Source organism: Agelaius phoeniceus, chromosome 1, assembly GCF_051311805.1.
Source record: "Agelaius phoeniceus isolate bAgePho1 chromosome 1, bAgePho1.hap1, whole genome shotgun sequence".
NCBI lineage: Eukaryota > Metazoa > Chordata > Aves > Passeriformes > Icteridae > Agelaius > Agelaius phoeniceus.
The window spans coordinates 63920645-63974209 of NC_135265.1; the positions used below are offsets into that span (position 1 = coordinate 63920645).

At 40.1% G+C, this 53565-nt stretch overlaps 3 protein-coding genes across 4 annotated transcripts; 2 read left to right on the forward strand and 1 right to left on the reverse strand.

The window, feature by feature from the left end:
• Window positions 1-922: 922 nt before the first annotated feature.
• KDM1B (lysine demethylase 1B) lies at window positions 923-28513 on the reverse strand. The gene is made up of 22 exons (XM_054644489.2): window positions 28401-28513; window positions 28159-28225; window positions 25636-25738; window positions 24619-24743; window positions 22701-22790; window positions 21807-21918; window positions 20992-21108; window positions 19999-20037; window positions 18664-18868; window positions 17407-17591; window positions 16325-16501; window positions 15358-15432; window positions 14660-14797; window positions 13025-13196; window positions 12085-12212; window positions 10495-10626; window positions 10029-10103; window positions 9041-9157; window positions 8082-8207; window positions 6484-6606; window positions 4375-4527; window positions 923-3818 (listed from the first exon to the last, which is right to left on the reverse strand). The coding sequence occupies exons 3-22, from the start codon at window positions 25723-25725 to the stop codon at window positions 3735-3737; spliced, it is 2463 nt and encodes an 820-aa protein (XP_054500464.2). The 5' UTR covers window positions 25726-25738; window positions 28159-28225; window positions 28401-28513; the 3' UTR covers window positions 923-3734.
• TPMT (thiopurine S-methyltransferase) lies at window positions 28434-39143 on the forward strand. Of its 2 annotated transcripts, none has more exons than XM_054635554.2 (9): window positions 28434-28563; window positions 29002-29162; window positions 29951-30043; window positions 31118-31250; window positions 31749-31801; window positions 35735-35809; window positions 36521-36606; window positions 37644-37688; window positions 39009-39143. In XM_054635554.2, exons 2-9 carry the CDS (start codon window positions 29023-29025, stop codon window positions 39122-39124), a joined length of 741 nt encoding a protein of 246 aa, XP_054491529.1. In that variant the 5' UTR covers window positions 28434-28563; window positions 29002-29022; the 3' UTR covers window positions 39125-39143. The 2 variants fall into 2 exon arrangements, with proteins under 2 accessions (XP_054491529.1, XP_077036425.1); XM_077180310.1 differs by lacking the exon at window positions 28434-28563 and adding an exon at window positions 28593-28730.
• A 3104-nt stretch (window positions 39144-42247) lies between these two features.
• On the forward strand, window positions 42248-46992 carry NHLRC1 (NHL repeat containing E3 ubiquitin protein ligase 1). The gene has a single exon (XM_054637786.2). The coding sequence runs from the start codon at window positions 42344-42346 to the stop codon at window positions 43502-43504; it is 1161 nt and encodes a 386-aa protein (XP_054493761.2). The 5' UTR covers window positions 42248-42343; the 3' UTR covers window positions 43505-46992.
• Window positions 46993-53565: the final 6573 nt, after the last annotated feature.

Below are 53565 nucleotides of genomic sequence, written 5' to 3' on the forward strand. Positions count from 1 at the left end.
CAAGATGGTGAGGGGGCTGGAGCACAGGGTGGAGGAGGGAAGGCACAGAGAGCTGGGCCCATTCAGCCTGCAGAAGAGATGGATGAAGGGAGAGCAGCCTGCACCTGCCAAATGGGAGAGTATGGGGAAGGCAGGGCCAGGCTCTGCTTGGAGGTGCACAGGGAGAGGATGGGAGGCAACAGGCCCAAGTTGCCACCAGAGACCCTGTAGTTATTTGTTAGGGGAGAAACTTCACCATGTGGTTGGTCACAGAAATGGGGCCTGGAGGAGCAGTGGACTCCTCATTGGTGGAGATGTTTGGACATCAGCCTGACAGGTGCCCAAGTAACCAGCTCCATGCTGGTCCTGTTCCAAGTAGTAGCTTTGGTACCAGAGGATCTCCAGAGTTTCTGAGTGTAAGAGGATGTTGGTGTGATGTAACTTGCCCTGCCCTTTCACCTGACCTCATTCACTGCACTGCACTATTTCACTTACTTCTGACCTAAGTGTTAGACAACTAGGCCAAAAGGAAAAACATACCCGCTGTTTATTTTTTTTAAGTATTGTAATTTTTATAGCGAGTATGATGTAATCTGCTGATTTGTACATTATGTTAAAAAACAGCATTTCATTTCTATTTAGCTTGTTTTTCTTAGAATGAAGCATCGTTTTTCAAAAGCAGCATCAGGTGTAATGAGTTGGCATTTGGAGAACAATCCTCAGGGTACCTACTTTGAATTGCTAACCCTGTATGACAGGGTTAGGGGAAAGCAGAGAATCTTGTCCAAAGAATAGCAGTTAGGACTTAGAGACGGCTGTAAAGCAGCACTTCTGAGGAATTGTCTAGCTGTAAGAATATACCAAAATGAAATCTTAATAAAAAAGCAGGCTTTGCTACTAGTTAAATTTAAAGGGAAAAAACCCAACAACCACAACAGGGGCATCCCATGGATACTTTACAGTTTTATTCTGCTGCCATAACATAGTCACACAGAAGAACTGAAGTGTAACAGGTCATGCTCTGCATTCAAATCTTTTTAATAACATTTAAACAAACCTACTCAAAGAAAACATTCCCCGGTTCTTTATTTGAGGGAATAAATTAAACACAAAAGGAAAAATACATACATGCTTGAAATAAATTTTAACATAGATATTAAAAAAATTTTGGGCAATATTAAAGAATGAAGTCTCAGAACCAGCCTGATGTTCTTACATATTTCAAATGAACGTAAATTAAAATGGAACATACTTATTTACTCCTCAAACTTCAGTGCAGCACAAAACAGTTTTAAGTGCCCTGGCACCAAAACAATATACAAATAATTAGTAGACTAGGCCACTGGTAAATTTACCATTTGTTATCAGTTTTTTTAATGCTGTAAGCGTGCATGATCTAAGCCATATGTGATAGTATTTCTTCATGTCCATCCCTCTTCTCTCGAACACAGCATTTATCTAGCTGCAAAGATGTAGTCAAATTGAAAACCCCAAGTACAAATTAACAGAATGACATCAAGCATGTTCATACAAACTTTGGACTGGAGAAATGGATGCTGAGCTAAACTTTCCGACCATTCCTACCTGAAATGTGACGTGTTTGTTACTAAGCTGACTGAAGTTTTTAAGCATGGTTAGCTAAAGCAGCCATTGAATATAAGGTTTTGGGCTTGTAGTAATTAGCTTGTATTCCCACCACCAGAAGCTCCTCTTCTAATAATTTGTTATACATGATAAGTGGGAAAGAAACCTGGAATTCAAACAAACATACATAGCTCTCAATCTTTGCTAGTTATGCCGTAAGTTGGCCTGTAATATATGAAATTAACAAAGTGCAAATGACTGCCAAAAGCAAAATTTGATATCCTGATTGTTATTTATCATCAGAAGGCTTTGTCTTGCTTCTTGCAGCCTTCAAATTGCAATTTAATAATTGGAAAAACTTTAAAACTGTACATACCAGTATTTATGTAGAGGAAAATTATGAACAGTTACACTCTTCCTATTAGTCCATATAAGTCAGCTTTAAGAAGCAGAACAGAATATATATCTGAAAAACATCTAGTTATATAAACATCTTCACCTTGTAAATTAGAGATTAAATAAAGGGTTTTAACAATATCATACCTACTCTAAAACCAAAATACTACATATCTGAAAAGCAGAATTGCATTTATTCAGTAGGACCCTGCTGGTGTTCAAAGCCAGGCTGAACAAGGCCTTGAGCAACCTGGTCTAGTGTGAGGTGTCCCTGCCCATGGCAGGGGGCACTGGGACTAGATGATTGCTAAGGTCCATTCCAACCCCTTAACATCCTATGATTTTTCTTAAGGTTGCCTGTTGTTTATTTCCAAGGATGCAACTTTAAGGAAATAAGCACTGTATCATTCTTAGATGAAGGGATTGATAAAAGAGAAAATGCATGAGAATGGGGCAGGATAGAGTAAGTGCTTATGTTCATTTCAGAAATCATGACATCTATGCAGCCAAGTTACAGAGAAGGTGTGGGGGAAGAGATCTAAAAGTGGATTTTAATTTTTTTTCATTAATACCAATATAATGGAACAGTATTACAATAGGTATGCCAGTTACATCTCTCTTATTTCTGTGGAAAATATTTTCCTCTCTGTCCCATGAAAAAGCTACTAGATAGATGTCTAGCTGTTCCTGAATTACTCTCTCAAGTTGTTTTTAATAATACTTTCATAATAAAAGAAATAAAAATAAACTTCAAGTCAAAGTGCAAGCCACCTTGTTTCAGCCCTTCATAAGAATGTTAATATTTTTCCTCATTCATCTTCACTTATTTTATAATATAAAACTTCATTGAGCTATTAGGAACTTAGAGTCCTGCACCCCTCACTGTACAGTCAAATCAGCAGATACTTCCTCTATTCAGCCCAAGTGGAAGTTTCTTTTCAAAATAATCATAGCAATATGGTATTTTTAAGCTGTCCTGGTTCTACAGAAGCAATGAGCAAATCTAAACTCTTAGCCTATTATTGTAACAAGAATTTCTCTGAAATATCTCTGCTACTTATTGAAAGTTTTTTAAGTAAGCTAGAAGGTAATTTTTCAAGTTTTGATCAGCTACAATAACCTTTCTATGATTGCACTGTAAACTGTTCCAGCTCTCTTATTTAAAGGAACAAACTTCATATCCCAAAGCCTGCTTAGAGGATGCTAAGAATATGAAAAAATATTATAGAAAAGGTTACTGATTGCAAGTGGGAAAAGTGATAGTTGAGTTCCTTCCTACATTAATCCTAGATTTTTTCTAGGCTATCCAGGCTTTTGGATGCCAGTTTGAACTCCTATGAGCATAATCAACCTGAGAAGCACAGTTAGTGGGAAATTCCCATATCATTACTAACTGCCAGCATTTTTAATGCTGTATGTTAACTTAGTCTTGTTTTAATCTGACCTTCTGAAATGAAGGTTCACAATAGCATGACTTGAGCCATACAGAAGAGGACTCTTGACAAAAGTTTTCTTAGTTAAGCTGTGGCTGATGATTCCAATGTTACTCCTGCTAGTAATACCTTAGCTGGAAAAAAGCCCCCAACAATATGTATCATCAGGGCCTAAAAATGGGGTGGGGGAGAAAGAGGAAAAGGAAGATGAAGACTTTTATCTTCAGGTACCATATACTATTCAAGTACCTTGTAGGAAAAAGGCAGCAATAGGAAACTTGAAGACAGTTTTACCCACAGAAATCAATTAAAAATATATCTATAGACACAAAATTTCAGTACTTAAAATGCTGCTATTTTGCTGGCTTCTCGAACCCCACTCAAGTAAGCTCCTGTAACGGTCTGAGGAAAGTGCCTATTTGTGGCCTGTAACAAAAAAAAACCAAAAAAAAAAACAGAGAAAGAAAAAAAGTCAATTGTTTCTAAAACTGATAGTACAAAATGTTAGTTTATAAGATCTGTTTTGTTTTCTTTAAGCATATACCTACATTTTTAAAAGCCAGGGAAACTCCTTAGAACATTAAAGGAAACACTCAAGATTTTAGCAACTTCAAAACTTGCAAGCAAGTCAGCTACAAAAGCAGCAGTCTCTTCTGCTATCTGCACTTTAGTGGGGTAGGTTAAGTTCTGCCCCAGTACAGAATGCACCCTACACCACCATGGTGCATTTGTTATTTTACCCACAAGTGGAGTAACAGACAATTTGACTAAAAATTCATTTTACTCCTGACCTGAAATATTTGAGACTTCCCATGCCCAGTAATAATATGAATAGAGAGGGTTCTGTGTCAAGAATCATTAGCATATTTAAATAACAATATTTGTATACTACCTCTACATGAATGATGTTGGGTAACAAGAGATGATCTTCCATAAGAAACTGCTCCCAGTAGCCCTAATCAATGGTAACAAGGATACTTACCTCACCAGCAAAAAACACTTTTCCTTGTATGTCTTCAGCTATCATGTCGTAAGCTTCGCCGCTGCCCCCGGTTTTCACAAAGCTGTACGCCATCTGCAGCCAAGGGTCATTGCTCCATCGAGTAACAAAAAACTTCACTGGCTCAGGAACCTCCTGCATAACCAAAACAGAAGTTAAGCAAAGAAAAGCTCAGAATTGCACAGTTTTTCTTTCAACAGTTTTTCTCAGTTTCTAGTAATCTTTGGAGTATTTAGTATTATTAAGATACAGATTAGATCACATTCCAGAATTAAATTCCTTTTTTTTATTACAGTACTAACCACAAAGATAATTTTGTTTGCTAGACTCGCCTGATGCCTGAAACATCACAGCTGCACTATTCTGAATGCAACAGATCTGCATATTGTAATACACCTAGAAGTACACAAGAAAAAAAACCTTAAAATACATATACACATACTCTTGTAAACAATTACAATACTGATGTTGTTCAACATGTACATATGTATAATGCAAGCAATTTTTGTGTTGGTTAGGCATAATGCTTGTTACATCTAGCTTGTTAAATGTCAAAATTCAATTTTCATTTTGGAGATAATTTTATTCCAATGGATCAATAAGATTATTTATCTAAGATCAGAAAATTAGCCGTCTTGAAAACTAGGTTCAGAGAGAAAACAAAAACCAGGAAGTCAGGATCTGGCTGAGCCACAACAAGTAATACTGTGTATTCTTTGTCACGTTGCAGCATGCAAATTCCACAGATTTCTACCAAAAAGAGCCTGGGTAGCACTTGTATGAAGGCTTAGTCAACTATAACTGTGTCTTACTCTGGAGGAGATCATGACAAGTAAACAGAAGCAGCTCTGCTTGCCTCTTGCACAAGATCTGCTATCCACAGATAAATTCCATTCAGGCAGCATATGAGAAACTCAAGCTCAAGCGATCAAAACAAGGAGCATCCAAATATGACAAGTTGTATGGATGTCTCAGAAGTAGCTCTGGTGCACCCCTGAAGCTATTTTGTCTTTGAAAAATCCCACTGCATCGTCCTCAGGTGACTGAAATTCACAACTGCTGTAAACCATGGAGACAGCCATGAAAATCACTCTGTGGACCAGAGTGGCACTGAAACCAAAGACCCATTTGCTGCATTTGAGATCAATGATACAGGTGAGATCATACATGAGATCAAGATACAGGTATGTGAACTTCCACTGCATGTGGTTCTTGTAACAATAAAGCATTACTAGTGAATGTTTCTAGGAATAGTTGAGTTTTCAGATACTGAAGTTCTTCCAAGATAATTAGTCCTGACATTTGAACCATCAGTAAAACTTGAGAGATCACCCCTGAACACAATCATTCCTGGGGATCTATCTGTTTGAAGTAAATTAATTGAGGCATTATTGTCTCTAGAGTGGAATGCAAATAACATGGCTAAGTGATAGTGTTTTGTTTGCCCTAGATTTCCCTGATTTTCCGATTTGTTTTTATCCTAATGATAATCTGGGGGAAGAAAAAAAGGTAGAAGCTTTTATCTAGGGTTTTTTACATTCAGGATGTACGGCCCTTGCTAGATCATTTTGCCCATACCTCCATCCCAAGACAGCTGAGAAAGGGTTGTTAGTTAGTAGAAGAGAAATGGATTGGATTGGATTGGTTTGGGGGTGTTGTAATTTCAGGTGCGTTGGCATGGCAGAAGGCAGAAATCAAATTCATCTAGCTTAAAGATCTTACCATATATTAGAAGTGGTGATGACCAGAAAAAAAGTAAGTATGTTTTGTGTTACCTGCCTGAAGTACTGCTTTTAATTAATTTTGCTTTTTAAAAGCATTTTAAAGGATGGTAGTTCATTTCTATTTTTCAGTTATATACTACTGTCCTTCAGAGAGATCTAAGGTATTTCAAGATACATTTTTCACACAAAAGACCAAAAATTGTGATTTTTAGTATGTCTCAAAGAAAACCTATGCCCTGAAACTGACAAGAAAAGAAAAATAGTTTTGTCAAAGGTCTGCCTATACATCATGAAGTACTACACTTGAAAGCTTTATTCTGGTGACAAGTTAATTCATGTCTTAATAAAAGAAGCTTGCTTCTCTTACCTGCTCCTTAAACAGCTCTTGGAGTACAGTCATACACTGTTGCAGTACTTGTTGGTCATCTAAATTCTTAATGGTTGTCACAGCATCTCCGGTGACCACTGACATTAAAATGCTTTCTTTGCCCTAAAACAAGACCTTATTAAGTATTTCATAAACAGTCTCTTTTAATTGGTATTGCAAAGCTTTTTCCAGCTGCAAAGCAACTGTTGTTCTAGAGAAAAGTGGGTTTAATTCCTTGGAACAAAGGGTGCATATTCTACAGTAATTATGCTCAATTTACAACATCTGATGTCTTGTTCACAAATCTGTTACAAAAATCAGCCCCTTTTACTACTTGCTGAATTCACTGAAAACTTCCTATCTACCTACTTAAAGGCTGTACCCCAAAAAAATTACATTAATAGTGTTATTCTTTGTGCACCCTCTTAAGCTTCAGTTTTCTGCCAAACTTTCACCTCAGCTGTACTCCATTTCCAAAAATGTGGTGACAGAGAGTCTATTTAAATACTCGTTAGATATGTTTTTGATTAGACCAATACTAGGTTCTTACCAGCAGATTTTGGACCAAGAAATGAAAGGTCACATCTACTGTTACTTCCTTCCATTTCATGACATCTGCTACCATGCAGAAGTTTTAGAGGTGAAGAGGTGAGTAGGGAGAGCCCACAGGTTCTGAGTGCCTTTAAAGTACTCTGCCTCTCTTGTTTATGTGAGGGAATAATTATTCTGTTACTGACTTTGATAACTAGTAGAGAATAGCTATGAAGAAAATTAAGCATTATATTTAGGGTCTCTGGACAGCACCAGCACAGTGAACCTGTGGTAGCATGAGCTTAAGAGTACTGGAGAGAACTCATTTAAGCAAAGTTGTATACAGGCACAAATCAGGCAGTAACAGAGCACAAACGTCACAGGATGGTCTCCTTTTGGAGTGAGACATCAGGTTACAAAATGGCCTTTTAATTGCTGCCAAGTACTAAGCAGCAGCTGTTGTAAAAGTATGAAGAGGTACAACATAAATGTGTAATGTATCTGCTTGGGACTGGCAGGGAAGAGAAACGTGATGTCAATCCACTGGTTTCAATTTGCTTTGAAATTCATGAGTGTGAAACCTACCCTACAGATCTCAGTTTCATACACAGCTTGGTATTTGTCTTTTCTTCTGCTATTCCAAATAGTTATTCGGAATACTGCAAGCCAGTAAGCATCAGTAAGTCAGCATAATCTTTTTAACTGGATTTTTAGCTGATTTAATAAGGGAACAGAGTCCTAAACTGGAAGTGACTAGTAGCCTTTTTCCCACATTAGCAGATTTATAGTAAAGAATTACAGACTTGTCTTCAGTAGAGATTGAGAATGTACTTGCTTGTATATTAGTCTGTATCTGAACAATGGCAAACATTCCCATTTATTACAACAAAATATTGATGAGCTTTATCTAGATAAATAACAGTGCTTATTCCACTACTCAGAATAGCTGCAGATGGGGGGGGGGGCATGGGAAGAAGAAAAATTTTGTTGTTTAGTAATTATTGCACCTAGATTTCAAACTGAGTTTATGAAGGGCCAAGAGAAAACACAGTTGGCATATATCATACCTCTGGATCCATGTCATAGAAGACACTAAAGAGCCCACGTTGGCTGGAATTGGGTGGAACATGACCAAAAAAATCAGCTCCTTGAATTTTACTGTCCCAAAATCTATATGGAAACTGCAAGGCAATCTAGAAAGATATAGAAAAATGGAATTTAAGCATTTTGTACCACAAAACTCCTAACAGGATATAGTATATGTTCTTCTAATGTGTTTTCCTGTTTCCACTCATTTAGACACAGCTCTTCCTATGAGTGGGTCTCAACAGAGAATATATGAACCTGTCCTCCAAGGGGGACAGGCAAAGAAAAAAAAATGCTGATGTCATAAATTGCAAATGCACAGAATATCAAATCCACAATGGAAGTAATTGTGTAAAATGCTCAAGAAATTCAGCAGATTTTTTTTAAAACCTAATGTGTAACTTAAATGAGCGGCATCCTGTATTTGGAGTTTCTTAATCTTGTCTTTAAATTTCAACATTGTCATAATCCTGTTTCTGGCAATACTTTGTTACTGTTTTGTTCTAAGCTCACATTTTACTGGGGAGCTTTTCAGGAGAGGTTGTGTTTTTGTATTGGGAAAGGATAGGAGATTTTACACTGGTCCAACACACAACTTTCAGTATTCTTCACAAATACTTTATGAATTTACTAGGTTAAAATGACCTGAAATAAACACATTATTGAAAGATCCAAGACCATCATGAATCTACATTAATAACAAAATATTTAAGGCATGAAATTCTTCTGTGAACAGTTTAAAAACGCCATTAAGTTGTGAAATCTAAGAAACAGAAATACATGTGATCCCTGATAACATTTTACTCTCCTGGGCTCCTACAAGTAAAATATAAATGTATGTTTATGCAGCATAAACCCTGAAAAATACACTGCAAAAGCAACAGGGGAAAAACAGCCAATGTTTCTATTAGAAGATTAAAGATAATGTGAAATCACTTACTTTCTCAATGACTCCCGCTCCCAAACTATTAATGGCTTTAATTTTTTTTTCTGACAGTGGAGGATTAAACTGAATGGCATTTTTCTGAAGAAGGGCCAGTGGTACAGTCACTAATACCTGAAAGAAATAGCTACAATCACAACAGTACCAAAACCTGAATACAGTACTTAAGCCTCACAACATCCTCCTAGCTATCTTGGATTATGCTAGTAGGATGCAGCATAATAATGAGCCAGACATTTCTAGATTAGTGTCTGGTTTTAGTTCCCATTAATGGGAAACGCATGCCTTACATTCAAGTGAGAACAGAACCCACAGTTCACTGATTTTAAGTCATAGTCTGATGAACTGCTTGTATCACAGTGGCTAACTATGCTACCAATACTTCAGTAAATGACAGTCAATGGCTCTCAGATTAACTAAACGGTCTGTTTGAAATGAGAGATAGAAAGTCAGTGATTTGGTTTGGTTTGAATTCCTTCAGAGATTCCTTCTCTTTAAAATACACTCAGTAACACTGTTGATGCCAATCCAATCTTTATCAAGTTTATGTATCGTTTTAAAAATTACTGAAAGCTAAATTACTCAGCATGAAGAAGGTGGGGACACAAGGAATAAGAGAGACTGAGAAATAGGGGTTGTCAAATCCTGGAAATTTTAACATGATACACATGCTAAGGGGGGTAAAGCTGAGCAGGGAATGGAACTAGATAACATAAATGTCACTTCAAAGAAAAAATCTACTTCTTCACATTTTTAGTACTACCCTTTATAGTCCTTCGTTTTTCAAGTCAACTCATACTGAAATCTCAAGCATGCTCACCAAAAATGAGGCTCTAGGACACCCAAACAAAGGCCACTAAAAGACATGAGCATTCATCTTTGAATGGGGAAAAAATGGACTAAATAGTATTCTGAGAGAAAGAAAAAAAAAAGGACATGTACTGTGTGTTCTCTAAAATTCTTAGTCTTGGAGTATACTTGGTACCTTTTGTGTTGTCCACACTGTTCCATCTGCAGTAGTGATCTGCACTTCTTCACCAGAAAAGTCAATGCTCTGAACCTATTAAAAGACACATTGAGAGAGTATACTACAAAATGTATATATGCAATGCAAATTCCAGCAATAACAGCTAAAATAGCACTTGTCAGCAATCTAGGAAGTGAATAGCACAAATTTCCAGAGAAATTCAGAAAGACAAAAAATAGCCTTCATGAAGCTGAAAAAGAAAAATCATCATGATTCTAACATGTAAGATCATATAATAATACTTAGGTACTGACAGTCCTCAGAGAGAATTTCAGAAATGTTGAAATTGTCCTCTTGGTTCTTTTTAAAGACAAGTTGAACAGTCACAGGCACAGATTTGCCTGGTCCCAAAGAATACAAATACATGACTGGGTGTTTCAAAGCAATCCAAGACAGGCACTGCATTAATGTTTTCCAGACTCACTGGGAAATTCAGCCGGATGTCCAGCCCTTCTGCCAACTTATCAATCACAGTTGAATATCCCACAGTTAAAAGAGTGTGATCTCCAGCAAACTGGGCAAAAAATTCATTGTGGTCCCATGAGCGTGCAGATACCTGTGGACAGAACATAACTGGCTGTTTCTACTGGTGAGGGGACATGGGTACTATGAAAAGTTCCACACTTTAGAAGAAGCCACCCTAGCCCCTTTGCAACTGGGGAAAAAAAAAGTGTATCACCAGAATTTATGGCAATGCTGACAAAATCAAAATGCTTATTTGCCTAATGCTAGTATATAACACGAATTGCTGGATTAAGGAAAGTCATAATAGGGGTTGGTCACTAGCAGGGAATTAATGGTACTGCTTAGTAGAGAAAACAAGGAAAATATTACAAAAATCCAGGTGAATTGCAGTGCATTTATTTCAGTTGACTGTATCTAGCAAAGCAATAAGATTTTACAGCCTTAGGACTTCATATAAAAATGGAAATAGCTTATTTCCCAACAGGAAGAGGAAAATAAGACACAAAAAAAACCCAACTAAATTGAATTTTTCTGTCACTTTGGAGGTTGTTCCATGATACCTTTCATTGACTTTGTCCTCCAGCCCCTGCAACCTTATAGTTAATAAAACAGTAGTATTTGCACTAAGCAATTGCCACTTAGCAGCGAAAAATCTGAAACAATTCTCAAACTACTATTCAGATGCCAATTCTTATCATTGCAGATGCATAAAATCAATCATATTTTGATTTCAAAATTGAAGGTAAGGTAGATTTTTGCATCTTTCTTAATTCCCCTGGGCACTCATGGAATATGAAAATTTGACATCTCAAAATATTTTCTAGTGATTGCTCTGGTATAGCATTGTCTTGCAGAATTTTGTTATGTTCTTGTGTGCTTCTCAGTTCAGATTTGTGCATCTGCACATATCAGTCAGCTGTCCCACTGCTGTAGTACAATTGACACTAAATGTCTTTAAATGTAGCAACAGGACCGAGTAAACAATGCACTGCTAACAACATGATACTTTTGTATTTCCTGGAGCTGCTTGGCTAAAACTGAAGTCAAGAGGGCAGCCAAGTGTCAGGTAGCCAAGAGAGTTCCTAGGAGTGGTGAACTGGGGCTCACCACCAGGAGGTTGGAACACTTCAGGAGTCAAATGCCTTTATTCTCAAGATACATAGCAGGGTAGAGAAATACCTCAGTTTCTAAACAGAGCTGAGAAGCAGAAGTCACACCCAGCATCTGAGGAGGAGTAACTCTCCTGTGAATCCTATCACCCAGCATCTCAGCAAAATGCCCAGCTCCCTTCTAACCATCTACTCTCAACTTCTACTTAAAGAGCATCTCACTGGAAGCACATCAGGAGCTTCCATCAGATTAAATAAGGCAGTGTTGGAGTCAGTGTCTCAGTGCTTTCAAACAACAGGTTGTGGGTGTAGTAGAAATAGTCAGGATAGCTGATTCTTCCTCTAGGGCCATAGAATGGATCAGGTGATTTCTCAGTGTTACTTCTGACTCTGTCTTCAGTGAAGCTCAGTCACTTCAGAACACAGCTGTCAAAACCCACCTGAGAGAGATTGCTGCCGCAGGCATATTCCAAATTACTGAGATGGAACTGCAGTACTTTTTCTTCCAGCTCACTGAACTGGATACCAGACTCCTGAATAAAAGCTTTATAGATCTCTTGTATTTTTTCTGTGAAAGAACACATTTAAAATAAGAATATATGACAATTTGTCAGAAGTGCTACTGCATTTCAACGTGCTGTTCCGTGGATCACAAGATTTTCATGTTTATTGCTAATTTGTACCAAGATGTTTTTCTTATCATTTTAAAAATAGAAAATCAAAACCACAAGATCTTTTCACTGATAAAGTATAACTTTGTCCTTTACTCACAGGTTTCTGAGTGAAACAGGAGAGAAATTATTTGTTTAGCTATCATCAATGTAGAGTTGAAGATTTCAGGTAAAATACACTTTAAGATAATGAAGTATCCTTGCAAATAAATCCTGATTAATTTTTACAAAATCAAAGAACTGAGAAATTTGATCTAGGGCTCACTGAAGAACATAGGAGTTACTAATTCTGTCTTACAGAATCCATGCTGAAGAGATTTGGGAGGCAGACATTTCTGAGCAAGTTTATTTTTTGCTGTTGAGTTTGCAAGCTGTGAGTGTGGTAGGAGGCGTTACCAATGGAGATGGGACTATTCTTGCAAGCAGAAGGCTTTGATCAGGCTCTTTTTTAGGCAGATTAGTCAAAAAGTATAAGAGCTAAGTCTAGCATGGCCTGCTTCAGCCAGAAGCAAGTCTTTTGAACTGCTAGTGACACTACTTAAAAAAAGCTACCTCATGAAAACAAGATACAATATCAGAAATATCTATTGGATTTCAGGTCAGATGGACAGCCACAGACTTCTCAACACATCTGATGTAAGAGCCAATTTAATATAGAACTTTATGAACACAGCCAACATCTTCACTTTGCAATACATGTCTCACTTACCACCAAGAGGAACATCTTGATGTTGGGTTTTATCTTTTCTCCACTCAGAGACGACATCTAGGATGGCATTGAAATGAAAGTCCATACGTTTATCAATAGTGGGATCTGTTATCCTTCCACCTTCCTGGATCAAGTCACATTTCTCCCCTAGTTTGTGCATTTTAATGCCAAGCTTAAGAAAAAGACATTTTATTGCTTTTTTAAGTATGGAAAACTACAGCACCCAGCCCGCTCAAAGTTACTTAACCTAAGGTGAGTGCCTCACATTTAAGTGATAACATTTAAAAAACATCAACAACATTAGTCAGAGTAAATCTTGCTCTCTTCAAACTGGAATATCAACAATCCTTCTATCTGTTAATTGTCCACAAATTGGTTTTTTCCCACTTTTCCATCCTTTCCTTTATTGGGGATTCACAGAAACTTTCTCTGGAACTTTCCTGTCAGGCAAGGGAAAGTTGCAGTACAGAAATTTAGTCTGGTAAACAAACATGATGAACCAGTCTCCTTTTTTTCTACCTCAATTTATTTTCTAAGTCACAATTAAAATCAGTTACTTTCTACAACTTTCTGGTGTCTGAGGCCCAAACAGTTCACTGAATTCAGAAATTGACAGGATATTGATTGCCAGTTAACCACCAATGTTATTAACAACCAAGCAAAGAAAGAAATTATTTGGAATTAAACCTTGCTTTGCTTGTCCAACCTGCATTGAAAACACAACAGAGCTAAATTCAAATAAAGATGGTTTTGCATTCTACAGAGTCAATCCAGAAAAAATAGCACAAATACAGTGCTAATTTCTTCCTAGGGACTTTTTACTTAGGACATGCTCCAGTGTTTTTCACGTATCCTCACATCTCTCTAGGCTGTTGGTCACCACTGCAAATCTTAAAATACAGCTGTACTTTCAATGAAAAATTACATTAAATGACCACAAAGGGATGAGTATCTGAAGTCTATCCAGAAGTCATTGTTCCTCATTTCATAAATAAAACATTTTTTATAAAAACCAGAATTTCTTCATGGCATTATAGGGCACTAAACAATTGAAATGGCGTGGGCTGGATTTGCACATGTCTCGGAGGAAAACCCATACTCAGATTCCACATGGAGAAATTCAGATTCCTACCTCCAAAAAACCAAAACCAAACCAGAAAGTAATAAGAATTTTTAAAGAAATTTAACTGCAGCATGTTTTCATCAGTAGCAATTTAGTGTTAGACATGTTAATCTTAACTAGAGCAAAATTTTACTAGAATTTGAGAGGCAGCAAAGGCAAATCCATCACAAAAGCAGTATCCTCCCCCAATAAAGCCTTTCCCAGCCCTAAGGAAAGCTGCTGGGGGACCTTCCATGTTGCTACCTGTAGAAAAGAGGAAAAAAATGGTTTCTTCTGGTTCTGAAGCTGGAGCCACCTTGCGTTTTTTACATAATGTCCCTGAAACCATTCTAGAGCCTTTCTCTGTTCCCAACTGCTATCAAAGATATATTAGCAACATGGGGTTTACTTACAATGCAGAACAGGATTTTAATCATGTCACAAAAAAAGGACTCCCACCCTTACCCAGCCATCTGAGCCTGGCTTTAACAAGTTTTTCACTAGTGATAATCATGACCACTGCAGGAACCCACTTGCTCACACATTAGTGCCATTGGGTTGTTGACACATCCATTGACGATTTGTGCGCCTCTTCCAACAGTGACTCCTGTGAACGTCTTGTCGTCCCACACTCGGCCACCAATTCTGTCCTTAGCTTCTAAAACAATGACCTGTGGCAAAATGCAGCTTAGTAAATTGCAAGATTTAATTCTATTAAACATATTTGTTCAACTCCAGAGCAAAGGAGAAAACAAAACACAAAAGAAACCCCTGAGCAATCCAGCAATGTTAGCAATCTTAACACTTTTTTTCATTTCTGTATTATTTGTAGTTCATTTACGCATTTAAATCATCTTAGAAAGGTTACACTTTGGGATATACACATATAAATATAACTGTTACTTTAGAAACAAGCCAGACAAAAATAAGCCTTTTTAAAAGAGCTGGAGATTTATTCTGGAAATCCCAAAAATGGAGTTTAAGGCATGCTACAGGCTATTGAACACAATGATCTGTGTGCAGAGTTCTGTACAAAATATATGCTGCATGCTGTTTAATTTTAGATACAAATAAATGCTGGTTTTAAACAGCAGGTTTACTCAGTAAAACTGCAGATTAATTAGGGTGCATACATGTTTGTAACAAGAATGTAGGCTTTTTCTTTTTGATGAACACTTTTCAAAGAGAGCAAGTCTGATTTCTTAGTGTAATGTACTCTAAAGTTTCTTACCTTAATTCCAAAGTTGTGCAGTTGTCGGGCTGCTGCTAATCCTGCTGCACCAGCCCCAACAATAATGACAGATTTCTAAAAAATATTAAAGTATTTAAATAAAAATAGTTAGAAATAAAATAGAAATTGTAATTTCACTCTCATTTGGTAAAGGTAAAAATGTTTGTAGAAGTCTAGGCTCTTTTGTCATCTAAAGTAATCTGTGATAACTTTTAAAGATGACAGTGCATTTAATATAGAAAAAAGAGCAGTGGTAGCTTTGAAAATAGTTAAAGTTTTTAAGGACTTCAAAAGAAGATGCCTCAGTTTTTTTTAATGAAAGAGCTGAAGTAACAAAAAGTAACAAAAGTAGGACTCTAATTGAATTTATCAGACAAGAAACATACTTCCCTTGTAAAGATTTCAATCATAGATTGGGTTGACCAGTAAAAACTATTTTATAAATGAAAAACATCTACAAATACACTTTCCAAACATTACAATTTCTAGGAGATATCCTGTTACAGAATATAGTAATTTAATAAGCTTTGGGTGCTATCTAACAACTTTCTAGTCATAAACATGTTCCCTCTTAATCATAGTTTTTGCAAACCAACCTGGAATAGCAATTTCCTGACCTATGGAAACAGAGGTGTATTATAGGAGCCACAGAACCTGTATATTTTTCACACAGTTCCTATCCATTTGAACAGCACATGGGAAGCACAAACCCATGGGAATAAATTCCACAGATTTTAGTGGGAAAAAATCTTTTCTGGAAGGAGTCTCATTGATGTAGTTTCCATACCCATTGAAGGCATAAGAGAACAATGTTAAAAACTTTCCATATATTAGGTTTTAGATGTAATTTTACTATCATTCCATCCATTTATGTAAATGAGCCAAAAATGCAGAACCAAAAAAATTATTGTATGCACCATTTAGTTTTATAGCACTAATAATGTAGGGATTTATCACAGCAACTTACATTGTGGTATTCCTTAGGAAGAAGGTACTGGTCAGAACTGACTGACAAAATCCCTGTATTAATTAACCCTTTCCTTGTCATAAAATACAGGATCCTCTCCATTTCCTGTACACAGCGGATCCGCACAAGCCCCCGAACAATTATATGATGGATACATTTTTGAGGGGTGAGAGCCTCCTGCAAAGGAGAAAGGAAGAATAGAAATTGTTGATTTTTGAATATTCCATTAATTCATACACTTACATCATATATAAACTGTAAACCAAATGGTAAAAAATCACACCTCAGGCTTCTGAGAGCATTTTAAAAGATTTTTTGTGGAAATTTCTTGTTAGCGAGGTTTACACAGTAAGGTAACAATTTATTAAGTAAGATTAGCATAGAATAAAACCATGTGAGTCTACAAGAGACTTTTGATAACTCCATGGTATGTTCCATTAGTACAGGAATGGTATTGAAATGGATTCTGATTTACAAAATGAATCTAGATGGTGGCAATGTTCACAATGGCATTCCAGTAAAATCCATTCCAAAATGACATTCTGAAGGAAAAGGAGAATAATATCCAAAACCTTTCACATAAATGCAGACATCCGTATCAGAAAGCATTGGTATGTGAAACTTCAGGTGTTCTATTGAAGGCAGTGCCATAGGCTTAGCCTAAACAAAAAGACAATCACTTCCCTGTCCAACAATGAGGTTAAAAAAAATATCAAATCATAAAGCACCACAAAACACTGTTTAGACATGTTCAAGCATCCCTTTAAAAAGTTAATAGCTGGAAAAGCACTGTAGAGTGATAATAATTTTAAAACTTCTGATTTTTACTGCAAAAGAAGCTCCTATGCAGGGAAAGGATAGGGAAAGGGGGAAAGAGGGAAAGGGGGAAAGAAAAACTCAACCCCAACAAGTCCCCAGAACCCAGCCAATCTTAGAATGGACTTTCAAAAACATGAGAGCAATTTTTTTCCCATGAAAATTTACCCCAAATATGGGTACATAAGGAGACATCCAAGGAGTCCCCATACCAGAAAAGCTGCTATTATTTTGAAACAAACAAATTAATTATCAGCATCTCTTACCTTGCAGTTTGTGTACCACAAAGCCAAAATCAAGTTTCTCAATGCCAGGTACATGGTAGGATCTCGTGAATATTCTGGGAACTCATAGAGCTCATCCAGTTCCATGACATCTGGCCTCACACAAAGTGCTTTCCCACATTCATTGGGCTGGTAAAAAGGCTGGAAATACTTGTTCATGCCTGCAACTGCATAAAGAACACACCAGGAATTAGTCATACTCCATCATATCTTCATCATGTCCTTCTCTCTCTAAAACAATCCACTGACCTCACACAGATAACAAGGAAGCTTTCCAGCCTCTAGGAGCCTCCATAATGACTTCATTTACATGGCTCTCCTCCCTCCTGCCCTCTAGGCTGTGCATTAATTATTGTCCTGCTGCCTCATGGGTATGCCTTGGACCTATCAGAGCTGAAGTTTTGCCAAAGAAACAGTCACTTTTCATGGCACTCCAATGCCCTGAGGAGTCCAACAAGGAGGAGGATCTAAATTCAAGGACTAGCCTCACTACAGGCTCAGGCAGTACTCTGAACTCCTTTCTTCTTCAACACCCAATACTGCCCAGAGGGGATAATAATTACTCATCTTCCACATTCAGTATTGGTAGCTCTATGTAATGAAGTTTTCTGTTAAGCAGATATAACATCTGTTGAACATATGAACAGATTTATTTTCAGCACCTAAGGAGAACAAAGCCTTCTAAGACAACACATAAGCTGAAATTTCCTCAAAGCACTCTGAGATGAGTGTGACAATCCTGAAATACCTTTCTCTATACCTGACCTATTCTGCTGATTTGCACTCCCAGGCCGTCACTAGCAAAAAAAAGAAACCTAAACAGAATCTGAATGCCTTAAGAAATCAATTTATTTTCTTCAAAGCCCCAAAGATCCATGATATAAAAACCAGCAGAATCCTAGGGGGTTTTGGTAAATCTTCATTTCCTTAAGAATGCAAACAGTCTTTAAGTACCCGCATGGTAATTTCTTGTTTCTGTACACAAATGGCAGTGGCACACAGAAAGCCTCTGCAGTCTGTGCTTGCTCCCTAAAGAAAAGCTGTAAGAAATGTATTACCTTTAACTTACAAACAAGCAAATAGCATCAAATGACAGAGGCAGTCACACAGAGACTGTTTTAGTGCTGAGAACAGAACCAGTGTTCTGAATCAGGGGAATTGATGTGCCTTATAAACTCAGCTATAGGACAAAATGTATCACACCTATTTAGGCAACAGAGCCCAGCAGATGGCCCTTACCAGTCACATTAGGCACACTCTTTAGGTGCTCTAACTTCACAAGGTTGGATTCACCAGGTGACCGATTAGTGCTGGTACAGGATGGACTCATGCCCACGCAGTCTGGATAATATGCAGCTAGAAAGGGAGCTGCCACACTGTCTTTCAGCAAAGGAGGGAGTATGAGCATGGAGTACCACCAATGGTCTGAAACTTCAGCCACTCTCTGGCCAAGCGGAGAAGTGAAGGAAAGAGGGGAGAAGAGAACATGTCAGTACTTCAAAAACGTTGGAAAATGAACCAATTTCCCCCCTCCCTCCAAAAATGAGACCAAAAAGCACTAGAAGTACCAATGTCAGAATTGCAAGTCATAAAGACATTTTCTCTCCCTCTTTCCCCTTCCTCAGCCTGATACAGAAAACCTGTAGTATTGATCTCTTCTCAGACATGGAGCTGAAACTTCACAAACTCTACAGCACATGGAAAGCAAACAAATGAGACGTGCCATAACAACACGTCTATGCCTTATCAGGCCCTTTATAAAACATTTACAGTCACTTATGCATCCAGAAATCTGAACTTAGAACTAAGTCCACACTAACTGATTAATTTAATTTAGATTCTGCTATCCCCATCAAAGACCTCCTAGAACCCTAAGAAGCACTAATGATTCACCCTTAATTTAGAAGTCAGACATGCATTAGGGAAACAAAGCCACAAAGCTTCTACAAGAGTCAACAATAAGCTTGAATGTGTTCCCTGTAGAAGTACCCTGTAGAACACAGAGAAGTACCTCAGGTACACTTGTGAACATGGCTTATTGAACAAAAGTTTATAGGAAATCAGAAATGCAGGGTGACATGATCACAAACCCCTTGAAACACCAATATACATCTTGTATGTACATTTTGTATTACAAGGGAGAGGAGAGAAAACATGCTTAGGAGCTCTCTTGCAGTCTTCAAAAAAGTGAGGCTAGCTTGACTAAAGAGAGAAACCACATGAAGGATGAGGAAATTTTAGGATGGAGAATTTTACTTGAAAGCTGGCAACAGAATACTATTTTGCCTGATCAAAAATGAGAATTAGGAGTAAACTTTGAGTCACAGGCCATGACTAAACGACACCACAAACCACTTGAAAGCTACTTAGTATGGTAAGGGAAAAGAGGAAAAATATGAGAAAACAAAAGGGTCTAGGCTCTGTTGTAAATAGTGTTTCTCAATTTCCTGAGCAAAATGCATAAATACTGACATAATTGGTCAAAGAAGCAAAATAAAAAAGGAAATAAATATGCCATGCTTTAAGATTGTTTTCATATTGTAGGACAAATGAGGAGGGACAGCCACTACTCACCAAGTCCTCAGGCATGGAACATTGGTCTGAGCCCTCAGTCTGAAAGAAAAGGGAATGGTATGAGAGCTATTCTTAAGCTGTATGGAAAAAATTAAGTATAAAGCAAAATAATTTTCTATGGCATAATTCTCTAATTAAAAAAAAAAAAATTTAAAAGTGCTTAGTGTTAACCTTCTGTAGTATACATGAATGTCAAAAAAAAGAGGTAGAGAAATGTGTCGGTTAAAAACACAGCACGCCATAAAGCAAAAGCACTCTAAAAAACGTTTCTCATTTGTTAAGTAAGTTTCTACCGATCAGACATTAAAATTTACATTCTATTCCATAAAATGGGATAGAACACTGAAACAAATTCAGAAAAAAACAACAGAATTTTATAGAAAAATTCTGGAAATAGCCCACATTTTTCCAGAGCAACTCTTCCAGTCTACACTATAAAAGAGAGTTTCATATTTATTTTAAGAGTATCTTTATCACGGAGTTTCAAAATTAAATGCTGACCCTTCAGGTTTTCATATGGTCACTATTTTCATGTTATGTTTTTTCATGTTATAAGTGCCATACAGATTCTATGGCACTTTAAGGACTCTTTCAAATTTCAGGAGTTATCTTCATGCCAAAGCTGACACTTTTTATGTAAAGCTCCATGACAGACTTGATAGCAATTAGGAAAAGCTCATTGAGCTTTTCAAATGCTTTCCTCAATAATGAAAAAAGGCCACACAAAACTGAAATGATAATTTTGGTGTATTTCTATTTTGTACATGCTGATAATAATCCCCTAGCTGACAAAGATATTTCAGATACTTGTTTCTTGACAGAAAACAAAAATTCCAAGCAGCATGTAAGCCTGTTACTGTGCAGCTCTCCAGGCCATCAGACTTTCATTTTGACATTAGAGATACTGAGCAGCAAGGAAGAAGAAATCAATTTCTGCAAACAAGAAATCCCAAGTTGTTAAGTTTAAATATGAGCAAAACTGTTCTGTGTTACCTTGGTGGAATTGTTCAGTTTCATACCACATCTGTAGGTTTTTGCTATTTGTGGTGTCAGCTGGATTTCCTTTGTCAGCTGACGCCATTTACCACATTCTGGTTTTGTGCACTGCACCTACAAGTCAAAAAACAAACATGTTTTTACTTGTTGCTTGTGATTAGAGATAAGATCAATCCAACTTAAGTAACCAACTAGAAAGAAGCCAGACATGGGAAAGTCGTAAAATATAATTGTTAGATATGTTCTTGTGTAATCATCAGGTCATAAGTAGTGTTTGATCTACAGAAATCTTGTACCCATTTCTGCAAAACTGAATTTCTGCACAGAACCTAAGGCCAAAATTAATTCAATTCCCCATTACTATGGTCTTCAGTAGACTTTGCAAGCATTACTTCAAAAATATATTCTTCATCACTTAAAGAAAAAACAAAAAAAATCTCAAACAAAATACCACTACCACCAAACTTCCTTCAATTCCCATCTTTCTTCCACTCTTTTTACCAGGGAAATACAAAATCTGATTTCAATGTCTTTCACATTCACACTTTTCCTGCCAAATCTTATTCTACCTGAAAATCACAGCTGCTGCTTCACTGAAAAGTAACAGAAGATTGGTCTTTGTGGGGTGTGGAGAAAGTCTCCAACAGTGGAGAAGCTGATGAGATTTTTTTTTATCTTGAGCTTTTTCGTAATCCTCTAATACTAGGGAAAAAAACCCACAAAAACTCAGCTGACCTGCTGCTTGAACAGCAGAATATCAGAATCACATCAGACCATCACATTCCTATTAAATAAATCACCTTTCACCTTACCCAGTAAGGAAGTTGTTGATCAGCCATAAAGGCTTTTGGACTGGGCTCACTTTTACCATTGCTTGTCCAAATCCTTTTCCAGGCAGTGTATTTCTCATAACCATCTTTATGGCTAAGAAGAAAGAGAAAACAGCAAGCAGTCAGCAAATTGAATATCTAGTTCGCTTCAGCAATAGCAGTTACTCTAAAATTAAACATTTTATATAAGGACAGAGAAATAAGTCTGTAGAGAGCACTCTATTTCTGCTGTTGAAAGGGGAGAATCATGGTTCTTACGACAGCAGTAAATTGCATCCTGACCATTATTTCCAGTTGCTTATGAGTGCAATTCATAGTATCTAAGGCCTGAACTGAGTGATGGGTACTGCTGAGCACATAAGCACACAAAAACCTGGGCAGAGCTGGATGTAACTCCCACTCAAATGGGAAGGAGCTTGGAGCTGAAAGCACTCTGTCAGCCTGACAAGAGTCTTCATGGTCACTGAACTGCAATAGTTAAACTGATTTCTAATTGCTTTTTATTGTACTGCTTTAGAGAGACGAGGTCTGCCGAATGCACAGTGTAAAGTGAACTTAGAAAGGAAAACACATTTAGTCATAATTGTTCTCATAATTTAAAATTCTCTGACATTGTTTTTAAAAAAGACAAAAGCTTCAGAATAATTGCAAATACACAAACCAGCCTGCCTAAACTAGCCAGTTTTGTTCACGCTGCCCTGTTTAAGTTGATTAGTCCATACAACACCTGCAGTTTTATCATCAATGTCTAAGCCTCACTCTGACCAAAGCAAGCACAGAGGAACAATCTTTGTATTATGTTTATGTACAGGATGTTTCACAGCTGCCAAACTTTAATAAGCTCTGAAAGGACACAGCCTTAATTGGTAACTCTACCTTCGGTAATAGTGGTCAAAACATTCATTGCAGAAGTGTTCCCCACAGGACAGATGGTACCATCTAGACGTGTACCCATTTTTTGCACATCTGTAATGCAGGAGACATAGAAATAGTTTTATAGTACATTTAGGAAAAAAAAATCTTTCTATTGACAGTAGCACATTCTAGAAGAGGAACACAATATTCAGAACAAGCCAGGGCTTTATGTTACATTCATGAAGGCTGAGTTACACATGGCACTACAGCCACACAAATAACAATAAGGTCATTCCAATTGTCTCAAACATTTCCAGTTTCCAAACTAAGCAACACCATATGCAAGGGAGGCAAAGAGTACACAATGTGCAGTTTTATAGTTGGTCTGGCTTTCAGCAGCCTCCCTCTAACAATGGTCAACTGAGCCTGTCTTTAGTACCCTATAAGCAGGCATTTCCTGAACGTGAAACAGTGAATATGTGCTGTGACACACTAAGCGTTTTGGAAATGTGTAAGATGACAAAGCTCCTCTCCACAAGAACTTAGAGTTCCTTTACTTTGTTGTATTTTCTTCCAATATTAGTGCAGAGTTGGGAGGGATCATTTAAATTAGCATTTTTCTTGTACATGTGATCTATTGATTCATAAGTTATTACAATGTTCTGTCTCCAGAACAACTGACAAAACTATAAAGGCAAATCTGAACACAAAACAGATGTTCCATATTTTTCTGTCATGTACAACTTGTGATTTTAACCCAGTGAGACAAAACCCTAAGGAAGCAGTTATGCATTCTCAGCACTTGGTCTTTATCAGTTTCAAAAAGAAATATCCATTACAAAGATTGCATTCATCAGATAAAGCAATTGTTCTTCACTTGGAATACTCTCATTAAACTCACTGAAATTATTCAAGATAAATGCACAAAGTAAAAAGCAGTGACCTAAGCTACTAACTCAAGTAGCCATGAAATGAGCTCATCTCAAACAGATAAAGTTGAAAGTATGTACTTGGGGGGAGGGGTGGGAAAGATGAAAATCAAAATATTAAAATAACAATTCAAGAAGATGAGTAAGCAGTATATATTGTTTCCTAAATAAAAACTGTAATATCACCAATGCTGATCTCACAGGTGCTCACTTCCCAGACAAGTCTGTCAGGCAACTGCCAAAACTTGGCTTCTCTATGACAACAGCCAGAATACATTGACTTCCCGCCACCAAAGAACAATCCTTGGATATAACTAAATGAAACACATAGTTAGTTTTATTTATTTTTCAGTGCTATAAAGAACAAAAGTTTGTCTCAATTATCAGGGGGGGAGGAGTGCTACATATCTACAGTGTGCCTGCTTCATAATGAGGTCTAACATGTTGCCTATTATAGGTATACCTTGCCAGTATTATGCATTCAAAACCACCAAGTCAGAATGCAAAAGCACTTGTGAAAGTGCAGAGGAAGTGTACAAGAACAAAGAGTTCATGTAAGTATGACTCTCTCTCCTATGACCTAAAATTTCAAGGCTAGAATCTCACCTCAGATTGCAAAGCATTCCAGTGAAGGAGTGGTAAAGACTTTCTACAGTAAATGATGATTTCATTTTCCATCTTGAAAGCAAGTTCAACTTTCTCAGATTACACTAATATGCTCTCACTTTCACAGAAGCAAGGCATGTTCCAGAGGACACCATTAATAACATAAATAAGCATATCCCAAAGATAGTCTGTATCTGAATTAGCAACTTGCACAGGAGAAAGTTATGGACAACAGGAATAACTTGTGACATTTTCCTGGCACCTTAAGACTCCTATTAGCACTATCTTTCGATTCTCCCTCTACATTTAGGTATGAAGGGATTTTTCAGAACATAGTTAGAATCCTAAACTTCAGCTGCAGGTTTAGAAAGTCTATGAAAAAATGCAAATAAAAAGTAACAAACCTTTCTGCTGCACTGGCAAAGCAAACGGGACATGTTGCAGTGCATCCAGCTTTTTCACACTTTCTATATTTCTTCTCTGATGCTTCATCATCATCATCTGCTGCTTCAGCTGCTTTCTTCTTCACCTAATAAAGAATAGCTGGAATCTGACCATAAATGACACAAATGCATCTTCTACAAAGCAGCATTCAGACAGTTTTGCAGCTTGTGAGTGGCATCCCATAGTTAAAACAACCCTAACGAAAATCTTTGCAGCCATTGTGAACTAGCTGCAGCATGAAACAGCTGTCAAATTAGGTCAGATTTTTCCACTAAAAAAAACCAAACAAAAACCCGCCAAAAAAAACCTCCAAGCCCACAGTAAGACTGGAAATATCATTAATATCTAAAAATTTCTTGCCTTAGTCTAACTGATGGCACTGAAGAAATTATAAGCAAAGCTTCCAGTTTAAATAGTATTTTAAGCTCCATCAAGGAGTCAAGCCTCATGCATTCATTTTATTTCATCAAGGAGTCAAGCCTCATGCATTCATTTTATTTCTCCTTCAGAAAATCTCCTCTTTTAAAATACTTATTGGTACTAATTACAAGTGGCAATCCTATCTGTGCCTCAAATAAAATATTAGGGTAGGCTTTTTTGGATACAGGCATTTTTTTGGATACAAAACTGTATACCAAATGTCTCTTCTGGGCCTCAAAGGTACTGTGTATTATGTTGTTTTAGGTCTCTGTCTGGATGGGCAGACAGCTTTGTCTGACTGTACAGAAATCTGTGATTGTATTTTTAACACATTAAGTACTTACAGATTATATAGAGTGTTTATCTTTTCTGAATATTGTTTGCAAAATGAGACACTTGACCTGCCTATTCACGGAACTAACTCATTCTCCTTCTCTGTGGATAAGTAGTCTAAGACCTGACTTACCCACAATGAAGCCCACTTTCTTTACAAATGACAACAGAAAATAAAAAATAGCAAAGTACAAACTCACATGTTTTTAAATTATTATAAATACCTGTCTTCCAGAACTCCTCACAGGAAGGTTGTCTGGAGACTGATCTGAAGAACATGCCTTTTTCTTTGTTCGTACTCTTCCCATTGACATTGTATTGTTAGAGCTGAAAAAAGGTAGGCAATAGTTAATTAATTTAAATTGCTTGACTTTGCAGAGCTAATCACAGCCACTCACAACACTACTTTTCACAGAGTTACCTAGGTAAGAATCTGTTCAGCGTGACTGTTAATTTGAGAGGAAAATGGGAATGAGGCATTGGGGGAAAGGAACAATACTACTATTTTAAACTAAATTCGGCATTAAGATTAGATCCCTGAGTACCTCTTGACAGGCTGTTCCAGATCAGCATATCCTGGATTTCAATAATCTGATTTGCATTACGTGAAGACCTGGACTGGAATTTGGCTTGGCAAAGTGAACAGACAACAGCTCAATGCTGATGCAAGCATTCAAATACCACTCGGAGTAACACTCATGCTGCTAACTACTGATTTATTGGCAGCAAGAGATTTGCACTGTAAAGCACTTTTCCAAACAGTGTACTGAAGAGACTTTTAATACCAGATGAGCAACCAGTTCCAAGAATTGCACAGCCTCCTATGGAAAGAGATAAGAATTTGAAATCTGGACTGCCATTATATTGCATTTGTGATTGGAATATTACAAAGTTTGTTAAGTATTCCACTGGACAAAATAAAATATTTACAGCATGAGCGCTCTGTAGCTGTCTTTGACTGCATTGGTAGGAGCACAGAATGGACCACAGTTAACCATGCAAACTGGAAACCACAGAGTGTGAGAAAGTATGATGCAGAAATATGAAAGCATATTTAAAATCAAAGGCATTCTTTTCACAGGGAGTAAAGCACAAAGACAGCCTAGAGGAAGAAGTAAATCTAAGGAGTGCTTTACAACATAGAGAAATTAAGTGGAAATTAACCCCTTGTACCACAGCACTGCAACATGAATGTTATTTTGTTGTAATAGTGATCAATTTGTAATTATGTTTTTAGGAGGGTTTTTTTAATATATATATGAGACTTCTCAATTCTCCCTGTTTCAGGATGCAACTTCCTTATTCAACCTGTCAGTGATGGACAAGGCAGCAGTATCTTTGTTCAGAAATTCCATTAAAAATCAAGGTAACAAGAGGAGAGTGGGAATTTTTACAAAATTTTATATTAAGCTGATTCAAGTCAAGTAAACTAGTGCTTCATTCTCCTCTCAAGATAGGAGAAATTATTTGTGAGAGGAAGACAAATCACATGAGGGTATCCACACATTAGAAAAATTAGTTCAAACATCAAACAACCCAATATAAAATCAAACTTTGTTTCTTGTATGTATCACCTCCAATTACAACTAGCCAGAGGTAGGAAAAAAGTTATTAAGTCAATCTCTATTGATCTCTGACCAAAAAAAAAAAAATCACTTCACTGCTTCACTGTAACTTACCAATTTATATGAGATTTCCCTAAACTGCTGAAAATGGTGGCTTTTCCCCTCTAGAGCTTTTTTTATGTATCAGTGGCACAACAGTATCTCTCTGTGTCCCCTAGCCTTCTGATGGTAAATAATTGTTCTGACATGCCATAGTCCTTACAGTTGGAAGCTTCCAACTGAGGAAGAAGTAGTGAGCAAGGCACCAGGTGACTCATTTTGGTGACCATCAGGTGATCACAGTCTGCTGCTGCTGTGGGGCCCTTTTATCCAAGAAGGTAAAAGAACATGTGAATTTTGCATTATGTAGGTGAGTAGAAAAAGTGTCAATCACTAGGAAGTTTGGTAAAAATATTTCAGATTCAGAGAGGCTGCCCATTTTGAAAGGCAGAGATCAGTTGTACAGTATTGCAGACATATTTTTGCTCTTACCCCTTCAATAGGGGTAAGAGGGAGGTGGGGAGAAAGGGAGAAAAAGATCAGGTATATGATACTTTGTGCCCACTTCCCCTGACAAACCAAGAAACACCCTCCCAAAAAACCACAAGTTTTTACAGAACAAACAAACATGGCTTACTCTACGAAGCTTTACATGACTTTGCATCCTGTCCTGTAGACATCTTACTGGCTGAGAAAATAAGCCCTTTAAAAGGAGAGGGATGCATAATGCGTGAATGTCACATTCAATAACGTTTCATCCGTCTGTAATGCGTGGCCTATATCGGAAAGCTTTGTGGGGTTTACCTGCACAGTTGGCAGCAAGTTTGTCATTGGGGAAGAGAAAAAAAATGAAGAAAAGAAACCACACAGACACACACTGTCAGAGACGGGGAGGAAGCGAGAGCAGCCTGATTAACACGGCGAGTGCACACACCTCTAAAACTCAGCCCGAGTCGAGCGGCGGCGCCCAGCCCCGCCGGCCGCGGCTGACAGCGCCCGCCCGGGCCGCGGCTGTGACAGCTGGCAGCGGGAGGGCGGGCGGGGGTCCCGAGGGGCACCCCGGGCAGGGGAGCCCCCGCGGCTGGGCTGCCCCGGAGCCGGGCGGGGGCGGTGCCGCCGGCGGGGCAGGCGCCTGGCACTCACCTCGGGGCCGGGTCACTCGGGGGCCGGAGACCACATTCACGCGTGTCCGCGCCGCCTCCTGCTAGAGCTGCAACGGGAAAAAAGGGTGGAGAAGGGGGAAGGAAGGGAGGGAGTGAGAAAGAGACGGGGGAAGTGAAGCGGAGAGGTGAGGACGGGGGCAGCGCTGGCACCTGCCCCGCCAGCCCGGGGAGGAACAAGCGGCCCCGCGGTGGGCGTTGCAGCTGAGGGAGGGAGTCACTCACCGTCGCCGCCATCCCCACCGCCATCCTCCTCCTCCCCGGTGCCGTGCACCCTCAGCCCGCCTCCTCCTGCCGCTGCTTCCGCTCTCCGCGGTGCGTAGCGAGGGGGAGGGCGGGGAGGCACCGCCCCAGCCCCGCCGCCCTCACGGGATCCGCGGCCGTGCAGGTACCGTGGCTGCTGCGGCCCGGGCGGGGGGGCCGAGCGGGGCGGCGGCGCTGAGCCACCACGGGTCACCCCGCGGGTCCCCCGGCCCCAGCAGCCGCCCGCCCCCGCCTTCTGCCCGCGGGTTTCACGGGAGAGAAGTGTCGGCATTTCCCTCCTTCGTTACCGGGGTAGGGGGGCTGCTCGAAGGGTGCGAAAAGGGAGGCCACCGGCGGACCCGCAGTGCTGGGCAGGCCCGTTCAGCCGCCCCGGGAAACGGGGTCTGGCCGAGTCTATCGGGAGCCAAGAGTGTGCTGATGGCTGTGTCGCTTTCGGTATATTGCGACTGTCATCAAACGGTGATCTCTTGAGATCTACTAAATTTTTGTCCGTTTCGAGGAAGTAAGAGCCAGTTCCAAACTATGCATTGGGTGGGGGTAATTCATCTCTCTTTTTTCACAGCTACGAGCGCTCCCTGGAGACATGGACCACTCAGCGGATGCATCCGGGCTCCTGGAAGCCTCTGATGTTGGGTCTCAGAAAGACAGAGTGGTGACAGAGGAGGAATGGCTAGAAAAATGGGAAATGGGTAACATCGGGTTTCACAAGGAAGAAGGGCATCCGTACGTGACTTCACTTTTCTGCCTAAGCTGTTTTAAGTAATGCCATGAGATGACTGGCTTGGCTCATTCGAGAAACTCTTAATTGAAAATGGAACATTTGCAAAAAGCAAATCATCTTACATAGGTACATTAATTTTTGTTTTTGAAACAAAAATTAATATCGATATTTTTGTGACCTGCATTTGTCAAAGGACAGAGAAAAGAAAGTATTGAAATTTATTTAGAGCTTTTACTCTTGAATCAGGTTTTAAACCTTAGAGCTTGGACAGTTTGGCTAGAAAATCTTAAATTTTCTGATGGAGATGCTTTGCACTATTGTTCATGTGAAACTGGGCCTTGAAACTATGTGCAGAGGACATCAGAGCAACTACCATACAGTAAAAGATAAGGACCTAAAACATCAAACCTGATTATATTGTCTTTCAAGAGCTGTAGAAGTGATTTGCTTGATGCAGAAGTTTCATGATCTTTCTGTTTAAAATCTTTGTTATGACTGTCTTAGAGGTGGGTTAGTTGGACTGTTTATTTGCAAAGGCAAACAGAAAATAGAACAAACAGAAATCTGTTGATTTCTGAATTACGTGAAATTGACTTTCTTGCTGTGTAAGTGGAAGGTGAATGCTTTTATTTTAGGTTTTTATTTCTAATGGCATGAAACAGGTTGAGCTAATAACATATGTGCCATTGTGGAGTTTTCATGCTACCTTGCATAGTGTGTAGCACTTGGCTTTTCATGTGCCAGCACAAATACTCACAGAGTTAAGTAAAATGTGTCTGTTCTTCTGCAGGCTCCTCCAAAAGTATCTGGCTGTTCTTTTAAATGGCAGGAATGGACTGAGGATATTTTTCCCACTTTGTGGTAAAGCAGTAGAGATGAAATGGTAAAACACAGATAATAAGAGCAAAAATCTTACTTGATGTGGGGAGGGATAGAGGGAGAGGGGGAATTCCCAACCTTATACTGGCCAGTGGAAATGTGCCACATTTCCACTGCTAGGAAAGCAGTGTCACTGGAAGCTGAAGGGAGGAGGAAACTGGTGTTTTGTATAGTAGCATAAATTGAATAGATAAGGTCTGATCTGAAAGTCCTACTGATTGTCCCAAGTTCAGCTTGGGAAATGTTGAATTTAGATGAACAGAGTGACTGAATCTATGCCCTTACCAGTGCTGCTTTCCATAGCAATGCCAGCTTAAATTACCCACAATGAGGTCAGTTGTGTCAGACAACATTTTCAAGAGACCATGTGGCATGCCATTCTGGAAATTTAAGGGATTTGGGCTAAATGTAACTTCCTCCTTTTTTTATACTTCATGTTTTACTTTTACTTTTTTTTTTTGAGGGGGGGATGGTATGGGGAGGGAGTGTTGTATTTAAAATTAGGGCCTATACAAGTCAGTACTTTTTCTTGGAGGGAGGAAGCACAAACCAAAACCTGCACTGCATCTTCAAGTAATCCAGCTATCAGGTTTTATCACAGTACCTACTCCCTAGGCTGACTGTTGGCTCTGACACACGTTGGTGTTTTGCTGAGCTGCAGAAGCGCAGATGTTACTGCACCCCCTTTGCTGCCCGTTTCCTGCCAAGCTACAGAGGCAGCTGGGTGGACACTGCCTTCGTCACCTCAGTTCAGAGCACAGCACCTTTCTGAAATCGACAGTTTCTCACTGTGATCACCTGTTTTCATTGAGTTAGTAGGAATAAATTAATAATTCATTAAATCTAAATAAAGCATGTAAGACCTCGTCAACTGTATGCTGAGTGGTGCTAATTTAAGCTCAGATCATGGAAGGCAGGTGTTCAATATAATGTGAACACTTCAGAAAGTCAGAATTAAACATATCAGGGCATCCTAAAACTAGGCTTTCCCTAATGAATAAATGATGTATGGGAGATACAAATTTTGCCCAGCCTGTGGGCCCAATGTAAACCTGGGCCTTCTCTCTCTTGTGTGCAGGCTGGCGGACATGGGGCACAGCGTTGTTGGTGTGGAAATCAGTGAGCAAGCAGTGAAGGAATTTTTTTCAGAACACGGTCTGCCTTATTGTGAGGAGCCAGTCCCTGAGATTTCAGGAGCAAAAATGTTCCAGGTATGTCAAATGATCTGGTGTGGTTAATCGTGCAATGCTGGCATAACTGAGTAAACAAGTCATTCTGCTTTTATGCATCTGTTTTACTGGTAATCATTCACCTCTCCTGGAGAGGTCTAAAAGGAAGCTCTGTGTTGTATTTTTGGACTGAGAAGTTATTCTTCTAAACTTACTACTTTGGCCTTCTTGTAACAGTGAAGCACCTGAATGTAGAAGGAATGTATTTTAACACTGGAGGCATGCCTTGACAGATTGATAAAAGTTGCATGCTGTGGTAGATTAGAACTCCTCTGGAGGGGATCAGAAGAGTTACCTCAGTAAAATAAAACTAAAAATATTTCTCAGTGTTTTCCCCCACTGTATATAAATGTGTTTTAAAATTCTCTTTTTTAATAGTGTATGGGTATATTTTAAGATGTGAAATATAAATATATACTTACGAGTGTGTATTTAAAGATAGTTAGCTGATAAGGATTGTTTCCTTTGCTTTTATTGTAGAGTACCTCTGGCAACATTTCCCTCTACTGCTGCAGTATTTATGATTTGTCCAGGTAGGAATACTCAAAGTGTTTTACAATTCTCCATAATCTAATATGTATTAATACTGTCCTGTACTATTATTTTATTTGAATCAGGCAAAGATTTGTCAGGTCCTTGTAACCAAACTCATATTAATTTGTATGAGAAACTTGAATGGCCAATCTCCAGCAAAAGTCTAATTCCATTGTTAATAATTAAGGATGACAACTAATTATCTTTAAATGGGCTTCTTATTCCAAGCCATTCTGTGAAAGTTATCAAAAAACATTTTTGCTTTTACAGTAAAACCAAATTATCTTTAACATTACTGATGAATTCTATGAAGCAAAACTTTAGCACAATCCCTTACTCAGAGTAACTTAGTAAAGAGAATGTATCCAGAAGTGTACAATAGTTCCCTCTTCTTGCAGTTCTTACTCAGATGTGATTTTTCCCTAGAGTATAAGGTTTTGGCAAAGTTTTTTGTGTTTGTTTGCTCTTCTTACAAACAACTGTCAGGCACACGAATTTGTCTCATGTCTCTTCAGTAGGAAGGAGGTAAAGTCCTAACATTTACTTCAATGGGCATTCCAGAACTAGTACATACAGTCACAATAGGTAGTTCAGGACACCAGAACACAGTTTACTATATGATCTCTTTTTTTTCAGTCTGCCAAAACACTGGGAAAAAGACTATTCATTACTAGAATCCAGAGTCTTTCAGACAGTAGACCATGATTGTGACTTCTGCTGCTGCAGCTGACTTGACTGATATATATATGTAACCAGTCTTTCAAAGTGTCAAACGGACAGGGTGTGTATGAACATGACTTTGTAGATACTGCCTAGTTTCTTGCCCGCCTTGTCCCTCCAGTGTAGTTACTTGCTACACTGTAGATCCCTTTAAATCTTTCTTGCTGTGAGTTGACAAGTTGCCCAAGGATTGCTTACGCTTCTCAGAAATTTTTGAAAAATTCAGTCATAAGTTTTGTAGCAAGTAGTGTGGTGAAACTTGTAACTTCTATCACAACATGGTGTAATAATACTTTGAAATAAACAAAAGTAGGTAATTACTGACAATTTCAGTGCATATCACTGGATTCAGTATGTAGTTTGTCATCACAAAATAAATTGGCAGATAGACGTTCTGGATGCAGAATGAACTGTATTCCCAACTTCAGTCAGCAGATACCTGTGACTAGAAAAATGCACATGCACTTCTAGTTTCTGTGTGCAGACAATTTGGTTAATTACCCAGTAATTATGGAAATTGAAATTAATTCTCTCTTGCTGAGGCTGGCCTACTAACAGGTCCCTTTCATCTCCATTAGCCTAGCATTCATTAGAAGAAAACTCAGATGTGCTCCTGACCTTTGTCGGAATGGGACGTTTCAAAGACTCTTGCTAGTTAAAGAGTAACAGGAATTACTGCTCTTTCTGGGAATTCTGGGACATATGTAAAACAGTTATATTACACAATTACTGTACCTCCTAATACAATTATGGCTGCAAGACTTCAAAAGAAAATCAAAAATTGCATTTACTGAAACTACTAAACATATGCAGAGATAGAAATTCACAAGTTTCCTCTTAAATCCACTGGGTTTTCTGCTGATATGTGAATTTCTGATTTCCATGTTAAATTTTGTTAGATGTAGTAGTCCCTAACCCATGCTGAACACTGTATAAACACATAGCAGTGTGTTACATACCTTATACTTTCCTTATCCTTTCCGTATAAACACATAGCAGTGTGTTACATACCTTACTTTCCTCATACCTTAGCTTCGTCCTGAATCTGCATCACTATGAAAGACAGCTGTGTGCCTTTTTTTTACCTTTTCCTCATGGCTTCATTGTGTTGTGAATGAAATTGGATATGCAGAGGGACAAGGAGCACCCAGACACTCAGCAGGTCCTGAGATCTGGGCAGCCAGGAGACCAGGACTGGGACAAGGCCACAGCATGAGCCTGCCTGCAGCCTGAGATGTCTGTAGGCCTTGATGAAATAGCTTGGGAGTAAAGTACATGAAATGCATGTTTGGAGCCACTGCTGCCATTCCAGTTAGACCAGAATAAAGTTGGAAAGAAAAACCAAGTGCAGAAAACCTCAGTGGCTTGCATGAGGTCACCCAGCAGACTCAGCTACTCAGAGAGGAGAACTGCCTCCAAGCTTCAGAAGATCAAGTTTGTCATTTGCCCCACTAAACTCTCCTTTGTGCCCTGAACATCCATTGCTTGTTTAACTATCTCTTTAAAAATCTCCTTTCAGTTACAAGGCTGGTTATTTAAATTAGATGCTTAGACTTGGCGAACCTTAAAAGAAGTCAGCACTTGAAAGTGTTATCATGTCTCATCGCAGTAGAGTGGGAAATACAGGATCAGCTTGTAGGTTAGATGCCAGAGACTTAGCAATGCCATTGCAATGAAAATAGCAGTGGTGAGAGAGAAGTTCTCATGGTTTAACTCTGGCTAAGGTGGTGGAACTAAGCACCACACAGCTGCTTGCTCTCTCCCCCATCATGAGATGATGGGGAACAATCAAAAGGGTAAAAGTAAGAAAGAAATGTGTGTGGAGATGAAAACAGTTTAATAATTAAAAATAAATTTCAAAAAGTTGTAAGGAAAAAAAAAATACACAACAAAGAACAACCAAAGAGAGAAGAAAATAAAACCCAAGAAAAACAAGTGGTGCAAATGAAAGCAGTTGCCCACCACCAACCAAGCAACTGATGCCTAGCCAGCAGCCAAGCAGTGCCCCCATCCACCAACCTCCCACCCAGTTTTATTGCTGAGAGTGGAACCAGATGGTCTGGAATATTCCTTTGCTCAGCTGGGGTCAGCTGTGTTTGCTGTGTCCCCACCCAGTGTCTTGTCCATTCTTGTACTCTCCAGCCTACTCACTGATGTCAGGGTGTGAGGAGCAGAAAATAAGTTGGTGCTGTGTAAGTGCTGCTCTACAGTAACTAACTCATCAGTGTGTTATCAACGTGATTTCAAGCCCAAATCCACCAACACAGCCCCATGCAAGCCACTATGGAGAAAGGTAACTCTACCCTAGCCAAAACCTGTACAGAAATGAAGACAGAGGTGATGCAATTGGACTCTGACACCTGCCCAGTAGGCTGAAGGGTATTGCACAATTCCATGCCACATTTTGCTAAGTAAACTTATTCAAACTTTCTTTAAAATTGCGCAGTTTACTTAATTACTACCTTACTGTCTTACTCCTATTTTAATAATTACCAAAAACAAGGCTCTTTCTTATCCCCAGATATTCTTTTGTGTTGCTCTGGCTGCTCTTACCATCTATTAATAAAGGCATTTCTTGATAGTCTTACTCACTGGCAGGCTTTGGGTGGCCACTGAAGCCATCTGCCAGCATATCCAGGAACAAAACTAGTGTCTGCAGCAGAGTTGCACTAAGGCAAGCGGCAGTGTAACTTAGCTTTTCTAGCATTAAACAAATTGCAAGCTGAAGCTGTCCTGGGTGTGTAGCTGGGAATTCAGGTGTCTAAAGTTACTGAATGTGCTGAGTCAATGATAGTAAAGCAACAAGGCAGCTTCCTTAGCCTGCATATGAAATCATGCATGGGTTTTAGAAGGTAGTCAAGAACTGTTGATGTGCTGAGTGCATGTCAGACAGAAGGACGTGGTTACTGGACACCCAGACTCATAGCCCAAATGTGTTAAAAGTACATTCCTTCCTCCCTGCCATGTCTCATCAGTCCCTAAGGATGGGGAAGCACTGACCAATTCCCACACCTCTTTGCTATTGCAGCAGGACAAAGAGCCAGGAGGATTTATTGAGTTCCAGATCCTGTTGGTTTGGATTATAAAAATGCTGCACCATAACAGAAAGGGGAATCACTAGCTGCAGAATCCTTGTGACCTCACAAAAGTGTCTGAAAGAAGAGGAAGGCCCCTTTTTACTGTTTTTAAGCCTTTTCCTTATCTCCTTACAGCTCGATAGTTGGCAAGTTTGATGGGGTTTGGGACAGAGGAGCTCTTGTAGCCGTGAATCCATGTGACAGACAACGGTGAGTAAATTGCATTGTTACTACCTTTTCTCCGATGTATCAGTGACAAGTTTTTGATCCTGTGACTTGTTAATGAGTCATTTTTCATTTAAAGGATAAACCTACACAAGCTCTTCTCTACCACAAGCATCTGCTGCAGCTGCAGAGTGCTGTATTCTTCCTTCAGGAAGCCACCCTGCCTCTTGGTGGGAAAATATGTGGTTTGTTGCAACCCAGCAGAAGCAGGGCTGCAAGGTTCATCTGAATTCTATTATTTCCTTTTCACCACATCTACTTTTTCTCTCTTTGTTCTTTTCCTTCTCACTCTCCTTGATTACAAATTTTTGTTCTTGCCTATAGCCAGCCCAAATTTAGATTGAACCTTCTCTCAGGATTTTTTAATTAGATACAGAATCTTCAATTCACAATAATTTTAGGACTGTACTGTGTACTGTATTCTAGACTGTGGCAGATGAATAGTTTGTCTATTAATCTTGAGTTGAATGTGCAAAAAAAGATAAATGCTTGTTTATGGGGAATAAATACAACTTTTATTTTATGTTTTTCATGTGTAGCATGAATTTTATGCTGCTGAAATTTGAACAAGTTTTGGTTAGTCTCTGTGCAGTTCAGTTCAAATTCTGTCTGCATAGAAATGCATTTCATTGAATATTTTGAATGCTATGCTTGAATGCTTTACAAAAATAATAAAGTATAATTTTTTCCTTTTAGCTATGCCAGTTTGATGATCAGCCTAGTGGAGAAAAATTCTTCTTATCTCCTTGTTACAGTTTCATATGATCCAAACAAACACAAAGGTGAGAACTTTGTACCGCTCATGTTGTGATTTTGCTCTAATACAAATTGTATAAAGATGTATTAGATGTAGATGTATTAAATTGTAGATGCATTAATATCTTCCCCAAGATTTTTATCTGCATAGCTTTGTTAGCTGGTTAGATTTTTATCTGCATAGCTTTGTTAGCTGGTGACCCCAGTATGACTGTGTATAACTGTGTTTAAAAGTTTAGATATTGACCAAGCTTGGGACTAAATTTGTGTTTTCTCTAGCATTCAGACATGCTAAAGGTAAGTTGAGGACTGTCATGGTATATTAACAATGAAATGAAACTGTAAGTGTGGCTGCTACAATGAAGCTGGAAGTCAGAGCATTTATTAACATCCTATCTGGCCTCGGGAGCTTGAAACACTCCCAAGAACATCAGCTTCATGCTGTTTATCCAGTATTTGCAACCCAATGTGTTGCCCATCTTGTGCCTCTCTCTCAGCCTCTACCACACTCTGAATGTACTTGGAAGAGGTGAAATTCTGTAAAATCATAAGGTACTTTTTCTTTTATAGTTTTTGTATTATGTACTGAAGTGGGAGATTTTTTAGTTGATATTAACTCACAAAAGGAGATCTTTTTCTGTTTTGGGCCCTTCAGCATAATTTTCCCCCACAAAAAACAGGTCTTGCTATCACAAGCAAGAACAGTTTGATTCATTGCTTTCCCTCTGACAATGTTCAGCTCTTAGCCTTTGTCATGCCACTGTAGTATAAAGAGATTGTAGGCTGGATTCACACAGCACACTGAGAGTGGTCATATCCACATCACATTCATGATTCCCTGCTGCAGCTGCAGATGAAGCAACAGCAACACCTGAAGCTGTCTGGCCTCCCAAGCTGCCACAAGTTCCTGGACATGTTTTCTGTTTCCTGCTGATGGTACTACATCCTGGGGCCCCATTACAGGCCAGGTGCTGTGAGTGAAGGGCTTGGCTCTCCTACTGCAGCGTAAATTTTGTCTTCTTCCCATGTCTCCTCTCTGATTAGCTTCACCCTTTTCTTTCAGGCCCACCATTTTATGTTCCTGAATCCGAAATTAAAAGTTTGTTTGGTGAGTAAAATTTCACCTAACCCTTAGGAATTTTTTCAAAAACACATAAAGATGTTTAAATGCCTTTTTAAAATGCCTTTACCTTGCCCTGTGATGAGTGACATAGTCATTTGCTTCTTATCTAAAGGCTAGAGTCATGGAAAAATACTGGGAAAAATAAATACCACTTAGCCACAGGGATTTTTGCTGGCATGGAAAATCCTCAGTTCTTCAAAAGATACGAAGAAAACCCAAGAGGCAAACAGTTTCTCCCTTCGGTACCTTTTTTGTTCTCCCAGGATTTATACTGCACTCAGTAATCCTGTAGCTGCAGTCTTAGAGTCCTGTTTGACCATTTTGTCTTTGCCTGCACCTCTTCAACTAGTTGCCCTGGTTTTAATACAGCCCTACACGTGCTACAGTTTCTACTGTACTTTTGTGACAAAGAAGGAAAGTAACGTGGCACTCAAAGAAAATGCTAAAAATGTGCAACTCAAATCCATCAAAATAATGAAATTTGGAGCTATGCCAGGAATTTAATTTTAGGAGTTCCTCCTGGCGTGCTGTAATATCTCACTTTTAAATTTACAACTTTCTGAGACTCTGGCAGTGTCTGTGTGCAGTGAGTCATTGGCATTGACAATTGCATCCCAGTGCAAAAGAGAGCATTAAAATTCCCCCCAAGTGCGCTGTGTTAGGCACTGTAGGGTGACGCTGGCAAGGGGGTTTATTTACAGATGCGAACAGGACAGGGCTGCTGGGAAAGTGCCTCAAGCTATTTATTTTTTCAGCATCAGTCTCATTACATGATTATGATAATGGGAAGATGCTAACAGCTCACAATCTAGGCAGCAGGCCAGAAAACTTAATGTTACAACTTACTTTATAATCTTCTTGACCAATCACACAAAGCAAAAGCATATTGACAGTAGTTCCATCCAATCACTATAAGCACACGTACCTTTGGTTAGAACAATGCTTGCTTATTTCGAATACAATACCTGTTTGTAAGAGACAACGCACAGAGCTCCATTATTAAGCTTTAACCTTCCTAGTATCTTGCTAGATAAACTTTCTGCAACTTAGAAAGCTATTCAGACCTATTCAGACAAGCTTTAATACATAGGTTTATTGTTCTATTTGCCCTTGCCTTTTCTACAGTTTAAATAATTTTTCTGCTGACCTATCTCATGACTGTTGCTTTAGCACTGTTCACAATTCTGCTGTATCTGAGGCCTGCCTTTTGCAGCTTTCCTAAAACCCTCCAATTTTATTGCTGAAAAATTTGCATTTTTCATTGACTAATCATTCACTAATTTGTTATCCTTATCTTCTTTTCAGGCAACTGCTGTGAAATTAGGTGTCTTGAAAAAGTTGATGACTTCTCGGAGAGGCACAAACAATGGGGACTAGATTATTTTCTGGAGGTGCTATATCTACTAAAGTTTGTAGCTTGATTAAAATTTGTTAAAATAACCTGCTTCGCACCTTGCTTATTCTTATATCTCTCATTTTAAAATGAGGCATTCTTAAAGCAGGGGTTTTTTCCATTTTGCTTACTGAGTCAGCTCTCCTACACAGCTGCCTTTACTACCTTGAGTTGTGAACAGCTTTTCTTAAACTCCATGCACAAAAAGCCATTGCCAAAGCATACCTTTTTCTTCCATATCAGTTCAAATCATGAGAGCGAAGAAAAAGAAATGTTCCTGTTCCTTTTCCGCCATTGCAGGTTGATGCTGTCTGCCTGGTGTTCTGCATTTTGCATTCTGATGAGGCAACTCAGCCTTGTCAGCCAGCAGCCCTGGCAGTGTGGCAGCTGCAGTTCAAACACTGTTTTATGGGGCACTGGCCGTGCACCAGGCTGGGCAGAGAGGTGAGAAGCTGCTGCAAGTTGGTTCTCTCCATCCCTGTGAATATATGTCAAGTGAAGAGCTGGCAGTGAGCAGGCAAGGCAAGGAAGCAGCTGCCAAGAGGAAATTACCATCCAGCAAGCAAGGCTGGAGGAAAGTAGACTGGATGACAGGGAGGAATGGGTGGAAAATGTCCTGAGAGCACCTGATGTTATTGCTAAACCATTCTCCATCATATCTGAAAGGTCATGGAGTATGGGAGGGGTGACTGAGGACCTCTCCTTTTCCTTTTTTGGAGGAAAACCAATGTCGCTCCAGTCTTGAAAAAGCGCAAGAAGGAGGACCTAGGAAACTATAGGCCAGTCAATCTCACCTTCATGCTTGGAACAACCCAACTTGGATGTCATCTCTAAGCAAGTGGAGGGAAAGAAGGTTATCAGGAGTATTTTACCACAGGAAATGGGCTGGGTTAGTGGACAGTGAGGTAGGTTGAGAACTGTCTGCGTGGTGGAGCTCAGTGTTGTGATGAGGCTAGTTGGAGGGCTTTAGCAAGCAGTGTTCTCATGGGTCAGTACTGGATCCAGTCTTGTTCACCTTATTAATCAGTGACCTGAATGAAGGGACAGGGTGCACCTGCAGTAAGTTTGATCATGATACAAAACTAGGGGGAGTGGCTGACACATCACAGTGCTCTGCAGCCACGCTGCAACACCTGGACAGGCACAGGAGCCGGGGAGAGAGTGATGTTCAGAGAAGGCAAGTGCAGGGTCCTGCACCTGGGGAAGAAAATCCCAGGGTCCCAGCACAGGCTGGGGGTTGACCTGCTGGAAAGCAACTCTGCAGAGAGGGACCTGGGAGTCCAGCAAGTTAACCAGCAGTGTGCCCTTGTGTCCAAAAAGGCCAGGGGTGTCCTGGGGTGAATTAGGAAGAGTGTGGTCAACAGGTTGAGGGAGGTGATCCTGCCCTTCTACTCAACCCTGGTGAGGCCACATCTGGAGTGCTGTGTCCAGTTCTGGGTTCCTCAGTGTAAGAGAGACCTCAACATGAAGCAGGTCCAGCAGAGGACCTTAGAGATGGATGGGAGACTGGAGCATCTTGCTTATGAGGAAAGCCTGAGAGAGCCATTGTGTATCCTGGATAGGAGGCAACTGAGAAGGGACCATCAATGCTTGCAAATATCTTTAAGGGCAGTTGACAAGAGGATGGGACAGGACTTTACAGTGGTGCCCGGGGATGGGAAAAGGGGCAAAAGGCACCAACTGAAACACAGGAAGTTCCATCTGAATATGAGAAAAATCTTCTCTACTTTGAGGTTGACAGAGCACAGCAACTTCTACCCTTTGCAGCTTGTTTTGAAAGGAAAGGTATGATTGCAGTGTAGTGTATCCTAATTCGTCAAGAATAGAAGGCGAGTAAAAGCCATGGGGCTTTTTAGAATGCCATAGTCCTAGAGCTGCAATGAGTCTGCTGGTTTTAGCACAGCAGTCCCCATGCCCACAGCTCATTGGAACACTCAGTATTGCTCATAGATACTCGTGTTTCAAGGCTGGGTAGACAGAGAGAAGAAGGGATGCAGCCAGTGGGCCAGTGCAAGCTGAGAGCTGCTGGTTTTGTTTTCACTCCTGGCCAGTACTGCAGCTACCAGGTTTAAGCATCTCCTTCCTTTCAAATTTTTTCCGGATGCAACATGAGAGCTCCCAAAGTTTATCTCAGACATTGAGATATGTGATAGCTGCAAAAGGCCAGGCGCTTGGCACGAGGCTGCCACATGCCCTGTGGTGTCCTGCACAGGACTCCCAAGCATGCGACAGCCTGGCAAGAGCAATGCCACGTGCCAAAACAGCCATTTTAGGATGTGTAAGATCTGTGTGTACCCTGTAACTCCTCTGAGAATTCCCTGTAAATACACCTAGCAGAAGGAGCACATATTGTCCATGCACCTTACAGAAATGCGTGTATGTGCCTGTCTGAGAAATGTGTCTACTAGTGCTGAATGTAAATATTTTCTAAATTTTGCCAGAACAGCAGAAAATGCAATTAAACCAAGGTGTTCACAGGGATAGAGAACATCTCCTATGAAGACAGGTTGAGAGAGTTGGGATTGTTCAGCCTGGCTGCTCTGAGGAGACTTTAGAGCAGTATCTGAAGGGCCTGCGGGAGAACTGGAGAAAGACTTTTTACAAGGGCATGTAGTGACAGGACAAGGGGAAATCTGACAGAGAGTATGTTCAGGTGATATATTAAGAAGAAATTCCTTAGTGCAAGGGTGATGAGACTGGAACACATTGCCCAAAGAAGCTGTGGATGCCCCATCTCTGGAAGTGTTCAAAGGTTGGATGGGGCTTTGAGCAAACTGATCTATCCTGGTCATCCCTGCCCATGGGAGGGGGATTGGAACTAGATAATCATCAAGGTCCCTTCTAATCGAAACCATCTAGTGATTCCACGATTTTTTGTGTGTAAAATTGTGGCTTAATTCCTTACTCTGGTAGGGGCATAAAGAGAGTTAGTAGTGGTATGGTAATTCGATAACTGGATGTCTGTAAGAATCTGGTGAAATCTATGTGAATATTCTGGCGGGTAGTTGAATATTCTGGTGGATATTTGGATGTCCTGGTGGCTATATGAGCACGGGTGTGTGTGCGGGTGCAGCGCGGGGTACAGGGACACTCCGCGGTCCCGGCGGAATGGGCGGCCCGGGCCCTGCTCCGCCCCCGCTGGCCCGCAGGGGGCGCGCGCCCGCCTCGGCCGCGCTCAGCGCCCGCCCCGCTGGGCCCGGGGATCCGGGGCCGCCGCGGGGGCTCCGATCGCTCTCCTCAGGCGGGGATGGCGGCGGAGGACGAGGCGGAGCTGAGCCTGCTGGAGTGCCGGGTGTGCTTCGAGCCGTACGGCCCCGACGGGCAGCGGCGGCCGCTCAACCTGCCCTGCGGGCACGTCCTCTGCCGGGGCTGCGTGGGGGCCCTGGCCGGCGCCGAGCGCCAGAGGTTGGAGTGTCCCTTCTGCCGGCGGCTCTGCGGGCCCGCCGAGACCAGCGAGTGCCGCCCGCTGCTGCAGCTGCTGGAGCTCCTGGGCCCCGCCGGCGGCGGCCTCGCCTCGGCCCTGGGCAGGAGCGGCGGCGGGACGGCGGCGGCGGCCCCCGCGGGGCTCGGGCTGCGGCTGTGCCTGGGGGGCTGGGGGTCGCTGGTGAACCCCACAGGGGTGGCGGCCTGCCCCGGCTCGGGCCGCCTGGCAGTGGCACACGACGGCAAGAAGAGGATCCACGTCTTCGGGCCGAGCGGGTTCTGCCTGCGGCGGTTCGGGGAGCGAGGGGACGCGAACAACGACATCAAGTATGCGCTCGATGTGACGGTCACGTCGGACGGACACGTGGTGGTCACCGACGGCGGGGACTGCTCCGTGAAGGCCTTCGATTCTGAGGGAAGGGGGGTCCTGGCCGTCCGGGAAGGCTTCTGTTTGCCATGGGGCTTGGATGCCACCGCCAAGAGCGAAGTAATCCTGACCGACTCGGAGGCTGGCGCGCTGTACCGCTTGGCGGCCGACTTCCAAAGGGGGGAATTAAAGAAGTGTCAGATGATCCGGTCTCGGCTTGTCAGCCCCAGAGCTGTTGCTGTCTGCCAGAGCTCGGGTGCTGTCGTGGTGGTAGAGCACCTGAAAGCTCGAGGAGCGAGCAAGGGCAGCAGCCGAGTGACGATATTCAGTGCGGAGATGGATCTCATCGGCCAGATGGACAGCTTCGGTCTGAACCTCGTTTTCCCCTCCAGAATATATGCTACGGCTGTGGCCTTTGACAGAGAAGGTCGTGTTATAGTAACGGATGTTTGTAGCCAGGCTGTCATATGCTTAGGGAAACCTGAGGAATTTCCCAGCTTTAACCCTCTAATTAGCCACGGGCTTTCTTATCCTGTCGGACTGACTTACACGGCTAACAATTCCCTCGTCGTTTTAGACAGTGGTGATCATTCAGTGAAAGTATATAGCTCTACCTGAGTGGGCTTAAATGCTTCCTGCTGCAGGCTCAAGCTGCTTCTGGCCATAAAGCGTGCGGAGTTCTGGAGTTTGTAGGAGTGGAGGGAGGAGGCGGTTTTCGAGCTTTGAGTGTGAAATCACCCTCTGACCAACTCGCAGTGCTTCCTGCAAAACTTGTGTCACGTCCCTTGCCTACCTGTGGGAGAGGACCTGGCTATTGCTGCCTGTAGCCAACAACTAATCAACCAAACAAATCACTTAGCATTTTAAAACTATTCCATGCCTTGACAACCAAGTGGTTTTGGTTCTTTTTGACACGTAATCAAAGACCAGCACGTGTGCAAGTAATGCATCATTTATTTACATTTCCCAGCACATAGTTACCACTATGCTTAATTAAGTATAGATACACTCCTGACAGAACTGTTTCCAGGGACTGTGCACAAGGAAGGAGATTGCCTTGACAGCATGATAGGAGAAATTGAAGCCTCCATGCAAGGTTGCATAAATCCAGCTAAAATCATTGTGATGGAGGAGCCACCACTGATGAGTGAGTTATGAGAAGTGAAATCATGTTCAAAGTCTATTTTTTCCAGGAAAATGCATTTCTGGGGGCACTCTTTTCTCTGCTAGTTTATTCCCACCTTTAGTAAGGTTGTACTGGAGCACTTTGTCTTCCTCTAAAGTGCCCAAGTCTGTGTCTTAACCTGGAGATAATCTGGTGTGTGGTTACACAGCGTGGGCTGCTTTGCCTAAAAGCCTCTTGAAGTATTCACGTTTAGACCACAAGTACTCCTGCATTATGCAAGTTTGAGTTGGCTCTGCTGCTAACACGGCTACATGTAGGAGGTTTTCAGCACTACCTGCCCCTGTTTTGCCATTAATATGGTATTTTTGCACTCCCAAACCCCAGGATTCAACTGCAAATTGAAATGTTAGTGAGAGGTAAACCTCTTTTTTTGTAGCTTCCAAATGAGATTTTGTTGATTGTGAACACACAGGAGATTTAGATCAGTTTATATTCTCTTGTTTTACTCACAGTGATATTATATTCTCATTTATATTCTCACAGTTTTACTGTGGACACAGGTCCTTTTGCCTTATTTCATAGTGGAAATTAAGGTATATAGGACTTATTTTGAGAAGGATTTAATACCCCCACTAGAAGTCACTGCTGCATTTTTAGGCATTTATGTGCTGCTAAAATGATTACTTAGTTCAGCATTAAAATGAAGTTAGATATAAATGTGAATGCTATCTGAAGTAGAGATGAGTAGGTTAAAATGGCATAAAACTTTTGGGGTAATTTCTTTTTTTAAGTAAGTGAAGTCATTAATATTAACTAATGTAATTTGAAATTCACAGGCATTCTATCAGTAAATTTTTTATCTGGCTTTTGGTCTGACTTCAGGGCATTTAATAACTGCATGTGTTACAGCACCCGTGATTTGCCAAATACTTGCATTAAATTGGAGCAGTTTAGCCCTCTAATTCAGCCAATGTGTTAATCTGTCTCATGTCAGCATTTATATAAACAAACCAAATCTATTAATTGCAGCTATTTGTAAAGGGTAATTGAACAGTGACCTGACAATAAAGTGTGATTTGCTTACTTCTATATTTTAATAACTTAGTGATAATTCCTCATGTTTTTTCATCACATTTCCTTGTTACAACACCATTTCTGTATTGCTGTTGCCCTGTAGATGTTTTTTTCTTCTATTTGGTGATATCCTGCAGAAATTGCTGTAGAGTCATTTTTTGCTATTGAAAATTATATGGATGTGCAAAGTTGGTATTTTTCAGCCTCCTCTACTGCCTAGCCAGAGAGCAAGTGCCTTTGGAAGAACCAGAAATCCTCCTTGGCTGTTCTGCAGTGTGAGCTGTATGGCCCTGAGCAGGAGCCCAGCAGGGAGGTCAGGAAGGAAATTTGCTCAGAGAAGGAGACCCCTGGATGATACATTCCTTTCTAGATGCCAAGGAGACTCCTGCCTTTGATAGAACCAATTAGATAGCACTTCCTTTGGGGGACTGCTCTGTGTCAGAATGCATGCAATGCCATCAATGCTGTATTCATACATAATTAATACTTTGTCACGGTAACACTTCCTCTTAACCATGGGCTGTGAGCTTTCATCTCCTCAAACCTTTGTATGCACCAGGAGCTTGGTTTTGCTACTAAATTAATGGATGGGAAAATTTCCTAGGACCTACTGCCATGTAGGCAACTTTCCAGCAGCCAAAATGCTGATTTTTAAACATTTGACTCATACTGTTTTAAAATCCACAAAAACTCCCATTTGCCCATTCTGTTCCTGATTCCTTTGGTAACTAGAAATCACTTGATTTTTGGGTTTGGAAGCAAAATAAACTTTGGGACTTTATTCCACCTAATAGATTTTTTTTTTCTTTGTGCCATCTCCTGTAGTCTCTGCTTTACCTACCTACTGAAAGCAAATTTCTGTGAACAATGCAACTGTTTTTTTACTCTATAGCTTGGTGCTTAGTGTACAACCATTACATTCTGCATTAATTTGATGCAGGTGCCTAAATTGAGAAGCCATAATTAACTGTATAAAACCAAGTATTAAAAATTTTGAGTTCTTTGGTGCTTAAGGGAAAATGCAGCAGTAAAGCTTTAAATCTGCATAAATCTTTCTTTTGACACAATATCTTGTGTTCTGAGACAGGAATGGCAAATATTGAAGGGCCCATGGTTGAACTGATTCCTTACGTTTGGGGTCTGACTGGCTGTGCTTGGAATGGAGATAGCTAGATATGTGCTTACCTTTGGAAAAGAGTGGTGGGGTGGCCATTCCGTTTAGAAAGGAACATAGGACTGTGTCTAGATGCTTCAGTGACAATTAGTGTTGAGTTTATTTTATAAAAATCCATCACCTTTGCATAATTTTCTGCACCTCATGTTCTAGCCATTGGATTAAAACTGAATATATGGACAGTCTTCCTTTAGTGTCATGTTTTCATGACACTAGTAGTAGTAGAGATTGCTCTGTTGTACACACACACACACACACTGCAATTCCTATTTGGTTTATTTTTAAGCACTGATCTCACGTTGCATATAAACATATCAGGTTATGTTGACAGTGTTAAGGAATTAAAGGAATCAGACGAGTTTCAGCAATGCATATTGAGATGATGTTCTGTGACATATATATTTTTTGTTTTGCTTGTGAAGAAAATAATTTTAGATAAAGAATGTATTTGTTTCAGATTGATGAATAAGGGAGAAAGGGTGAAAAAAATAAAGTTTATTTCATTTTGGCCATTGTCCATTTGAGCACCTGTCCATTCCCTCCAGTCACATTGCTGTGCACATCAGTTTGATCTTTATATTTTTCTAAAACATGCATGTAACATCACTGTAGCATTTTTTAATATGGACTAATTTCAGGGGAAGAGGGGATCTCCTGTAATATCCAGCCCCCAAACCACTAAGAATGTTATAGAGCAGGTCCATCAAGATGATAACCTATAATATAGGAGACCTCTTCTCTTCTCTTCTCTTCTCTTCTCTTCTCTTCTCTTCTCTTCTCTTCTCTTCTCTTCTCTTCTCTTCTCTTCTCTTCTCTTCTCTTCTCTTCTCTTCTCTTCTCTTCTCTTCTCTTCTCTTCTCTTCTCTTCTCTTCTCTTCTCTTCTCTTCTCTTCTCTTCTCTTCTCTTCTCTTCTCTTCTCTTCTCTTCTCTTCTCTTCTCTTCTCTTCTCTTCTCTTCTCTTCTCTCTCCCCTCCCCTCCCCTCGGGTTTTTTTCCCTGACTCTTCTCAGAGGCTCATCTTGCACTTTGCATATCACCTGTGAGTCACAGCTTCCCTTCACAGGAGCAAAGCAAAAATACAGATATTTTTCAAGTGAGTTCTAAACCTTGCTTTTCATTCAGACATCTCAGGAGAACTGATAGATCATTCAGAAAGCAGCAATCACTTCTTTGATAGTGTTACATAAACATCCAGGCTTTCTCTAAAGTGCCTCATTTGTGTAACATGTCTGACTTTCCTGGGCAGCCTCTAAGCTCTCTAATACTGGAGAGGTTCTCAGGGAGCAGATGATGCATTGCACTTACACCTTTTTCTCACTACTGCTTTCCAAGAGATTTAGAGATATTTCTGAACTTGGCACTCCAACCTCTCTGTGAGGCAAATACAGTACAAATGTCTTGGCTCTGCAGCTGCAGACAAGAGCTGAGAATCGAAGGAAGCCTTTGGCAGACTTGAGGCTCAATCTTAGAGTTCCCATCAAAAGGTTACCTTAATAAAGCAGGGAGAGTCTGTGTTTAATCACCCTCTTGTCTGGGAGGTGCCTTCCTGATTTTGGAAGATGTTTTGACACTATACCGATGATTTTGTTACTAATTCCTTTGGTGTTTCCTACAAATCATGGAAATTAGTACTTTTCCAAACCACAATGTATTCCTAGATAACTGCTTCCAGTGTGCTCCACAAAAGTGTGTGGTTTTGAAATGCTCAAATTTTACATTAAGGATAGAAAGGAGGAGATCAACTCTGAAAAGGAAAAAAAATTAATGGAAGGTATCTGTGGCTTAAGCAGAGGGTGAACTCCACCAAGTCAGAGCACAGAGCACACCCATCATTCCAGTAAAAGGAATGCATTCTTAAGAAATGAAGCATTTCAGCCTGGAAAATTGACAAGATGATAAGGGCTGTTGCCTTTTGATTAGTATGTACCTCTGGCAGTGGAATAACCTGCATTTGAACAGATCTTCCAGCTACAATTAGACACTTTTTAGATGGCAATCCTTAGGAGAGCTATCAGTTACTTGTAGCTTTTATCTGTTAGTTTGTAGCAAAAATCTGTGGGGAGGAAATAAAGATTTGGAGCAAAATAGGCATTTTAGGGAAGTATGCTCCCTGTAATTGAATTAATACATATGTAGCATTTTCCTAAAGATCCCTCTTAATGTAGGCAATTTTTATTCTTTGCTCACAGGTGAGCACTATGTGGGCAGAGAGTTGAAGTAAGAGAACAAATCCTGCTTTCATGGAATATATTTTTTAAATCAGGAAACTATTGCTTGTCACAAGACTCCATAAAACATTTAAAATACTTTAAATATCATCATATGCCCTGTAATGAATAAAAGGTAGGTATTTTTAAGCAAGACATAGGATTAGAGATCTAAAATTATAACTGAGAAAAAGAATTTATATTGAGAAAACTCTGAAGATACTAAGAAAACCAACCAACCAAAAAAAGATAAAATGTTTTTTATCAAGGCTTGCTTTAAAACTTCTAGTACAAAAAAAAAATGCTATTGAAAGAACTATGCCCCTACATAATCACAGGAGGTAACTCTTACTGGGAATTTTTCCAAATATAAATAGATGAAAGATAAAATCCATTTTATACTCACTTAGCATGATTTCCTGAATAATATGGACTATGGAATTTAACCAGTATTAACCAGTATTTAGTAACTACTGATCTGTACTACCAGTAAGAAACAAAGAACAATTGTGTCTTTTACTATCACAGACTAAGGCACTGCCATGAGAAGAAATATAATGTCATTAAAATATGCTTTATAAGAAATCTAGCAAAAAGAGTCAGACAGATTAAGTATTAAAAATATATAATCACTTTAATATGAAAAGGATGTGCCTGGCTCCCTTATCTGTCATTGTCCTTAATTAGGTAGGAAATAGGGCTCTTCAGTGAGTTCTCTGCCAACTTCCCCTCAACTTACAGCATGACATTATGGAGCCAGAAGTATTTAAAGTACATGTATTAGTCTTTTTCTATTCCTAATATTACTTGAACTGACTTGTTTGAGTTAAGGCTTGCTCTGTCATGAGCAGTTTATCTGTGCAGTCATGAGTACTGCAAATGGAATTGTCCACATAAATAAAGGCTGCAGGACTGGGCTTGAAGTCAGGGAGATTCAGGCTAGTGCAGAGGTTTGCCCTGGAGAAGTCTTTGCAGCAGACTTTACGATGACAATTTCTGGGAGTGCTGCTTTGAGTTTTCATGCGCTGAAAGTCCTGTGCATGTTTAGAATACATTATAAGCAATTATAACTTTCAGCATCAGAAATCCTTTGTGAAAGACATTTATTGTAATAGTTTAGCTTTTCTTATTTATTCTTTCATAATATACTGAACCCTTTCTTGGTTCCTAACAGTCCTTTAGACTGAGTGGAGCAATACCACACTTCCCTTTTGTCATGAGCAGTTGCTCAGTAACCAACAAGCTGGGGCAAGACCGACTTTGGACCAGCTTCAGTGGAGACCTTATACCTGAACATGTCTTGCAGATCCTACAGAGGAGGTTTTTAGTCTTAGCCAACAGTTTAGAAAAGGTGTGGTTTTTACACTGTAGTAGAGATTACACTGTGGGTTCTAGTCCCAAGAAGACTGTGTGAAAAGATTTCTAAGGCTGCACAGTAGTTAGCCACTTTTAGTTTTATTTTGCAAGAAGGATTGCTGCCTTTTAAAGACCAAGCAAAAAATGCATCATTTCTTCCCTAGTATGGCAAAGTGAAATTGAAATTACCCCAGGCCCAGGATTAGAGCTTTTTGTAATTCATTTTGTGATGTTCATAAAACTGTTCAGTACTTGGATTATATTATCATTAAAATGCAGCTGATACTATATTTTACATATTTCCACTGTGTCAGTGTTACTGAGATAAAAAAAGAAAAAACCAAAGCCAAACCACTTAGAAAAGTGTACCTTGAAGGCAGAAGTAAATCTTGTCTTTCTTGTATCTCTCTCACTGTATAAATAAAAGCCATGCAACTGAATTATTATCAGACATCTATATCAAGCCATGGACTTTCAGCCTTTTGTTTGACTTGACTTAAACCTTAAGTCAGTGTTCTTAATGATAAGGCTAAAGTTTTGATTTCTGAATTTCAATCACATTGTTCCTATTTGTGACTTCTGCACAACCCTTAGCCATTATTCCCAGCTGGTTTAGTCTGTTCCTGAACTGTATTTCTCATTAGCTGTTGTTCAGTCAAACTGTGGTGTGTATGTGTGTCCTCACCACTTTGATTTCAGAAGAAAGGTTGATTCCCCAAGAGGTTCTGTCCATGTTTTGGTTGTGCTGTGTTACTTTTCTAAGACAGCCTTTCATCTTTGCTGTCAGATTAAAGGGAGGAAACCTCAGATCACAATATGAATTGTGGGAAAGGACCTAAGTCATTCAGGGAATGCCTTTGGGAGACAGGCAATGCAAGCTTTATTACAGGAGAGAAGAGGGACTGTACAATTAAAACTGTGTGTGGACTAACAGTTTTAGGAATCCTTCTACCCCAGCTCCTCCTGTGCAGCTCCATTTGTAATAGTGACTGTGGGAAAAATTAAATCAGAAGTCACTAACTTGCAACTCACTGGTTTGTTGGGGTTTTTTTCAGTCCTCTGCAATAGTAACAGGCTGGTCCCAGTGACCATAACACTGTATTGGATTTTGAAGTAACATGACAACAAAGGATCCCCAGTGGTTGCACTCTGACAGTCTTCAATAGACAAGTGAGAGTATGGTCTATTGATGATAATTTTGGTGGTGGTGGTAGTTTTGAGATTATTATTTTTTGTATGTTTTTAACTTTGATGGTGGTGGTAGTTATGAGATTATTGGTTTTGGTATGTTTTCTTCAGACTGGAGAGAACTGGGAGGAGAAATGATGGGGTGTTTTGTTTTCTAAATAAAAGATCATAAGTCTTATTATGCACCTTAATTAGCACCTTCAGCACTTGTTTCTACCTTCTACAGGAACTGATGAAACCTGCTCAACTTAATGTGAGTCTTCTTGATGACTTCAATAGACAGCACACAGATCCAAGATCTGTGCTGTGCTGACTTCCATCTGTTTTAACAAACACAATTCCACCTCCTCTCTCAAGGCTTTGCCTCACTCAGCTTCCTTACTTTGCTGATGTGCCTGTGTGTAGTGTTCTCCTGTCTAATCTCTTTCAAGCAAGAGCTTCTTTCCTTCTCCACACTTTATGAAGATAACACGTTTGGCTAGAGTGCTTATTTGCCGGCATTGCTACAAAGTAATTGCGTAAAGAGGAATTTTGGCTTGGCCAGCATGGGTAACAGCTCAGCTTTCTTAGTAAGCAAGCCTAGTGGATGTACTCCTCCCTCCCCACCCTCCTCCTCCTCCCAGAGGCAGAGCCCCAGTTCCAAGTCTCTCCCATGGTAGCCAGCAAAGTTCAGCTTCTCTCTCAAAGCAGAAAGTAAACCAGCAAGGGGACTGTGACTAAGTGCAGAAGGGTTAACAGGAACGCCGCTCTTTTGCTCCAAGAGGCTGCTGCCACTAATCAGGCCATTTATATTTACAGCTTCCCCACTCACAACTATTGAGCATAAGGCTCACCTCTGAAGACAGAGTCTGAACACTGCTGTGTGTTTGACAGACTGCATGTAGTATCTGTTTGCTAACTGAAGACACTTGAAGTCTACAGACACACTTTTCCTATCTGTAGAACGAAGGCACACACCTGCACTTAGTAAATGCATAATTAGTGATGCTCTGGACAATGTTTGTGAGCCAACTCCCTGCTCGCAAGTGCCCTTAGTCTCAATTTGGGACTTGCAGTCACAAGAGAACTGCATGGATGTGCTTGCATACCAGACATTCCTAATCATAAAGATGAAGAGGGGTGAGAGCTTTCTGGATAGGGGGAATAATGGCAGGGTTGTCCTTTCCTTCAGTTCACTGGGGCCTGCTTACTGATTTAAATTGTAAATAACTTTACAAACCAGCTGTGGCACTTTGTTTTCACTTAGGCAAAGCATCTGATTTCTACTAATACATAGGAGAAAACTGAAAGAAAAAAAAAAGGAAAATCTCTATTAATTTGACATCAATCCTTTTTCATAACTTAATAGTTATATTAACTATAGATAAGTGATGTCAGCTCCTTTGGGACCTTGTGATCTTACTTTTTAAGAGTACAAAACTTTTCCTTTCTCTTCCCTTTCCACTACTATAAAATATTATCATCACCATGATGTTTAAAGACTGTATAGTGGTACATGTCTGGTAGGGTCAGCAGGAAAGGTTCCCTGCTATCATGTCACCTAACCCAATCAAGCTCACTCTTAAAATTAGCTTAATTTAGCCCTCTGGTCTTCTGTGTAAGAAGCCTTTCCTCTGGGGGTAGATGTCAATTCATTTCCAGCCTGAGACAGAAGGATTGAGGTTGGCAGGGACCTTTGGAGCCCATCTGATCCAACTTCCCTTCCCAAGCAGGACCACCTGGTAGCACAGGACCATGTCCAGATGGTTTTTGAGTATCTGTAAGAATGAAGCCTCTACAACCTCTGTGGGCAACCTGTACCAGTAGTCAGTCACTAGTCAGTCACCTTCACAGTGAAAAAGTATTTCCCAGTGTTCAGAGGGAACCTCCTGTGTTTCAGTGTGTGCCCATTGCCTCCTGGCCTGTCACTGGGCACCACTGAAGACAGCCTGGCTGCCTCTTCTTTGCGCCCTTCTTCAGATGTATCTATACATTGATAAGATTCCTCCCTTTGAGTCTTCTCCGTACTAAATAGCCCCAGTTGTCTCAGCCCTTCTTAGGAGATGCTCCAGAGCCTGAACCATCTTTGTGGCCCTTCACTGGACTGTCTCCATTATGTCCATGTCCCTCTTGTACTGGAGAGCCCTGCACTGGACACAGCATTTCAGGTGTGGCATCACCAGTGCTGGGGTAGGATCATGTGCCTGGACCTGCTGGCAGTGCTCCTCCTAATGCAGCACAGAATAAAAGGACTATAAAAGAGAGTTTACACCCATTTGTTCTTGTCCTAGAGTTTTTCCTGGAACTTCAGTAGCACCATGCTTTTGACTGGCCTGAAAGAAAGCATAAACAGCCATATCCCTTCTCCGTCTTTATTTTTCTAGACTAAACAAACTGAACTTTTTTAGTCTGCTCTTGTTTGATAATGTTCACCATTCCACAGTTCTCCCAGCAACCCTTTAATGTGTCTGTTCTGTTTTGAACTCCTCTTCCTAAATGCTGTACTGAGTTTTCCAGGAAGAATCTCAGCTATGCTTTTTATCATGTCATCTGTACCTCTTCTTTCACTGTAGGA

Bases quoted from the DNA above. Each gene is read 5' to 3' on its own strand.
- KDM1B (XM_054644489.2), bottom strand. From the start codon at position 25,725: ATGTCAATGGGAAGAGTACGAACAAAGAAAAAGGCATGTTCTTCAGAT. The intron at 18,869-19,998 runs GTGAGTAGTGGC...CCGCTTGGCCAG, and splicing joins GTTCCATGCCTGAGGACTTG to AGAGTGGCTGAAGTTTCAGA. The intron at 12,213-13,024 runs GTAAGTGAGACA...GTTCTTTCACAG, and splicing joins TCAAGATGTTCCTCTTGGTG to AAAAAATACAAGAGATCTAT.
- TPMT (XM_054635554.2), top strand. From the start codon at position 29,023: ATGGACCACTCAGCGGATGCATCCGGGCTCCTGGAAGCCTCTGATGTT. The intron at 31,251-31,748 runs GTATGTCAAATG...CTTTTATTGTAG, and splicing joins CAGGAGCAAAAATGTTCCAG to AGTACCTCTGGCAACATTTC. The intron at 31,802-35,734 runs GTAGGAATACTC...ATCTCCTTACAG, and splicing joins AGTATTTATGATTTGTCCAG to CTCGATAGTTGGCAAGTTTG.
- NHLRC1 (XM_054637786.2), top strand. From the start codon at position 42,344: ATGGCGGCGGAGGACGAGGCGGAGCTGAGCCTGCTGGAGTGCCGGGTG.